At 40.1% G+C, this 72,089-nt stretch overlaps 1 protein-coding gene across 4 annotated transcripts; it reads right to left on the bottom strand.

The window, feature by feature from the left end:
• Positions 1-12,576: 12,576 nt before the first annotated feature.
• On the bottom strand, positions 12,577-70,548 carry samd4a (sterile alpha motif domain containing 4A). Of its 4 annotated transcripts, none has more exons than XM_029428690.1 (13): positions 70,378-70,546; positions 68,569-69,286; positions 39,077-39,673; positions 35,018-35,305; positions 32,677-32,786; positions 31,701-31,787; positions 30,658-30,904; positions 30,486-30,571; positions 29,832-29,950; positions 29,148-29,349; positions 26,788-26,914; positions 23,902-23,985; positions 12,577-19,128 (listed from the first exon to the last, which is right to left on the bottom strand). In XM_029428690.1, the coding sequence occupies exons 2-13, from the start codon at positions 68,762-68,764 to the stop codon at positions 19,100-19,102; spliced, it is 2,172 nt and encodes a 723-aa protein (XP_029284550.1). In that variant the 5' UTR covers positions 68,765-69,286; positions 70,378-70,546; the 3' UTR covers positions 12,577-19,099. The 4 variants fall into 4 exon arrangements, with proteins under 4 accessions (XP_029284550.1, XP_029284551.1, XP_029284552.1 ...); XM_029428691.1 differs by having other exon boundaries at positions 32,683-32,786; positions 70,378-70,544; XM_029428692.1 differs by lacking the exon at positions 35,018-35,305 and having other exon boundaries at positions 70,378-70,548.
• Between the last annotated feature and the right edge of the window lie 1,541 nt (positions 70,549-72,089).

Raw genomic sequence — 72,089 nt, 5'->3', positions numbered from 1 at the left:
ATGTTTCATCAGGAACTCTAGTCGTGTCTCTATTTCACCTGCCACAATTTCCAGACATCCTCCCTTCACGTCCAACATGGGTGCCTGTATTGGAGTGGGATTAAAAGGATTGTGACTGGGTGAGTATGCTGGAGGGGCGGAGGCTTGTGTCAAATCTGGGTAGAGTTGAGGTGTAGGCTGGATAGATGTAGTTTCTTCGTGTTTGGTGTCTTTTTCTTCTTTTTTTGCTTCCCTGACTACACAGATTGTGTCAGGCGCAGTCTGAGGTATGTTCTTGAAGAGTAGAAGGAGATGCATAGCTCTGGATTTTCTGTTTCCAGCTTTCAATGCTGCTTTCTTTGCGGTTCCAAATCTTTGTTTCTCTCCTGTTTTCTCCCATATCATCTTTTGTTGATATTCTCCATTTTCAAATTCATACACTGCCCTTCTTTGGTCCTCAGTTGGACCTGGCTGATCATCAGTTGGAAACAGTCCTCTTTCTTGCCACGTGAGGAGTAGCTTTTCAGTCTTTGCTCGAACTTTCTTTCTTTCACATGGTTTGGCATCCATTCGTTCTTTGTACCGTGCTGTGGATACAAGCTTGACTTGCTTTGAGTTTTCCGAAGGATCCATCATGTTGAAATTTTAAATCCCTTAATTGTTGTTCAGTCAGTGGAGATATTCGAAATTCAAATACATTTTTGAGTGAGAAAATATAAATCAAATCAAAATATTTAAAGTTTAAATCTAAAATAGAAATAAAAAATTGGAAATGAAAATCTCTTGAGTTTAAATCTGAAATCAAAAATAAAAACAAAACCTTGAAATCAAAACCATAAAATTTAAATCTGAAATATAAATATAAATCAAAAGTAAGATTTTTCAAACTTTGTCCTCTAGGGGACAATTTATAACAATTTATAACAATTATGATTATTATAGTACAGGTGCTACACTGCTATCATTGTACTCCAAGTGGAGATATTTGAATTTTGGGTGTAACTTCAATTTTGTCCACTAGATGGAGACATATATCCACAACAAGAGATTCAAAGTTCAACTTAAGTTTAAACAGTCAAAGTTCAATAGTTCGGGAAACCAAAAACGTTTTACCTCCTTACTTAGTGAAACTTAGTGAATTACAAAAACAGGAAGTGGACTACAAATCAAAACAAGAAACTACAAATGTTTGGGGCATTGTCTCTCTTTAACTCCTAGTGGAGAACTTACTGAATTACAAAAACAAGAAATGGACTACAAATCAAATCAAGAACTACACATTCCTGAGTCGGGCGTATTTTCTCTTTGTTCAACAACTCCTAGCTTTGTATTCACTACTTTTCGGTCCTTATCAATACACAACTTCTTTGTTTTAATTCCCACCCCAAATGCTTCAGCGTAAGACTCAAGGTTCTGTTTGTTCCAAGATACTTTTCGCAGTCTAACAACCTCTAGGCGTTTTTACACGTCGGAGTTGCTGGCTTCGTCAAGTTCTCGCATCAACCAGTTCCTTCTGGTGAGACTTTTCAAATTCTAAATAACACCAAAACCTCCCTGTGATTCCCCTTTATCTAACGATAGTCAAACAGTCAGTTTGTACGGTTAAATCTTCCACTACAAACGTAAATGTATCACCCAACGAGCTCTAGCTCCTCTTTAGCTTCAGTCAGGCTCCCTGAGCTGTATAGCCATTAGCTCTAAGTTAGCTTGGTTTAAACGCCTCAATTCATTCACTTTGAGACAATATTGCTTTTCAACAACACACACACACACGTCCTTCAACAAATAGTTTCCTACCCACACTGCATTGATACTCGTTTTATACAGTCTATGTTGGATTAAATAGGGTTTATAGCCCCCGCTAAGAGAAGCTCACCCTTCTCTCACACAGCCGAATTTCGCGATCTTTTTAATTACTCTTATTCTATGTCTATGGTCGTCTACGGAAGATGAATAAATCTATAGTAAGACAATGAGGAATTCGTCAACCTCCACCACGCAGTTACATCCAGATATTCACTGTATCTCTTTTTAGCCAGAACAGGCCGCTTTGGCCTTTTCCTCCTTAGACTCCCACCAGTCGAGTAGACTGCGCTTTCTCACAAAGCCTTGATATTTTAATTTACACTATTCAATCGAGCGCTACTCGAAAACCTTATTTCTTACACCGGATTCACTTTTAATACCTTCTGTGCACAGTTTCATGTAGTATTTTAAAAACTCAGCCATCATCACATCAATTTCAGCATATGCAAATTTAGCTTTTTTTTTTTTTACGTCGTCGGGGTGTGTCCTTTGACAATTACAAGTACTATTATTCTACTATAAACTAATGCAATTTCGTATTAAACAGGTTTGCTTACCTTGTTGTCGGGCCTGCTTATAATTATCAAAGGAAAACACACTCCTCCAGCTTCTCTTGCAGTCGTCCTTTTGTTCAGAATATCACATCGGGGTCACCAGGTTTTGTTGGGTTTCGGAGTTCTGAGGATGCTATGACTGCCTTTCAAATCAATCCAGCAAACTTCTAAATGTTCAAGATAGTATTTATTTAAAGTGATGACAGCATTTCAATAATACTCTCAGCCGAGGTCACTTTCAGCACACCAAGTCCACAGTCCAAATCAATAAAGATCCAGTTAGCTGTCTGTTGGTGGAACAGAAAGTGGTACAAAAACATCGTAAACATTTTGCTAAGTTCTCCTCAGAAGGGCGTCGTCTTCTCTCATTGGTCCACGTTGGCGCGGTCACGCCCCTTGGCGAGCAGCGTTATGACGAGATGGTGGTAGACCTGTTCTATCTTAAAGGAGAAGTGTACCTAATGTGTTTCACATTCAATATTGTGTTCATTATACATTCAGTGCAGAAAATACATATTGTGCAGAAACACATGTTGTGCAGAAATGCATGTAGTGCAAAAATACATATTGATTGAGGTGGACAAATACATGTGATAATCATCAAGTGTGAATTGATACAATCAGGAGTTATTTACTTCACAATAGCATCAATCTTGCTAGCTACATGATCTAGGCTAGCATCTAGCTCCTCACGTAGCAAGGTCCTCACCACTTCAGCGATGGATTTAATATCTTTGTCTTTCAGCATTTTATTAGATTTTCCTCTTGCCTCCAGCATTCTTATAACTTTTGAAGAGATGATTCGGCGTGAAATGATTTAAATGTGTAATAATAGTGGGATGTTGTTGGGGAGCTCAAGACTCACGCAGCCATTTCGTTCACGCGGTCAACCGGAAGTCGAACATTTGATCTTTTATAAAAAGAATATTTTGTACATTCAACCTTTTGAAATCCTCACCTTTCAATTTGATCTTAAAAAAAGACAAACTAGAGTTCTCATTACAAAAGATACTCATGACATAAAACCTAATATTTTTCTTAAATAAAAGTTACATAGTTAATAGATACTAACTGGTGGAAAGTACTGTACTTAATTACCACTTTGAGGTACTTGCGTATTTCCATTTTATGCTACTTTTACTTTTACTCCTACATTTTAGAAACCAATATTGTACTTTTTACTTCATTAGATTTATTTGACATTAATTACTGTTTACAGATTTTGATTACTATAAATTATAAATCAACTAATAATTAAGTATTATTATTAGAGGTTGTCAAGCGATTAAAAATAATAATAATCTAATTAATTACAAGCTAATGTGAAGTAAATTACTCCTGATTGTATTAATCCACACTTGAAAGACTATCATATGTATTTGTCTACCTCAATCAATATGTATTTCTGCACTATTAATGTATTTTCTGCACTATGAATGTATTACAAGCACAATATTGAATGTAAACACAGTAGGAACACTTCCCCTTTAAGAGAACAGGTCAACAACCATCACTTCCTGACTCTGCTGACGGAGGAGCAGGATGGCGCCAATGGGAGCAAATGAGGAGAAGGACAACGCCTTCTCCATGTATTAGATGAGATGTTTACAACTTTTTGTGCACACTCTCGCGGACCTGTCAGACAGCAACCTGAGTGTATTTAGAGACTCAGTCTGTGGAAATGGGGATGTGATTAGTATTCTCAGCTGAGAAGTATTTTCTATGTTTGACTTATCACGTTAATAAATATATATTTTAACTAGAATATTGCTGTTTTGATTCGACAGTCAAGCTCCGAGTTCATCTTTTTCCCCAACACTAAATTAATCACATATATCAATATATGCTGCGAGAAGCATTTAAAAATATTCAAATTGATTTTGGAAGATGAGTGAATCAATGAGTAGGCATTATAAACTTGTCAACATGTCTTTTATTTCAATACCAATATCCAATATCTTGTTTGCCACAATTACCTTAGGCAACACAGATCATCAGTTTGACAAAGTGCAATTTCAAATTGAGCCTAAAGTCCCTGTCACACATATCCGTATGACATAAACTTATGCGGGCAAATACGAACATTTGTCAGAGTCCAAATACGTCCAACTTTTCATCGGATCAGATTGGAAAAGTGAACATATACAGATACGCATGTCTAACCTATTGATATCGTATCACTTACTTATAGAAAAGGTATCAGACGAATACCCAACAAATGCATAACGTATACAAAAATATGGCGTATACAAAATATCGGCAACATGCTGGTTTACGTTGATATAAAGAAAGGCATAAGTAGTATTCGTTAAGAGCTCACTGTGTTACGCTGGGGTAGCTCTGTTGGCAAGACGCTCTTATACGTTTTAAATAGGTAAGTGATAAGCTATCAATGTTTGACATACGTATAATAATTTGTTACGTATACGACAGCTACAAATCCGCTGTGGAAAAGTTGGACGTATTTGGACAAATTTTGAGCTAATTTTCATATACGCCGGCATATGTTTCTGCCACACAGAACTGTGTGACATGGCCGTATGTCTGCCGTGTTCGGCATATCGTCTGCGTCATTCAAACGATCACAACTTACCCTTAATTTATATCAACCTATTGCCGATATTTCGTATGCGCCGGCATACGTTTCTGTCATACGGATATGTGTGACAGGTTCTTAACATCTTTCATTGTACAATAAACAATCTCTAGTACAACAAAATTAACAAAACCAAGCAAAAGTCTCCTATGGCAACATAGGCCATAACAGTTTCATTTATCAACATGTAGTGAAACTTAACGGACCCATCGGCCTCACAATACATCTCACTTCTCCCTCAGCCAGTCGCTGACACAAACTAGCTTGTTTACATTGCATCAAAAGGATGATGAAAAACTAATCAATGCTTTTATCTCAAGCCGACTCAATTACTGTAATGTAATGCACTCTTTACCGGCCTCCCAAAAAAAACAACGGAGAGACTTCAGCTCATCCAAAACGCTACAGCGAGGCTGCTGACTAGAACCAAGAGGAAGGACCACATCAGTCCAGTGTTAGCTGCTCTACTCTGGCTTCCAGGAACTTTTAGAATTGAGTTTAAGGTCCTCCTCCTTGTATACGAAGCCCTAAACGGAACCGCACCAAGTTACACTGCCAACTCTCTAATAAAATATGTGCCCCCATGAACATTACGATCATCCACTACTGGTTTATTAAATGCTCCCAGAAACATCCAAAAGAAAATTGGGGATGCAGCCTTTTGCAATTATGCACCAAAGCTATGGAACACTTTACCTGCAGACATTAGGGAGGCAAGCTCGCTCAATATCTTCAAATGTAAGCTAAAACCATATCTTTTTACTTTAGCCTTTTAATAGTGATATTTTATATCTCTTTACTTTAGCCTTTTAATAGTGAATTTTTTAATGCTGCTACTCTATGCCACTTTAAACTAATTGAAATGATTTCATTCTGTACTGTTCATTTTTGCTATAACTGGTTTAACATTGAATGTGTAAAGGTAACTTCGATGTGTGTAGAGTGTGTATTTTTGAAAAACCTGAGATCAAATAGACTGTTTTACCATGGCAAAAAGAGGAAGTTTCTTTGATAAATGTGTTTGGGAAAAAATATTATTGGAGAAAAACTGGCTTTAACCGATAGATTTAAGACTACCAAGAATGTGTAGCAAAGGGAGTAAACCAGTTGAAGGGCCACAGGGGCCCATTGTTGATCTCATGCTTTCAAAATATGGCTCTGATAGTTTAAAACATTTACAAGAATGGTGTGATGAATGTGGTTTCCCGGCAGGAGGGTCGTTAAGTACGGCACAGATATGGAAACTAGGCTTTTAATTCTGCTATTTTCATACTATTTTTAATGCTACTTCACACTGTGATTATTGTACTGTAAATGCTCTGTCTAATCTTGTACTATGTTTTTGCTGTGAAGCACTTTGGGCTGCAATTCTTGTATGAAAGGTGCTATACAAATAAAGCTTATTATTATTATTATTATTACATTCTCAGATGTCATGGCTGCTCTCTTCTTTTGCACTATGTTGCCTGCAAGTGAGAAAAGTCTCTCACAAGGGACAGAAGTGGCGGAGGTGGCTAGATACTTGCAAGCTAGTGCAGACGGGTCCCTGCATGAGTTGACCACCACTGCAGTGGATACTCTTCCATGCTGATACTGGGCTCTGCTTTATAGAGGCTCAGAGCTCTGTTAGGCCCTATTTTGCCATCTGAGTCTGAGTCTGAAGCCAACAGCAGGAGGCTCCTTTTCTTCTTAGCTGGCTCCTCTGAGGGCCCTGGAGTAGCTCTGCTGGGTTCTTTTTGCAGCAGTGCCTCAAGGCTGGTCCACACCTCTTGTCTCCCTCCTCTTGGTAGATACTTTAAGTCCTTAAAACGTGGGTCAAGTGCTGAAGCCATTTTGAGCCATTATTGATGTTAGCTTGCTGTTCGGATAAGTCCGTCTTAAAGGCAGTCTTGAACCTCTCCACGTAGGCTGGGTCCTCATCCGAGACCTCTATGGATTAATTACAGGTGGCAGAGAGCAGGCAACACCACAGAGCATGAGACATAAGTCTCACCCCCAAGGAGCTCAGTCACATATTTGCAGTGGATGATAAGAGAGGCATACAGTAAGTTTTATATTATTAGAGTGATATCAATACATCAGTACATTTAATTCAGGAAAATGAATTTAATTTAGGCTATATTGCACCAATCAAAAATCTATGCAAAACAAAAGACAGACAAGTAAATCCAATTTTAATAAAATTGTTAAATGTGGGTGTGTGGCTGTTTTTACCAACATGACTTGTTGTGCTTCTGTCGGCCCAGCGTTGCCTTTAAAGCCTCCTGGTTCTTCAGGAGACGAGAGATCATGGCGAGCGACGAGTTCCATCTTGTTGAAACATCCTGTATTAATTGCTCCCTCTCTTGCCCAAGTTCAGTCTGCTGCTGGTATTGTTCCTCCGTATTGGCAGGGCTGTGTTTAAAATGCCCCACTATCTTGCGACACTTTGCCAAAGCGTGAGCAAACCCGTTGTTACCAAGGCTAACAGTGACGCTTCTCTGTAACATGTGAGCAATACAAGGCATGTGCTCAAATGGAAGCTGTCTCACTGCAGCTACCATGTTTCGAGCGCTGTCTGTTCCGACTGTGGTGACCTTATGTTGAACTCCCCAGGCCTCTGCCACAGACAGAAACTGTTCGGCGCAAGCATCAGTAAAGTGCCTGGTGACCGTCTTCAACATGGTTAATGCAAATGACTGAAGTTTCCACTCCCTGTCAATGTTGTGTGCAGTCACACCAAGGTAATTGTGATTGCTTACTGAGGTCCAATGATCCCCAGTCAGGGCAATATATTCCGCTTCCACCAATATATCATCTTTTGCTCTCTTTTCAGTGTTGTAAACATGTTAAATTTTGGACACAATTGTACTCCTCGACGGCGGCTTAAAAGTTGTGTCATTTGACGCTATCCGTAAAACCTCCGTTAACCCCCTGTCCTCTACCACCGAAATTGGCCTGCAGTCCATTGCAATCCATCTCGCGATTGAGTTGGTTAATCTGTCATAGGTAGATTTACTAATTCTGCTTCTGAATGCCTGATCGAGAGTGCTTTGACGAGGCTGGTCGCTCACCTTGGTGCGAGCTAGCTCCGAGGTAGTTGCTAAATGCTTTGCTCTGAGATGATATGTCAGGCTAGAAGTACTGCGATGATACGAAAATGATTTTCTGCAGGAATTACACAGAACGGTGCACTGGGCCAAGTATCGTTTTCTCATCCGCTTCCAATATGATGACGAGGCTGCTGTGGCCGCGTCGCGTCAGTGGACGTACAGGGTCAAGGGGCATCTAAGAGCGCGATTAATCTGCGTACATTTTTTTGTCGGGCTATTTTTTCTGTGATTAATTAATCTAAATTAACTCGCTAATTCGACAGCCCTAATTATTATAGGTGAAGCTACCCAGCTGTATATAAAGTAAATAAAAGTGGCTCCACCTTTACCACCTGCGACAATAATGATGCATTAATGCATCAATAATGATAACACAGTGATATATAGCCTACATGTGTGTATATATATGTATATATATATGTATATATATATGTATATGTATATGTATATATGTGTATATATATGTATATGTATATATATATATATATATGTATATGTATATATATATGTATATATGTGTGTATATATATATATGTGTATATATATATGTGTATATATATATATATGTGTATATATATATGTGTGTATATATATATATATATATATATATATATGTGTATATATATATATATATGTATATATATGTGTATGTATATATATATGTGTATATATATATGTGTATATATATGTGTATATATATATATGTATATATGTATGTGTGTATATGTGTGTATATATGTGTGTATATGTATGTGTGTGTGTGTGTGTGTATGTGTGTGTATGTATGTGTATGTATGTGTATATATGTGTATGTGTGTATATATATGTGTGTATATATATATATGTGTGTATATATGTATGTGTGTATATATGTATGTGTGTATATATGTACAGTATATCTCAAAAGTGAGTACACCCTTTAGATTTTTGCAAATATTCTGTTATATCCTTTCAGGGGATAACATTATCCTACTGAAACTTTGATATAACTTAAAGTAGTCAGTGTGCTGCTTGAATAACAGTATAGATTTATTGTCCTTTGAAAATTACTCAGTACACAGCTGTTAATGTCTAAACAGCTGGCAACAAAAGTGAGTACACCCCATAGTGAACATGTCTAAATTGTGCCCAAAGTGTCAATATTTCGTGTGACCACCATTGTTATCTAGCACTGCTTTAACCCTCCTGGGCATGGAATTCACCAGAGCTGCACAGGTTGCTTCTGGAATCTTCTTCCACTCCTCCACGACGACATCACGGAGCGCACGGATGTTGGACACCTTGCACTCCTCCACCTTCCTCTTGAGGATGCCCCACATGTGCTCAATTGGGTTTAGGTCTGGAGACATACTTGGCCAGTCCATCACCTTAACCTTCAGCTTCTTCAGCAAGGCCGTTGTCATCTTGGAGGTGTGTTTAGGGTCATTATCATGTTGGAAAACTGCCCTACGGCCCAGTTTCCGAAGAGAGGGGATCATGCTCTGCTGCAGGATGTCACAGTATATATTGGAATTCATGTGTCCCTCAATGAAATGCAGCTCCCCAGTGCCGGCAGCACTCATGCAGCCCCAGACCATGATGCTGCCACCACCATGCTTGACTGTAGGCAAAACACATTTGTCTTGGTACTCCTCACCAGGGTGCCGCCACACACGCCGGACACCATCTGACCCAAACAGGTTTATTTTGGTCTCATCAGACCACAGGACATGGTTCCAGTAACTCATGTTCTTGGATTCATTGTCTTCAGCAAACTGTTTGCGGGCTTTCTTATGCATCGGTTTCAGAAGGGGCTTCTGTCTGGGGCGACGGCCATACAAACCGATTTGATGCAGTGTGCGGCGTATGGTCTGGGCACTGACAGGCTGACATCCCACTTCTGCAACCTCTGCAGCAATGCTGGAAGCACTCGCACGTCTATTTTTGGAAACCAACCTCTGGATATGACGCTGAGCACGTGGACTCAACTTCTTTGGTCGACCCTGGCGAGGCCTGTTCCGAGTGGAACCTGTCCTGGAAAACCGCTGTATGATCTTAGCCACTGTGCTGCAACTCATTTTCATGGTGTTGGCAATCTTCTTATAGCCAAGGCCATCTTTGTGAAGCGCAATAATCCTTTTTTTCAGCCGCTCAGAGAGTTCCTTGCCATGAGGTGCCATGTTGTCCAGCATTCAGAGAGAATTGTGCCCAAAACACCAAATTTAACAGCCCTGCTTATCATTTACACCTGAATCCTTGTAACACTAACGAGTCACATGACACCAGGGCGGGAAAACAACATCATTGGGCACAATTAGGACATGTTCACTATGGGGTGTACTCACTTTTGTTGCCAGCTGTTTAGACATTAACAGCTGTGTACTGAGTAATTTTCAAAGGACAATAAATCTATACTGTTATTCAAGCAGCACACTGACTACTTTAAGTTATATCAAAGTTTCAGTAGGATAATGTTATCCCCTGAAAGGATATAACAGAATATTTGCAAAAATCTAAAGGGTGTACTCACTTTTGAGATATACTGTGTATATATATATATACATATAAATATATGTATATATATTTTTTGATTGTTTTTAGGGGTCATTTTGCCCCCCTTCCCTATCATTTTTCTCCTCCCCATGACCACCCATGTGTATGGCCGCCTTGGCTTATTTGACCCCACTCGCACCGGCTTATTTGGCACCCTGGGGTTTTATTGGTCGCTCATCAAGACTCATTTGGCCACCCTGTTGCTTGGTGCTAGCCTGTTAGCCACTAACTGCTGCCTTCTTGTCTCATCTCCTCCTGCTGAATGACCAACGGTGTGAAACCGGCGGCTTATATAGCCTCATCTCGTCGCTCATTGGTCAGTTACAGCTGAACACGGTTGCCCAATCAAAGAAGCACGTCACCATGACAACCCATGAGACTTAACAGCTTTGTGTTTCCTCTTCGCCAATAAATGTATGAAATACTCATCTACAGGAAGTGATAAAGTGTCAAATATATTCCAACTGATAGCAAAGGAGTTTCCCTTCAAATAGATGTTAAATAAACCGTATTACTTTCCTATATTTTGATTGGGAAGCCTTTAAACCTCTCCAACTATTGCCGTGTGAGGCACTGATCTGTAACTTCCCTGTAATATCGCTGCTAAATGCGTTAAAATACTTTATAATGCCACTAAAGCTAGTTTTTAAATGTATTCTCTAAAGTTGACTAAAGTTTGCTGGTAATTAAGCCCTATAAAACATTTCATATATATTTCAGACACTTATGAATCATTGTCTGAAGCACAGCTTTACTATAAGAGAGTCATTTCCGGTTTCTCCTACGTTTCTGTGTTGCTAGTAGCGTACTTCAGCTGCTCTAGCTTAACTCAATTAATTTAGTTATATTCTTGATCACATCGGCTAAGTACCTGTCATTTATCTAAACCTACATGTGTACTCCTTAAGCACTTACAGCTCTCTCCTTATCCTTCTTCTCTTAGCGACTCTCGCTTAATCCTCAATTGTTTACACTCCTTTTGGCTCTGTTAACGTTAGCTACTGTAGCTTGGCATTTCGCAATGGCATCTCTCTCCTTCTTTTCTGCTCTGTTGGGGCAGAGAATTGGATGACTTTCTGGGTAACTCCTTGTCTGATTAGGAGTGACGGCATCCATCCTACTTTGGATGGAGCGCATCTCATATCTACTAATATTACATAGTTTATTAGTGTACCTAAACCATGACAACCCGGAGTTGAGACCAGGAGGCAGAGTTGCAATTTTACACTCTTCTCTGTGCTTCCTTCCCGGCAGTCACCCACTCAAATCCCCACAGTGACTGTCTGCCCCACGACCACTGAAATTAATCAAATCAATGTTAAACAGAAGGGGAGTTATAAAAAAAAAACTAATACAAATTAACACCACCGCTGCTAAAGTGCAACTAAGTTGAAACATTTAATGTGGGATCTTAAACATCAGATCTTTGTCATCTAAAGCTGGACTAGTACATATTTTAATATCAGATAAGATTTATTTATTTTGTCTCACTGAAACCTGGCTGAAAAATATGTCAGTCTAAATGAATCCACTCCGCCTCGTCATAATAATACTCACGTTCCTCGAGGCACAGGCCGAGGAGGTGGAGTTGCAGCCATATTCGACTCAAGCTTATTAATCAATCCTAAACTAAACTATAGCTGCCCAAAAGGTTGATCGCGATCGACCGGGTAGTGCGGGTAGGTAACGTCCACCGTTAAAAAAAGAAAGGAAAAAAAGAAATATATATATATATATATTCCCCAAACGGAACCCCGCGCCCTGTGAAATTCAAGTGTTTTGTTTTTTTCTTGCGTTGCGCAGTCACATTCCCTTCCTCTAACCCCCCCCCCCCCCCCCCACACACACACACACACACACACACACACCTGGACATTTTAAAAGTAGCTCACAAGACAAAAAAGTGTGGGCACCCCTGGTGTAGCGCATTCTGAATTTCTATCTGGATTCTCAGAATTGTTATCAAGTTTAGCATGCAGCATTCAGGTACGTCGCCACAAAATTACAGCAAGACACATTGAATAACAGTTGAATGTATTAACACACACACACACACACTCACTGTTACACACTCATTCACACATTTTTTTGTACAGACCAGAATAATTATTCTGAATAACCTCCTATCAGCATTAAGAAGTACCTACAGAGTACAGAAAACAACAGATCGAGTTCACCGCTGCGAGCCTTGTTCACACTGCACACCTCAATTCAGATTCAACTTTGTATTTGAATGTTCACATTTAGCTTTTGAGAGCAGCAATAATCAGACATGAAGCTGCATTAATTACTGACTGCGAAGGTTTAAGGGATGAAAAACATTCAAGTTTATTTTGAAATGGACTTTAAATTAGCTGTGAAGTTGTAAACGTCATGCGATGTGCTGTCGACCATGTGCAGTAAACTGGAGATCATCAATTTAAAGTTAGCTTTCACGTCGATTTACTTGATGGATTTTGATGAGATTTGGGATGATTTTCACTCCCAATTAAGATCCTAAACTCGGGATATCCTCCAATACAGAAGATTGATCGGGACTGTTCTGAGGAACCCGAGAATTTAAAAACAATGTTAAAAGTGGAAACTATGAGTTAGTATTAATGGCATTAACAAAACAGAAAAGAATCGGGCAGTTTGAGTGACACATATTGATAAATAAGGCAACTTTATGCAGAAGGGTTTCCTGCTGAAGGTGGTATCACTGAACTTTAAAACAGTGAATAAAGAACAGTTTCAAATGTCTGGTCGACACCCGACCCACTTTATAATGTCAGTATTGCTGCCATTATCGATCTACTGAGGCACATCGGTTTGAAATGCATTACATTGATCAGGCATAACGTGTGCACTCATCCATGGCTTACATAAATCGAGGACGTAGTTTGTGAATTTTCTTTTCATTTGAATGATAAAATGTGAGGATTTGCTGCTTTTTCTTGTCATTGTTACAAACAGAATATCTTTGGGTTTTGGAGAGTTGGTTAGACAAAAAAAAGCCAATTTAAAGACGTTACCCGACGGTCATTTTCACTGCTTTCTGACCTTTTATAGGATAAATGATTATTCAATTCATCAAGAAAATACTCAGCATATTATTAGTTGCAGCTCCAGTACAAGACAAACAACTTAGTTATCACCGTGAGGATGATGTTGGGGCTGCAGACAAGTTTAAGGAGTCTACTCAAATACAAACAAAATTCATGATCTTAATTTTTTTTGCTTAGTCTTATATAAACATCAAATCTATCAAACGTGGGTGAATTTTTGGACATAGAGATCAGGTCGACGGGTAGTAAAATAAAACATCTATAGCAATATGGACATGTGGATCAGATTTGGGCCTTGGAAAGTTAGGAAAACAGAGTAATTATTGTTTTTTCTACATTGAAAAGGGTGGATCATACAGGAATGGGGGGCGCAATCTGAATTAGGACATTTGTAGCTTCAGTGTGAACGTGACCCGACACAGCTGTTTCATCCTGTAACATTACAGTTTTTAAAGTCTATATAAAAACATTTACATTTGGGGTGAATATCTCAAGTACAAAAAAGGCACTGCCATTTGTTATTCTAAATATGACTTTCCCAGCCTTGTGCATGCAGTTTTAAAATATAAATTACATCTTTTTTTCCTTTAAATTTTCTCCATTTCTTTTTTCTGCAATTTTTTTTCTTTTTTGTGTTTTTTTATTATTAAACATACAATATTCTTTTGTCAAATATATACGTAAGCCTGCAGTCAATACAGGACATCGGCTCTTTGATAAAATAAAACTAAATGAAATAAAAGGAGCACAGTCAAGCGGTAACACTTTGTTACAGAATGGATGCTGCTGAATTTACAAAAAAAAAGTCTTGGCATCCCATAAAATTACTAAACTGCAGAATCTATGACAACAAATAAAAGATACAAAACAGCATATATGTCTTGACTTAAAGTACATTAAATGTTTTTTGGAATATCAAGGCGTTATCTAACTGTTAATACTGCAGTGTGCACAGCGTTAGAAGCACTCCTGGACACCCACAGAGCTGATATGCATTTAGACAAAATAAAAATAAAGCATTTGGTTTGAAGAGATGTGTAATGATCCAGACCTCAGGGCTGTAACCCTCCACTGTCCCGTTACAGGTACGTTCTGTGTTCTCACGGACGTCTCTTTGACCCAGAGATGCTGCAGGAAACTGGAGGCCTGTGGTGTTGTTTTGAACTCTAAATACAAAACATGTAACTTTACCGTTATGTCACATAAACTCAGGTTATAAACGCTGTCAGTCAGACAAAAACTAGTGTTTTTATGAAAAACTTAAATAAGATCTCCTGAACTTTGTATCAACACCTTTATAACTCAGACATGGCAGAGTGATCTGAAAGTAAATAAAAGTACTACGGTTTCAAAAATCCCTTTGATTACATTACTGACTGCAGGTTTGATTATTTTAACAAATGATGCAAAACATGTTTAAAGGACAAGTCTGGTGATCATTCCAACTCTTCTTAATACAAACACCATGAAAAGACCAAAACAAACAGTGAATGTATCTTCTAACAAGTATTGTGTGTGTGTCAAAGCCTGATAAATCTTCTTCCTCTGTGCCATGGAGCTCCATTGTTGTTAAAAACTATTAAAACTCATCAATGAGCATTGCTGCTCTGTTGCATTGTGTGACATGTTCCTTCATTAACATGAACACACACACACTGTAGTTTATTTTGACTCCCACCGTCAAAATGCAGGATACACTGTCCTGCTGCCACAAAAACTCACTAGCGCACCAAATGTGGATTCATCCGCCGCTGAAAATAGTCCCCAAAAAATGCACTTCTTTCTGTTTGATAAAAACTACAGTGCCCAGCTGTTTTCTAAAGTTACTGAGCGGTTTTAAAAATGAAACTATGCACTTTGAAGATCTTGGTGTCGAGTGCCAAAGACAGGGAAGAGAAGTCAGAAAGTAGTGACAGACGGACTAACACACTGTTGAATTTGGTCTTTTCGTGGGATTTGTTGTCAATAAGACAAATATAGATTAATACCAACCATGTCCTTTAAAGTAACATACATTGAAACCTACAGTTTTCATCTCTCCCACTCCATACAGTTAGGTGGTAACACGCCCACAGCACCAAGTTCAGACTCCAGATCAGAATGAGCCAGTCTACTTCCTGGCCTGCCAAAGACTACAACAACACACTGCTGTTTTTTTTGCTGACAGCTCGTCTGACGTGAATTTTGTAACCGAACATGCATCGATGTATCTGTGACGGACCGGCAGCTGCTCTCGGTTGTGCTCAGACAGCGAAGCTTCACATGAAAACAATCTCAACATGACACTGATAGATACAAACAAGATTATAGTTCAACAACAGCAACAACAAATAATTGAAGAAAATAGTCAAAGTCAACAATAACTATGTTAATATTTGAGATGTACGTATGGTCACCAGCCATAACATGTTAATACATATGGTACTTTAAATAATAATACACCTAAATGAGTAAAAGTATCACCTCTGCAAAAATTATGAAAAAAAGAATAAATAATTGCATCTACTTTAAGTACTGATTCATATGGCAGTGACACTGAAAGTCTACGATGAGACACAATGACGCTTCTCAGTGAGGAGCCTCAGAAAAATAAAAAGGTGTAACATCAGTTCATGTCACATTCATTTTTGGTGGAATCTTCATCTTCGCTCACAAACGACGTCGATTGGCTCTTACAGACTCAAAGTATGAGAGCAGAAAACACACAACGATTGCGACACTGAGGCAAAAAATTTGAAGTGTGCTGTGTTGTCACGAACACACAAACACTATTTTTGTGCTGTGTGAGCACTGATCCAGACGGCTGTTTCAAGCCACCATCACCGGATCTGAAGCCGCATTGAACCAATCAAGGCGGCAGTTTGGGCTCCAGACGTCACAATGAGGCACCATCACAGATTTTCTGCATGTTTTAGCTCTTTACCAAGTCCCACACTGAATTGATTTATTTATAAAAGCGTACTGTAAGGTTTTAGTTTCCTATATTGTTTCTCCAAACTTGTAGGTAGCCAGTAGTTTATATTATTTTTCGAAACTGCTTGCCTAGAGTCGAAGCCTACATGAGAAGTTGCCTGTTTTTATTTTTGTCCACATTTTTGTTATTAACTTTCTCAGGTAAGTGTAAAAACTTCAATTTAATACCATAATAAAAATGAATTGAAAGCTGCGTTTGTGTCTGTGAACCTGGAAGGTTGGAAAAACATAAAAAGATAAAACGAGAATTACAATAGTTATGTAATATGCATTAAAATAGTACTAAATGAGCCAAAACATGCACAAACACTGGTGGGGTCCTTTAAATTGTGCGTGACATGAAAAAGTATATTCATCTCCAACATCCACCGTCAGACAAACAGAAATCAAGACGTCAGACGCTCTTTCCTCTCTGCTTTCCTTCCACCTGAGGTGGTTCTACTGCTCGACTTTTGTCCTTTCACTGACACTGAAGCTCTGAAGTCGAGCGTCAATCTCGTCTCCTCATTCTGCTCCATTTGATCCGACTCCAAAAGACAAAACTGTTGCTTGAGCCTTGAACGTTTGGATTTTAGTGTATCACATTATCATATCAAGTGCAGGATACAAAGGAAGTACTATAGAATAGAACAAACTAAAAAAGGAAACTAAACAATAATAATCAATAATCCTTGATGATGGCCGTTCAGGGGTCAGGACTCTCGGCGCACATGCTCGGTTGAAAGCGGCACAGAGGAGAGTTTTCTAACCAGCTTATTTCAATATAAACCTGTTCTTATAAAGTCTGTATTTCAGACACAATAAACTGAGGATAGATATTAAGACACAAAATAGCCATTATTCAGAATTAAAAAAAAGAGAAAGAAAATAAATTCCATAAAAGGCCTGTAATGACAGAGCAGACAGAAGACCATGTTACACAGATTATTCTTACAGCACTGATATCTCCCCAAATAATGCTCATAAATGTTTTATCAATGATCTGCCAGCATGTCCATGGACTTCAGCATCTGCCCTGCCGTGACTGTGTTTGGCCAGCAGGTGGAGGTAAGCGCTAATGAGACAATCTCTGGGAAAACTACCCTTCATGGATCTACAAGAGTGTGATTTCTCGAATGTTGTCTGAGTGGAAACCAAATAGACCTCCTGTTTTTTTTTCTTTTTTCTGCCAACTTCTCCAAAAATGTTCCTTTCCTCCAAGAAAAATAGTTAGTTGTAACATGCAGCTTAAGCATATCACCCTGCTTTAAAAAACAAACTAAACCCAGTATCTGAACATGCAGACGAATCCCACTGATATTAATCTCCCATTTCCGTGTATAAAAACCCATACATTTTCAATGTATCGTGCCTACAAAGGCTCTGAATTCAAAAGAGTTCATACAGTACATGCTGTGGATAAACAATATGTAACTGACCGGTGCCAAACTCACTTCCTCCTACACTCACTCACTCACATGAACAGACATGACGTCATCTTCCTCTGTCAACTTCAGCCCATCAAAGGTCCTGCCTCTGGTGTCTTTCTCCTTTAAACATCCGCTTCCCTTTCCAGTATCACCTCAGCTTGACTCTTTCATCTACTACTTTCTGTGTCCTTCTTGTTCCTCTTCACACATCTGCTCTCTCTCCTTCCCTCTGTCCTTCTCTCTCTTGGTAAATGTTCAAGCCAACACGTCTTTGCTGTTGGCTGCTAAAATAAAGAATAAGCACGTTGGTTGTAAACTAGCGTGATGGCTACTTGTGGGACGTAAAGCTGGTAGACAGCCAAGGCTTTACAGAATATTTAACGATTCATACCTGAAATTCATACATGTTTCTGTACCCTTTGAAAGTAGCATCATTATGTAAACAATAAATACATACAATACAAATAAAAGATTTTTTTTGTTTTTGCCACCCAATACTGAGCATGAGGACTTTCCCAGCTCTACATGCCTCCTCTCTGGACGCTCAGTCCTCACTGAAAACAGTCAAAGAAATCCCAAACTTCCTTCTAGCTCTGCTCGTCTCGTTTTGTTTTTGGGTCTGAGGTACTGTTATGGATTTGAAGAATGCCACAAGCTGTGGTCAATGTGCAGGGGGTCAGAGGGAGTACGGAAAGGGAAAGGGCCTCAGTCTCACTGGGCCCTGATCCACAGGCCAGCGCCTCCCTTCTGCTGGACTGCAGTACGGCCTCTGGCCTCCCCGAGGGGGGAGGGGCACTGTTCGCACACTGTCCAGGCCGTGTTCAATGCTTTTTCTCTTTTTCCTCACCCAGATGCAGCTGACTGTGAGCATGCTGGCGGAGCAGGAAGTGTGTTTTTTTCCGACCCGATGGACGGTGCCAATGTGATAGCTTGTGTTAGCCGTTCAATGATCGGCTCTCTTGTGTTTCTTGGATCCCTCCCGATCCTTTGGTTGAGCTCTACCATTGGCTACAGGGAGAGGGGACAGGAGGGCTGGTGACCTCGAGGTGACTTATCGTGAGAGAGCCCCGTGAACCTGCGCCGTCCTACTGCTCTCACTCAGGTCTTCGTTTCATATTGTTGATGTGCGGTCAGCCCCGTCTGAAGAGGAACGGCAGAGAGAAGAAAAGGCGTTAGAGTTAAACTTCATCAGCACCCTCAGATAGGCTCAGTGTTATCACAGTGAGGATGTAGATTTAAGGGTCCTTATGAAAACAGAACTGTACCAGTCAATGGTAAGAAGGCAAAAATGTGTCCTCAAATTTGCTATGAAAGGTTTAAGAAAAATGGAAGAAACTCATTTCTACCACAGTTTGCATATAATTGAATTCTAACACATATAAAATGTATTTCTCCTGTCGACTATACTTCACGGTGCTGCTCGTCTTGTTCCTGGCTTTCTTCATGACTCAATATTGTTCCTGACCACTTTTGTTAATGTCCTGGGACTATAGATTATTTATTATATGCACTATATGAATAAAACTTCATCTGATTTGAAGAGCAGTAGTGATCAAGTGTTTGTAAAGAAGGCCTAAAGCATTTCTTGACTTGGTGAACAGTGAGGGGCCAGAGCCCACACTGTCATGGTGGGAGAACAACACATCTGTAAAAATACTGATAGAGCCTTTCAGAGGAAAACAACAGTCTGACAGCTGTTGCCTCTGGTGTGGCTGAAGAGGAAAATGTTATCAAGCTACGCACTGGGGGAATTTTATTCCATCATGATAGTGAAAGGGCAGGTTAATGTCACTGCAAGCTCTTGTTGAATAGCGCGGCAAAGAATACAGAATCTACTGCATAAAAAATGTTAACACCCTTTTCCTTGTACCCATGAAACATTGTGTTTTGGTTCAACTCCTGTAGCTGGTCTGGATTTAGCTACTAAGTTATGTTTTGTGAAGCTCACCACAGCTGGCTGGGTGTTTGGGTGTGAGAGACGAGAAAAAGGCGAAACTCTGATTAAAAAGGAGTTTTTCTTCAGTTTAACGCACTCTTTCGTTCTGCTCTCCACCAAACACACAACCTACTCCAACACACACAAACACACAAAGCAGCACTTGTCCACCGTTCTGCGCCGATCACTGAGGCCCACTGTCTCCATCTCAGTCGAGTTTTGAGATGGGGGGGGTTGGCAGTGACTTTAACCTGACTGAAATTCACTGTATGTGAATATTCTGCACAAGCCAGGTCACACACTGAATGACTCGACTCAGGCCATGTCCACTACATTATCATTTTGATAGAATTAAAAGTGCTTTTTATGTTTTAGGTCATTTTCATAAGTTTGCCATCCATACCAAATGCTAAAACGGAAAAATGGTTGTATTTACTCTCTGGTATTATAACTGAGAAAGAGATCAAATAAAACCATCAGATGTCTGACATCAACAAGTGTAAATAATTTCCCAAAAGCTAGACCACACTAAATGTGAGATCAGCATTTTAAAATTCAAATAGTTTTCAAAAGTGCAGTTTTTTGTGATTATATTTGCAAGTGAGAGATAGTGGCATAAAACAGACTGTATAGAGTATGGACGCAGTCTCTGTGACGTCACCCATAGGTTTTTGAAGAGCCGCTCCAGACGTTGCCATCTTCGCAGTGACAATACTGCCTAACTCCCAGCTAATCCAAAAATGGGCAGAGAGGTCAGTGGAGCTGAGGCGGGCCCGGGGGACGCAGCAGAGCAGAAAGCTAGTGGCTAGTGACCGGTGGTGGCACCCACCTGTCACTCAAAACGGCCACGCCCTTAATAATGTTCTGGGATGTATTTTAACATGGGAATCTATGGGAATTGACTCACTTTTGGAGCCAGGCACTTCTGCATTGGCTTCTTTTTTTAGCCCTGGAGGTTGCCGCTTAGCTACAACCAGCTGTTGTCCTCTGGCTCTTCACATTGTATTTCATTATTGAGCTGAACTCACCTTGCTGTAAGATTTCAAACTTATCGACTTTTGGACATGCTTGGCCACACTGGACCAACAAGTATAACACATCTTAAAAACCTTTAGGCTTCAACTAGTGTGGAGTTATTGATGGGCAAAACATTTGTAGAGTTTAAATTGTTCACAAAACAGGAGAACTGACTGAGTGTTAGAATGGGCAGTCAGCCTGAAAGATCAGTGTTATGATCAACTAACGTAACATATGTAACACATGACTCACTAACTGACTGACTGAAATTACTTTGTTTGTTTTTGGCTTTAAACGTTACACAAAGGTTCTGGACGAGTCAGATCCAAATACTGGCCTTAACAGAAGCTTTTATGACCAAAGCTAAAGAAATGGAAGAAAGAGCATAAGTGTCTTGCTTACATGTTTATGTTCGGGTATGTCAACATTATACACAGATAAGCCTGTAAGACCAGAGTATGCAAGCTTGGTTATTTAAAAAAAAAAACACAACACAATACTGTGGCATATAAACACTACAAGTTTCTGGTGGCTGTCTGCTACCTGTGCAGTACTGTCTGGACAACAATATAACTGTGGCGCCTTGAGGACAAGCTCAGGGTGCTAAAAGATTTATTTAAACCCCCAATGAAAATCAAGTTTTTAACCATGTTAACATGTCCATGTGGTGTTTTTTTATATGCTGTACGACATATTATGATCAAAATAAGCAGTAAGCCAATTATTTCACATATGTCACATGTTTTACATCAAGCTAGATCAGTGGTTCTCAATCTTTTTTGGGCCAGCGCCCCCCTATCCATTATCCAGGTCCCTTACCGCCCCCATCAAATAAAATGTAGGCTTCCCATTTGTCTCCCCTGAATTCTAATGTTGATTATTATGCTGTTTATTTTATTCTAATTATTATTCTTAGTATTTATAATTTATTTTACATATTGATAATATTAATTTAGTATTTCAATTCTTATAATATCTTTCTTATTATTAGGCGGCTATATTATGTTATTATAAAAACTCAAATTCTCTGAGATTGAAGTTACATAATAAAATTTCAAAATAATAATAAATATTATATTATTAAAGTTGTTTTTACCTTCAATTGCCCTGATACACCATGTACCCAGGGAGCAAACACAGACATTTTATTAAGGAGTGTTAAACAAATGCAACGGTAAGAAGATTCAAACTTTAATCTGTGCCATAGACTGCAGCCAATCAGAGACCGGTCAGACATTCAAACTGTAACCGGTGTTAAACACAGCAGCCTCAGAAATGTGAAACAATTTGCACTCGTTAAGTGATCCAACAATAAACGAGCATAAAGCAACAAGTCTGATATATTTATTATATATTATATATATTTATATTATATTTAATATAAATATATAGCGCCAAATGTGCTCTTTTATTAAATAAACCAAACGCTTATGTTATTTATCTAATTTATGTGCACGTTTCCGTGTTTACGGCGTTGCTTTGCACATTGACATTCTCTCTGCTTCGCAAACAAACGAGAAAGAAAAGGAGAGGAGAGAACTACAAAGTGCAAAAAAGTCAAAAATCCAACACATTAATTATAAATGGAGCGACGTTGACCCCAACGTTCAGAAAATATCCGCGTTTTTTAAACACACAGCCTGAATTAGCAGCAGCTGGTGTTAGCTCTGCTGATGTTAGCCCTGCTGGTGTTAGCTCTGCTGATGTTAGCTCTGCTGGTGTTAGCTCTGCTGATGTTAGCTCTGATGATGTTAGCTCTGCTGGTGTTAGCTCTGCTGGTGTTAGCTCTGCTGGTGTTAGCTCTGCTGGTGTTAGCTCTGCTACTACGAGCAGCCAGAGTGCAGCTCGTCTGCTGCTGGTCCAAGTCCCGACCAGAGTGTTAACATTAATTCAGATTAGTTTTATTCATGGTGTATCTTTGGAATAACATTAATGCTTTCGAGCAGTGGTGGCTGAGGGGGACGGCGCTTGTTTTTGTTTTTCAAGCAGCACTTTATCGCTCAGCAAAATAAAAATAAAAGTCTAAAAACACACAATGTTAACTTTATTGAAACACACTCAACTCGTCCTTTCAGCTCGTGCAGTTTGGCATGTTTCGTGCTGTAATGCAGCTCGAGAGCCTTTCTCATGACCGCAAGCACGTCCACACAACACTGGCCTTTTACTTCCACAAAGAAATAATCGTTTGTCCATTTCTCCTGGAACATTCTACATCAACCTTTCTCTTTGTTACACTCGCAATGCTGCGTTCGCTGTTGTCAATGACCGTCTCGTTTAATATTGCAGTTTTTGACATGATGTGACCACGTGATGACATGTTCCGCTCGTGTTGTGTTCAAGGACCCTGACCGTGCGTGGCCAGGTAAAACGGTCAGTCGCCGGTTATATTCTATATCTGACTAGATTTGGATTAATTTTTTTGGAGTACATTTTTTGCGTGTGTTTATGAATTACCTCGCGGGCCGTACACACAAACGCCCCCCAAAGACACGTGAACGCTTCCAGCGCCCCCCGACGTCCTCTGAACGCCCCCGTTGAGAACCCCTGAGCTAGGTGGAAGAAAAAAATCCCTATAGTAGTTTGGAAGTGTGTTTATCCTTCTTGTCTGGTTAAATTAATTTCTCAAATCAAACTGTGCCACTGCAGCCAGGAACCAAAGTGGATTCATTCTCAACAGCTGAGATAATCCAGTTGGTACAGAAAGGACAGACCGTGCACTCTGCAGTGGACATCACTGCCAGACAGTCACCAGACACCTGGACGATATGATAATCATGTACAGAGGGATGTGAAGAACGACAATACTCTGTGATCCACTTAAACATCACAGTGTTCATGTAATGTAAAAGACAGACTGACAGGAGGGAAGCCTTACGTGTTCTCAACCACTTTAATCTCTGGAACAACTGTATTTTATGTATTAGGGTTTAATAATTAGGATCAAATAAAAACTGTGTTACCTCCCAAGGCGTGCTCTGTCATACTCAGACACAGAGACTCAAGGCGATTGTTGATGTCTGGCTCTGTCACCGGTAGTTGAAGATCTGTACAGTAACAAACACAAATATGAAGCAACATCAGTATTAATAATTAAATGATATTCATATTAAACAGATGATGTGAACAAAATGTCCTGATTATGATGGCCACTGAACCTGTTTCAGCAGGTGAAGGAAATTTGATTTAATCAAATGATTCATTATTTTCTACAGTCCATCCTCTCCACAGCAGAATTGATGTTATCAGTGTTCACTAGTTTCTCATGTGTTGAAAAGCTGCAAAAAATTAGTTTAATGACTTTACACACTCTTAATCCAGGGCCTCTGATCATAATCTAACTGAATAATAATAATGCTTAACCTCCCCCCGGCACCAGGCAACGAGTTGGCAAACAACAAAAGAAATGAATTCAGATCAGTCCACTGGGACAATGTCGTCCACTCATCCAGAGTGCAGCCTCAATAATCAGATTATACCACACTGTTAACTCCCGCACTGAGACTCATGATACATCAAAACAATGACTGCAGGGGCATGGCGTCTTCTGTCACTTTCTCTGTGTGTGTAGCGGTCGAGACAGGATTGGGTACAACATTTACATATTCAAAATAACGTAATGGGATTGAGGTTCTTTGCTGCATGGTAATATATAATATCATTTTAATTAGTGAAAAGGAGTAATACAATTGCCGTTTTGTTTCGGACTACGGAGCGTCCATTTGTCGTTGGTGTCAACCTGATTGGTTGATGCCTTTATTTGTGGTGCCAAAGCTAAAAAAAACCAACAATAATGTATAATGTGTAGCGGCACTGCTTAACACTGTAGGGAAATTACTTTTATGTAATGTCAAGCAAAGCCTACTTTGCCAAAGAGGATGCATATAGAAGTACACGTATGAAATTGGTTAGAGCAAAAAGGATTAGTTGATTAATTGATGATTTGACGGAAAATGTATTGGCCACTATTTTAATAACCGATTAATCATTTCAGTCATTTTTCAAACATTTACAGATAACAAATTCTCACATGAGAATACCTTTTAGTTTTTAACTGATGTTTAGACAAAAACAAGCAGTTTCAAGATGCCAGCTTGCGCATTAACATTTCATAGACCAAACAATTCATTGGGAAATAAAAATGGCAGATTAATCAATACTGAAAATATTCCTTCACCTCCGAGTGTCCAACTAGTAACATTATTAAAATTAAAATAAAGTCAAAATATTTAAATATTATTCATGGTTGCTCATCGCATAAATCACACTTTACACATGGCTTAAAGCCTCCACTTTTTAATTTATTTTTACTCTCAGGTGCTAGTTGCTGTCGGCTGTCTTGGCCTCAACTGTGAGCAGGGTGGAGAACTGTTTTGTTGAGGGTTGGGTTGAAGTTGGAGGGGGCAGTATGTGTGTGTTGGGGGGGTTGAATTTGGGCCACAGTACAGCCTAGCAACCCTTCCAGCCATTTATTCCTTAGCCGAGTCTTCAACACACGCCGAGCAGTGAAAATCTCTTGTGGCCAGAGAGAAAAGCTGAGTTAGGCCCAGTAGTCCACACTGGACTATTTATAGGCTCCAAATCCCTCCAACACCCCTCCACCCCCAATACACAGACTTACAGCAACACAAACCAAAATATATTACACACACACACACACACACACACTTCTTCATCCCCTCATTTTATCTGTTGTGTCTCACTTAATAAGTCTCTTTATCCATCTGTTGGCAGAGAGAAAGACAGATCGCACATATATGCACAGAGTCAGGAGGGTGGGAGGTGAGGGGGGGTCTAGCCTTTCAAATCACTAACTCTGGCCGAGACCCAGCTGTAGCCACCCTTGAGGGTGACTGCTATGAGTGCATGACTCTGCAGAGTTGTCAAAGGAGAAGAGATGGGAGAGAAAGAGGGAGGGGAAGTTAAGAAAGAGAGTGACTCAGGGAGAGAAAGAAAAGGGAAGGAAAGTGGGCCAGGGAGCCATGTCCTCGCTACACAAAGAGCCGCATTGTGAGACTCCTCTGACTCTTTCCTCCCATCCTGCCTCTATCTCTTCCTCTCTCACATACAGTCTCCTCTCTCCCTCTAACTTCCCTCTTCCCTCCTGCTTTTTTAAAATATGTTTTTCCTCTTCATTCTAAAAAGAGAACATTTCTGGTGTATGTGTATGTGTGTGACAAGAGATGAGGAAATCCCAGCTTGTCCTATTACAGTCCATTGTTCCTGTGGGACAAAGTCCAGTCAGCAGAGGCTACTACAGGTCACTCCGACTGGCGCCGATGGTTACCATGACCCAAGCCTGTGTGGACACTGCGAGTGGGGGGCTTTCAGGGTGAGACCATACTGGGTGGGGTTTCAGGAGTGACGACACGGCAGCTCAAATTAGAATGAATCTTTCACAATTATCTTTTTTTACATTTTCAGACGACGTGGAAAAGCCATTGTGAGCTATTTTGTTGAGTTGTCTATGAGCTCTGAGTTAATTAAAGTTCCTTCTGGTAAGCAGTTATGTCGTGTCTCTGGCTTTTATTGTGACAGGCCAGAACGGAAGATGTGAGGCTGTAATGCACTTCTGCTGCCATTGATAATGTGGGAGCAATAAAGAGTTTGAGCGATTTGAGAACTAACTGCCGATGAGAAAAAGGAGGAACAAAATGTAGTCAAAACGTCATCAGCTTTGAAGTTTTCCTGTTCTCGGGGTAGCATCAAGACTCATTGGTGTTTACACAACAAATGATATGTAGTCAAATGTATCCCAGACCACCACAGCAAGTGGTTTTACCGGATCTTAGTGGTCGTGAAAACTGAAAACGATAAATAATATTAAAAAATGTTCCTTTGTTTCTTACCGGATTGTTGGAACATGACCATAGTTTGTGGTGTGGTGTGAACCGGCAGGGAGCGGGTCCTCTGCACGGAGCTGTGGGTCCGGCTGGGCATACTGTTGCTTCCTCCAGGGTTGGCAAACCAGAGACCCTGAGGAGAATATTTTAACAACAACATTAAATGAACTTCTTGTACATGCGAACACCTCTGTATGACTAGTGTCATAGTTGAACACTTATGATCTAATGCTTCTGCTCTCAAAATGCAAATTTAACATAGAAATTGTGCTTAGATAACGCATGTCAGGATACATATTATCAGGTTATCTGAAGTTGTCACTAAATTATATTATTTTGAATTTAAAACATGTACTTTTCAAACCTTTTTTTTCTCAAACAAAAGTTTTGTCTGAATCCAAGACCAACTTTGTTTTTGAAAATATAAATCATCTATAAAATATTTACTAGATCAAGCAAAAATTAAATGCAATATTTGTCTGGGCAGCATAGTGTATGTTGAATGTTCCTTGTGAGTTAAGAAAGTTAAAACACAATAAAGTAATAAGCCGCATTTAGACTTTATCTATTGTCAAACTTTTTATTTATTTATTGGAAACTAACACTTGTCCACCAGGATGCCCTAACTTCAGACTTTTTAATGATCTGTGATACCCTGGTTAATTGAATACTGACATTTAAAAAGGCAATATAATAATTTCATATGAGGAGGATGTTTGGATTCCCTACATCACTGATTTCACACATTGCTGAATCTTTCACTGATCAAACAGGTTTATGAGATATGCAAGATTAACAGAAGTCTGGTGAGATGAAGGCCACAGCTTCTTTAACATTTTCACCCCCACACTCCTGTCTGGATGTCTGGCCCACACCTAATGACAGTCTCAGATGCTCACCACATGAATTCCTCATTGTAACCTGCCTATTATACCCCAAACACCACTACCACATGCCCCTCCCCTCAAGTCTCTCTCTCTTACCCCCCCCCTCGCGGCCCTGCTGTGCCACGGGCCAGGGAAAAACAGGAAATTCCTGTGCACTGTTCTCACCGCCTCTGACTAACACACTCTCTCTCTCATTGCTCCTCCTCCAACACCACAGCTACCCCTCCCAAACTATGACTCATATATTTCCCTCCCACTATTTTTCTCTCTCTCTCTCTCTCTCTCTCTCTCTCTCTCTCTCTCTCTCTCTCTCTCTCTCTCTCTCTCTCTCTCTCTCTCTCTCTCTCTCTCTCTCTCTCTCTCTCTCTCTCTCTCTCTCTACACATCCATACTACACTCCCACACAAGAAGGTCTAGCGTGAGGAGGAGGAACTGAGGTATTTCCTCCCATTGTACGGGATGAGAGAGCGAGGAGGAGAGAGGTTCCCAATGAACTGGGTCAACCCAGAATAAAGTGTGCCAGGATGGGCCTGAAACGGCTCCACAGCTCCTCCTGTTTCAGTGTTCGGCACTGACGCAGGGCCTCTGGTATGTGGGGTGACCTGACTACGAGTTCCATCCACCTCACTTCATTCGCCAAACACCACGGCTGCTCCTCTTCCTCACCCCTCATTTTTTCATCTTGGAATAAAAAGTCTATTTCAGGCAGAATATGTGCTGAAGAAGGAATTTTGCTGCCCAGGTTATTGTAAACATACTGGAATGTATTATTACACATTTCAAAATGTTCCTCTGCGCAGTCCATTCAGCATTCACTACATACACACGTGACAATACCATTAGTTTAGCGAAGGCTTTCTATGCAAGAATTTTTTTAAATTAAACCCAATGATCTAAACTACCCACCCTCATCTAATCACCTGAATTGATGCTGGAATAAGTAATGACACACACAATAAACAAATCTATTCAGCATGTAAACCATTTCTGTGTGGAAGTGAACCAAACCATACATTTTTAAACAGTTTCGCCTGAAACAATTAATCGTTTATTTGTTTAAAAACAAATGCAAAACATTTTCTGGTTGCAAGATTTCTGTTTTTTCTTTGGACCGTTAGCCTGACAGAAAAAACAATTTGAAAAAGTCACCTAAAGCTCTGGGAAATAGTGATGGGCAGTTTATTTTTTAATAATAATGTAATCTACAGATACAATCGATGATGAAAATTATCATTTGTTGTAGCCCTAAAACATTTACAGAAAGAAACGCCATGCCATATGCTAGTATAACAATAATGACTTGACTCTTACCATTTTAGCGTCACAAATACTAAAATATGTATAGTAAAGATATACTAATAAATAGTAACACTCGCTAGGAATAATGAGGAAACTTTGGCGGGCAACCCTGCTAGTTTAACTCTCTAATTGGATCTCTGTTGCTTTCTAATACCAGTACTCCCTGCTGGATTCACTCACCTGTCTTCCCTGCTTGGGACCAGTGGGTGTGCTGCTGGAGCTGCGAGGTGTGGGTCCCAGCAGCCCCCCGCTGCCCAGCAGGCCCAGCCTGGCACCAGGCAAACTCCTGGAGGGCATCTGGAACTGGCGAAGGCTCCTCCTGGCCGACACGCTGCCCCCAACACAGCCAGCGGTGGGGAGAGAGTTCGACTGGCCAAAACGGCTGCAGCAGGAAAAAAAAGAAATACAAGTAAGCACCGGTTGAGTTCCTGATCATAGGAGCATGTGTAAACAAAGGAGAAGTTATGCATTTACTAAGGTTCACAAATAATGAGCTAAACAGTCAGACCAAAAGGATCAGGATAAGTTAAGTAGATACTCTAATCTGAATGTAGTAATAGTAATAGTAATAGTAATAATTTAATAAATCCTTCTCTAACTCACTTATCTTGTTAGTCTACATTTATGCTTTTTTTCTATACAAGTCAACAAAGGAAATAAAACGATGAATCAGTGAACTTCATGAAAAGTGTTTGTCATACTTACTACATTTAGCACTAGCATTAATGTTTTGTTTCTAGGTGTATGTAAACCTGGATTTTTCGGACTGTTTTATAAAAGTTAAAGTGACTTTCGATTTAAAGTGTTTTCATCAGAGCCAGTAAAACCTAGAAAATTAAAGCTACTGTATGTCTGTGTGTTTACCTCCTCTGCGGTCGGTACCCTGCTATGTCGAGGAGGGTTTTCCTTGGAATGGACCGGAAGAGCCTCTGGACCTGTTGTTTCCATGACAACAGCCTCTTTTTCTGCGTCTCAGTGAAGGACTGACAGGGAGGGGGAGGGGAGGGGAGAACAGGGAGTACGATTCAGGATTTAAATGAGGCATGACTAGTGAAGAGCATGGCTGAGGATTTTCAGGTACATTGTGTTGCAACAAATGATCCAAAACTCTCCTTCACATAAGAGTAGATCTAAAGCATAATAATGCAAAATGCACATGTATATTATAACATAATGAAACCGATAATTAACTCAAACTTAAATTATTAAATTGATGAATTCTCTCAACTTAACAATTTTGTAAAATTTTCTGCGGGGGCCTAAACTGTTAATAATTAGACTAAGATTGTATTTGTATACAGTTAACAGGGAATCAGTTCTGTATGCATGTACATAGTAAAAGTAGTAAGGGTAGACCTATTATGTGTTCATTAAATATTATGTTCTGATAATAAATCTCAGATGCATTAACGATAACCATCAGTTAAAAATAATGATGAAATCAGACGTCAATGTGTGGGACATTATAAATAATTCACTGAATCCTGTATTTATTATGTGCCGTTTCTTTCTAGGTACCTCATGTATAAGGCACTTGTCGATGAGTTGTAGGTAGGAGCTGATGTTGTCCTCGTCTGACCTCGACACCAGTAGCTGGGTACAAACTGAGGAGGATGGACATTGAAATGAAACAAAATCTCTCTCATTCAATGAAAGCAATCTCAACTGAGTGCTGGTACATGCAGCTCACCTTTGCCCATGACACGAGTGAACTGACCAGGTAGATCCCCCTCGGCGATGATGGTTGCACCCGACTCAGCCTCCCCTCCGCCAACCCCCGTCAGGTGGGAGCCAGGTGCTGCGCTCTTGCCCTCAGGGCTCAGCAGGGAGCGCTGCAAGGAGGCCTCCTCGCCACCAATGAAAGCCTTGATAGGCGTCATGATCATCTGGTGGAGCTCCTGCAGCGGGGAGCGCAGATTACTGCCCTCCAACACATCCTAGTGGCGGCAAATGATAAGACAGAGGAAGAGGGAGGGAAGGCATGGAGAGTTATGGAGGAGCAGATCAGAAAAACCGTATTACACAAAAATGTAACACAATCATACAAGACTAATCCGTTACTTTTGACCAACATGTTGAATATTAACAGACTAACAGAGAGGGATCCCTTACCACACTACCATGTGATAGAGCAGAGAATAAAGTAATACCAAAAATAAATACATGCGGTTTTCCTTTGCTACTTGTGTCCACGTGCATCATATATGCCTCCCTCCCAGCCTTCACGCAGCAGCACTCTACATGAGTCTGTGTAAACCCAAAATACCAAGCAACAGGTGTCTAGTTTCCCTAGCCCTACCAATGCAGCGGTAACACATTTTAAATGAAGCGTTGGTGAAAAGGTTAAGCCTGAATTTAGCTGGCCCAAGAAGTCCCTCCTGTGATGTGCCCTTGAGCTCCATTGTCTTGCTTTGAAAGCTGAATGGAGGGCTGAGGGGTGGGGGAGGCGGATGGGTTTAAATTCGGAGCCCAAAACTCTCCTTCCTGGATTAGGTGTTCCCTTAGCTGCTATCTCAGATACATAACACCGACTCAGAACGGCCACCCTTCTGACTCTGGCTCACAAACCCACAGGAAAAGAGAGGTGGTGTCCACTAAGGTTGTAAGATCAATCACAAATAAAAAAAATTCAACAGGACTCCCAAATTCAAGTAATTTCAGGTCGGACCAGAATCTTTCTGAGATCTTATTGAAGAGGAGAAGAAGAAGAGCATGTGGTGTTCAGTCACTGACCTTTTCCAAGCTGCGAAGTAGGTTCTGCCTGTCTTTGAGCTTCAGAATGCTGATAACGATCTTGTGTCTTGCTCCTTTAGTGACCTTCTGTTGGAAGAAATAGTTTTGTGTCAAACATCTCTTTGCTCATTATCAAAATACTGATCTAAAAGACAAGACAGCTTTTCTGTGAGATAAAGAGATGGGAACTGTGCAAACACAGGGTGTGAAGGTTCTTTGAACATTGCCCGCTAGTTATCTTTCAACAACAGGGAGGAAAATGTAACAGCAGGAGACACAGCCAGTGAAGGTTTGAGAGAAATAACTAATCTGCTCATCTTTGGTTGAGGGGGCAGAAATGGCGATCACTGATTCCTCACATGTCCCATGAAGAACTGATTAAGTCAATAGCAGTATATTGAATCTATTGTTCGTTACATTATGTTAGGATCAGATAGAGAAAGAGTAAGCTGCACCTGGAGGAAGTATACAGCTTCCCGGTGAGCTGTGTTAATTTTAGCTGCATCCTCTGTTTCAGAATAAAGTCAACGTCTTAAAGTACAAGCACATCAATCGCTACATTAGTACCAACAGTATCAACTTGACCAAAAGCTAGTTACATCATTACATCCCTTTTCCAAACAAAGATGGCTTAAAACTGGTGAACATCATTTAAAGATATTTCCTTTTTATTCAATACTAGTACTCGTTTCTGCCCTTATCGTCTGCCCCACATGTACCAGAACTACACTCTGAAATGTTTCAAAAAGTATTACACTGCATAGAAATGTCAATTTCCAAATTGGCGTATTAGCATAATCTTTATTTTTGTTTGCTAATGTTGACTGAATCAGTTTAGCCACTTTTCACAACTTACATCCGTGAATAGAATAGAAAGTACACTGCAACTACTTATCCCATGTAAAGTTGTTATTCTTTTTACATTTTAAATTGAAACTCACTGTTTATGTGTGCATGTGTGTAAATATATAAAAACCTGTGCCTCAAGTTGTTCTTCAGTCAGTGACATCATCTCATCGTAGGTCATTGTGGAGAAGAGAGCGGCATACTTATGGAGACGGAGACTCTTCAGCCAAGCAGGAACATCTGTGGGGCAAAAAACAACTTATAATTATAATAATAATTTCCATGGGCAGCTGATTTCTTACATTATCACTGCAGCAGACAACATACAACCTACATGGTTTTTCTTTGTTGTCAATACAAATACACCATAGATAAGAAATTAAAATAAATATATAAATACATTTTAAAACTTTACAAATAATCTGCAAAAGAGAAAAGTAATAATATACATCTTTGGATATCAACCTTAACATAATTTAAGATTAGTATTACATCCAGATGGTATATAGGTTGGTAAAACAAATATGCACATCCATTCGTTTAATGTTTCTCATAGTAATATATCTTGAGCACAAAAGATAACATTTTCAGGCAAATGTGTATGTATTGAATATATAAATGTGAGATTAAATCAACCTAAAATGTAAGCATTTAGAAAGACATGCTATTGGCAGAAATATCAACAAATCTAATTATTACTGATCTGTTGTTTATTGAGACAATCACTAATGCTGAGCTTGTCAAAACTCCACATTCAAACTGCTGAGAGTGTTAGGTAGCTGCTAGTTGTTGAGACATCTTTGTTTTCATTTGCAGTTTAGAGTGAAACCTGGTGCTGGTGGTGTAAGTTTATAACTGCAGTACAAACAAAGAGTCCCTTTTCTGCAACTCAGAAGAGAACACATAGACACTGTAAATGTATGTTTCTCCTTTGTTTTCTGTATTTACACATGTCATGGTATGTTTCCTTTGTTAATCTGCTGCCCTGTATTTATCTGAGGACTCACTTTGACCTGCAAAAGCTCTGAGAGCAAACAGGAACTTTTATGACGGGAACTATATGGACACTGGTCTTCCCATCCCACACGGTTTGGTGTCATTGAAAGCAGGGGAACTCGACCTTCCAGTAAACTAATGCAGACTTCGTCTGAGTGTTTGATGACAATTAGACAGTTGTTTGATTGAGCCGAATAATGGATAATAAAAATCAAGAGTGTGATGAACAAAACAAAATAATTGGCAAAGGAAGCAGGGCTGAACGATTTGGGAAAATTGTGATTATTTTTTGTTGATATTGCAATTGCGATATGATTGACAATATTGGAGCAAATTATAATTTTTGCGTCATTTTATTGAAAAATATAACAACGTGATTTTTTTTGCAAGAATATGTACCAAACAAAGATTTTTTCTTAAGTCTGTAGAATAAGATTTGCAGGCCGGGAAAACCCTGCAGCACCACAATACTTCATTCAGATGGGTTTGTGACACATATTTTCAAAATTCATTCGAAGTCAATGCTCTGTAAACCTTATTCTACCTCCTGATACTTGACACCCTGCGCAGTCTTCTCTGACAGACAACTAAAAAATGGTGTCAACATTTTCCTCTGAAGGATCATTGACAAATGGTAACTTGTTCTCTTGTGGTTGTCAATGACAAATGTAAGCATTGCTTTCCTGTTTAGCTGCATGACAACATGAAACATTTATGTAAAAGAAAAACAAAGACAGAGGCTACTTGAAAGATTTAACTCCAGCGCAGACAGCTATAGCCTCAGAGTAAGTTTTCTGGGGTCGGCAGCTTTGGCCTCTGCTTTCCCTGACAAACTGCTCTGACTGGATCAACAACTTGTCAGATCTGCTAGCTGAACGCCTGTAAGGCACACACAGTCATATGCGTTTCTCCATCGAACAGGTCATGTCTGTCTCCCTGTTAGACACTTGTGTCTAAAAGAGAAGCCTACATCCATATATTAGGTTTTTCATTCCTCCTGAATTATCTCAGAATGTCATCAAGCATTAAACCATTCAGTTTTACTTCCCAGTCCATTCTCTAAACACAGCATTTAGGGATTTTAATTGTAATATCTTGGTAGAATTATCTTAAAATAAGACAAAGAAGACGACTAGTGGCCTCTACTCGCCGATTGTAGTTTTGTTGTAAAAGGCAGCGCTTTTCCACGCAGTGATTCTTTCCAAGGGAAAGTGGCCATAGTATATCTGAACAACACTGTTTAAAAAGTCGGGGGGAAAATAATAATATATATATATATATATATATATCTTGTGCATTTCAACAGAGTGTGTGACTCAGCCATTGGCATTCACTTTAATGGGCTGCACCACTCTCTCAAGAGTGAACCACAATATCTGAATGTAATTATCTCTTCACAGTATGATCTTAGGAAGACGTGATAATCAGTAATACTAAACTTTACTACCAACTGTTCACTGGTCATTCATACACACCCCTCATGCCGCTGCCCTCATCGTGGAAGGAACTGCGATGCAGACCTGAACCTCCTCCTAAAACAGCATCCTCTAGATGCTCACTGCCTCCGCTGCCCGAGGACGCAATGCTGCTCTGGGGTGAGAGAGGTGCGTGGTCTGGGGCTGGGCCTCTAGCGGTCCGTAGGTCCTCTTGGGACAGCCAGACGTGGCCCAGAGGCTGGTTGCTGGGGCCACTCATGGGAGGCGTGAGGGACACGGAGCGCTTCAGGGGACTGTGCTGCTGGCTGCCACCTCCACTCGTCAGGACTACAAGACAACAATAAGACTAGTCAGGTAGGTGTAGGCTGTTAGACAGAGCTTGGCCAAGAAGAAATCGTACTGGAAAAAAACACTGTTCACTCAATACTGTATTTAAAAACACTTAACACATGACGTGATTTTGCTGTTTCTCAACACAATATTCATGTGATTACAGCAACACTAATGTAAAGATTGAGCTTTAAACAATATACCAAATGGGACCCGATGAGCCCCGATCACATTTTTGCCACCGATACCGATTGCCATTCATCAATGAGCCATATCGGCTGTTACTAATCTTTTTGTTTGTTCTTTTGTTATTGCAGCTGGTATACACCTCTCCAGACTAACCTTTTTCACCACCGTCCCAAAAAGCAATTTCAACCAACCCGAAAAATTCTAAATCCATCCTTTTACTTTGTTATTGTGCATTTATAGTGGTTATTTGCATACAAACACACAATTCAAATAATTGGGATATAAATGATTGTATTTTCACTTAAATATCAGGGCATCCCTACATCTTTCTTACACACAATAGTGTATATCTGTGTTAATTAAAATTTCATATTGAATCAATAATTGTTGTTTGCCTGAATCTTACATCACATAAAGTACGTTTGGTGACAACAACCAAACGAGTAAAATATTACCAAATGATACGATATATCACATTTGGTATATAATGTAATTTAGGTATATCAATTAAATTAATTAAATGTTCATGTTGTTATCTTTCTATTATACCGTATATATCCAAGTATCTCTGTGCATTCACAGACTAATCAGATAAAGATGTCCAGTGACAGGACGTTTTTGATGGATCTGTAATTTTAGATTAATATGATAAAAAAAAAGAAGAGGAAATGTGTTTGTTTTAACAACAACATTTACACTCTTCGGTCGACGTTCAAATACTTAGAATTGTTCCTCCACATTTTCAGACTTGCATATAGTAACTGCACAATTTCTTATCTTATAATATATTAGATCCCCACAGCTTTACTTTTAAAACTAGCTCATATGTGAAATTAAAAAACATTATTTGTTTGTGAGTTAAATAGAGACAGCTGGAGGGAGGAGGCTGCATCTGCCAGACAGTGGACACACAAAACTCTCCTGATATCTTGTTTGTCTGCAACTGCTGACATTGTGACATTAGTAAACTACATCTCTCAAACAGACTTTTGATATTCTTAAATCTATCACTATGGTAAACCTTTCTTCTTTTTTTCTCCATCTTCTTCTCTCACTTTATTTCTCTATTAATAATTGAAATCTGTGCACCTCAGGATTCATGATGGAACATCACTGATTCTTCCTTGCGAAGGAGGTAAACAGAATGAAAAGGTGGAGAGCCAGAGAGCTTTTTGGTGTCGCTTCTCTGACGGGGTAAACTGCCACCAGGCTCTCTCCTCCTCCTCCTCCTCCTCCTATATGCGGTCCTCTTACTGTTGGCGCTATGTATAGGACTTCATGGGCCCCGTTTAAAATAGGTGCCCAGCTAACATTACAAGTTCCAGTCCCTAAATATTAGCCATTTTCCCTAAATACAGTCTCCCACAAAGGCTGCCTTACAAGGGAAAGGATGGGTGGTATGTGCTGCTGTGGCTAGGACTACGGCTGAGAGTATGGGGGGGGGGGGGGGGGGGGTCAACAGGATGTGGTGTCAGTGGCACACAGGTTGATGTGGCTGGACAATTATACTCCTGTAATCACCATCATGACCAGATGAACACAAAGAGTCGGGGGAGGGTGGGCTGATTGCATGGTGGCTGACTTATAGTAACAGGAATTTGTTGCAATGTTGGATATCTATTAATCAAAATGATAACTTCATTCATTGCTTTGTGATACACATTTTGATACTTGACTTCATCTGACTAAATATCCACACATCAATTCTTTAACACTCACTTTCATTAGTTGAGAAAAGCATCTGCTCACTGTGTCCACCAATCCTGTGCGGGTGGCTCTGGTAACTCTAGTTTATCAGTTGTGAAATCCTGAGGTCTTTTGTGTGGGACCAGAGGTGCTAGCAGTCAAAAATACAAGAGGATCTTTCTTGGAGCAGTGAGCAGGGCTTTAAATGTGTCTTTATTTATAAACCCTCAGCTGTTTCTTTCATCTCCCAGAAGAAAAAAAACACAGAGCCCTTGCATTCTTGTCTGGAAATATCTTGCTCTGACCATAGTTATGTTCAATTTCAACAGCCCTGCCCTCTCTGTGTGTCGTCTTCCAACTCACACAGCCTCCGTAGTTGCTGTTTGGTTGGGTTGTTCAGAGTTTAGGATATTTACAGTGCAGAGTCTATTTAGTGTGTTCAGAATGTATTTAGTGTGTTTGGTAAGTTTTGTTTGCACTTTGTGTGTTAAGAGCGTCTTTAATGGAATTTTAATGAAATCAGCATTTGAACTGAATTTAAATGTGCTTTGTACTTGTTGTTCTGCCAAATGCTATGCAGATGTTGTTTGTGCTTATTGTCAATTATTATTATTATTTATATTATTATCAAATCAAGCATATCAAAATAATTTTAACTAACTAAGCTTCGAGACCCTAGTGTCAAATGTTGTATTGGTGCGGGCAATCAGGTGGTCACCCCAGACAGAGAAGCTATCATCAGGCCAGCCCAGAGTAGGTGGCTGTAATCACTGATGTGTTCTCGTACAGAGTAGGGGTTTTAATCACCTTGAATTTAGAAGTACACAAGTCAGTCTGGGGTTGAAAAGTAGCCTATTTCACATCGGAAAAAATAAAGTAAGTAAAGTAAAATAATTGTGAAAGGGTTTGTGCTTTTGAATCCAGAATCTTAAAAAGATAGTGTCAGGTGTGTAGCCAAAATAAAATTATGTGACATTTTGGCAATTTTTGCAACTTGTTGACGTAATGAAGTCATATTGTTACGCACAGCAATAGATAAGTGTGGAACAGGACCCTTTTACTGACTTGAGTAAACTCAGTCAGCGATCCTCTGGTACTATACATTACTATACGTGCATTGGCATCGCCAGGTCATTTTATCGTAATGTAAGCCTATGTGTAGCTCGTCAAAACACGTAATATGTGTAAATGTGTGTGTGTGTGTGTGTGTGTGTGTGTGTGTGTGTGTGTGTTGTGCTGATGGTCAGCGTTGAGGGACACAAGTTTCAGCAGAAAGAGTAGAGGATAAATGGCAGAGCATACAAAATAATAATACACATTATTATATTATGGAGGTTAAAAGAAGGGTAACTTTGGTAACCGTTTACATGTGCACTTCTTTGTTTTTCCTGAATATTTTAAAGGCAAACTGTTACGTTTATACTGATATATAACACTATAACACTTATTTTGCTTTTTATTATATGTTCTTGAAATGAATAATAAAATATTTTTCATTAGGCCTATTTTGACATATCGTCAATAATTTTGTTATCACACAAAATACCCTGTAATATCCAGATATTATTTTAGGTCTGTATTGCACAACCCTCTATGTCATCTACTATCATACCTAATGTCTGTCAACCCCTTTAGATACCCATGACACCTGATGAAAACATGACAAGTGTTTGGATAAGGGCGACAAATGCATTGCTTAAAAGAAGGAAAAAAAGGTGGGAAGAAGCAATGAGAATGCCATAATGGAGTTAGAGATGCTGGTGCTCATTTCATATGTTCATATTACTACATTATATGAGTCTATTCTTATAATTTTATCACATTTTGAAAAGTTGTGGCAGAAATTGGCTGAATACAGTGCAAGGCACAAAGGCCAGAGGAAACTTCACTTACTAGTGGTACCGCCTCCACCAGTTCCAACCGTGTTGATGGTTGTCGGCACAGAGGATGATGGGTAAAGAAGGAGGTGCCCGTTCTCACAGCCCTGCTGCTGCTGATGCCAGCCTCCGCTCAGCCCTGAATCCCTAGAGCTCTGCCACCCATTTAGGCGGTCGTCTGAGCCGTAGCGCTGTTGGTGATGTAAGGAGTAGAGGTTGCCTGATGAAGAGGTGTTCGTGGAGGAGGAGGATCCTGATGAAGAGAGGGTGGATGGAGGCGTGGACTGGTGGTGGTGGTGGTGCGGCCCTGAAGGAGGAGGCCTTTCCAGTGAGTCTCCCCGGGCAGCAGCCCTCTCCTCCAGGTGGTTGAGCCAGAGTGCCAGGGCGGAGCGGTCTTCCAGGGAGGTGGCAGGGTGGATGAGGGCGTAAGAAAGGAGCTGGCGAGACTCCTCAAGGTGGCGGCCATGCTCGATGGTGTGGGCCAGGATGCGTGGTAGCAGGCGCATGTACTCGCCCTTGGCTTCAACATTACCAGGTTTGAGCAGCGGGAGGTGGGTGAGGACGAGCGAGATGACACGCTCCTTAGACTCACTTTGCCACTGGCTGATCACCCCTGTAGGAGGAGATAAAACACAATCAACATTACAGACCAATAAATACCACTTATTTCAACAGTGCTCAAAAGAAAATCAAACTTGTGCAGTGTATGATTGTATGAATTCAAATGTCAGCATCTCAACCGTGGATGAACCTGACTGAGCTGACCCCAGTGATGAACAAGAACATCGCTGGATACACAATTTAAGATTTCGGCTTTATGATATTCAAGGTGGTAGCAAAGGAGAATGTAATTGATGGATGGACAGGTGGATTAGTGAACAAATGTACGGTAAAAAATAGGAGACACAAAGATGATGTCAGGCCCACTGGACCGTCATCCCTCTACTTTGCTCTGTCTTAAAAAAGCCAGCTCTGAAGGTGGCTGTACAGCTCTAAACATAACTTGGAGGTCATGGAGCTCTATTGTTGTCCGAGTCAGTGGGCCGTTAGGAGCCCATTCCTATCATCTTGGACCAGGGCTATAGATACCAACTGGTCAGGGCGACAGCTTTGGACAGCCACACAAATAGAGGCAGGACGCAGGTCGGCTTCACTTCCTGCTTGAGAGATGTTTCTGAGTGAATTTGACCACCATGGTCACTCTTAACCCACAAGGATCTTGTCTCTAAATCCGACATATGAGGTGAAACTAGAATATACATCTGCTAGCCCTTCTGTCCAAAGATATCCCAATGTCACAGTCTACTTTGTGATGATATACAGCTCACTCTGCCCTGTGGAGTGGACAGCTGCAGCTCTGAGCAGGCAGATGGACGACCACAGACCCTGAAGCCTTTCAAACAAGTTTCACATTCATATCATCCCATGAAAGATGACCAGGATTGAGGGATTAAATAATTCAGGTTTCACCCTACTCACAGTATGGAACTGACAGTTCTACACACACGTTTACGCATACAATCGTATGACTTTCTACTCACAGGAAGATCAGTAGCATGTGTGTGTTCTGGTAAAGACACATCCTTAGTTTAGCTTAGTTTATTTGATCTATCTATTTATATATTGTGTTATAAATTGTATAATGGCATTGGCTATTTATACCATTTAAGACTGTATTTATAATAATATACAATGAAAACCTACACTTTGAGGCTTCATGCTTGGAAAACAACTAATTGATTCTCTCTCAGAACACAGTGGTAAGGAGAACCACCGGATTGCTGGATCTCACAAATCAAGAAAATGTGAACCTGACTACTCATAAACCTTCAACGTAATGAAAATCAAACAAGGATACTCCTAATCAATTTGTCCACTCATTTTAACTTTTGCACAGGCTTCACTCCAACAAAACAGGCACTTTACTGAAGAAAAGCCCTACAGATCCATGTCAGCTAAAGTGAATGGTTAACATTATGGGGCAAGCCAGAGGCCAGGATATCCCACAGCTCAACAGACAGCCTCCAGTAAGAGTGACATAAAGCACAAGGAGGGAGGTGTGGGAAGACTGAGGTAGAAACTAGTTTGAGAGGGAGGATGAAAAAAGAAACAGAGAGGGAGCGAGGTGTGTGAGGGAAGCCAGGGAGTTACTCCCCTCTGCTCCAGGGATGATGTAATCATCATTCCTCTGAATGAGGCAAGCCTCGGTCCATCCGAGAACAGGAATTGTTCCATGATTAAAACTTCCAAATGACTGGAAAACATTAAGATGCAACACAAAAACCCTGATAAATACTACAAGAAAGCTAACAGAAACAGTGGTGCATTGCCAACTTTTAAACAACACCATTTCAACTTTTTCTCATTTGTTTGACAGACTAAGAAAACGTTTGTCTACTACCACAAGTTACACAGACAGCGACTATAAGAGGTCTTGAGCAAAAAATGGCAAAATGTGAGTTATGTTAGATATTCAAAGCAGCTGTGTAGTATATTCAAAGCATTAATACACTATGCCTTTTAAAAATGTTAATTTAGGTTTATAATCAGTATTTTTAATTTCTTGACTACATACACTTTCGGCCCTTAAATATTGTAGTTACTGTTCCAAGCTGATGCAAGCTTGTTAATCACAAGTTACTTGGTGATTGTGGCACATTCATTCAATTTGATCACAGCCATCATTTGCTTTAAAAACCAGTGTTGTGACCAAATACTTTTTGATATCTGAAAATAGGACCACGATTTTCCTTAAATATAAACTGGTGATGTATACTGAACATAACATTCAGCCTGTTTGGGACCGTCACATCATGGCAAAGACTATCTACATTGTAATAAGTAGTAACACAGACAGGGGGTCATAGCTGTTCTCTGTATGAAAGATGCTTTTAGATGTCTCACTTTCAGCAGGGCTTGGAGGTGAGTGGCAGATAGAATATAAAAGTCCAGTATTCTCTGAAATGAATCACTTCCTCCTCCTCCATACAGTTGCACAGAAGGTCAAAGCCACCTAGCACTCTCCCATGAACTCCTATTTAAGGTTGGGAATGCCAGCCTGAGATGGTAATATATATATATACATATATATATATATATATATATATATATATATATATATATATATGCTATACTATATAATATATATATATATATATATAATATACACATATATATATATATATTATATATATATATATATATATATATATATATATATATATATATATATAATAACACATATATTATATAATATATATATATATACACACATATATATATATATATATATATATCATATATCTATTATATATATATATATATATATATATATATATATACTATAATATATATATATATATATTATATATCTATATATATATATATATATATATATATATATATTCATTATACTAATGAACAATTCACATAAGATGAAGAGATCATAAAGTAAAATCTCAAAGTTTTTTCAGAGTTCAATTCAAAGTGAAATAAGTAAAAGAAATATGCTTAAAGATTCATTTAACTGTTGTGGTTTTTTCAATCATTGATTAATCTCACATCAAACAACTATGCCACCATAGCGAACAAGGATGCTTTATGTTGCTGTATTTATGAATTATTTTGTAATGTTGCAAATAGTGGACATACTGTATCCTCACAACTGATTACAACTACGATGAGCATTAGGACTACACAACCCTTTATTGAGTTTAACCCTTTATCAATGGATTTCATCTGCATGTTTCTTGCTGTAAGAACTGATTTTTACAAAATAACTTGCAAATAACGGCCAACTTTACTGAAACTCTGACAGCCAGGTGAGCAGGTGAGCCATGATCAGGTGTTTGACATGACAGAGGCTCTCATTAGATTTGTCCTGTGCTTCAAACTGGGAGCGAGACCCCTGTAATATGGATTCAGCATTAAGGAAATATAGTTTCCCTTGAAAGTTACAAAAAAATACTTTTGATCAATAGTATTCTGGTTAAAATTGTGTGTAAACTAGAAACTAGGTATTTCTTCCCTTAAAAAAGTTAGAAGAGAATGGCTGGAAATAGGTGTGAAACCTCAACACAGAGAAGTCAGGAAGCTACTTGAGGCTTATTGACCGCTTACTCCAAGGTCAGAAGGTCAAGGACTCAGCCGGGGAGCAGTTCTTCTCACAGCGAACAAACATGTAGCATCTCTCACCGCTCAAAGAGGGGTCACAGTAGTTGAACCTAGCACAGGTCAAAGGTCAACTGTTGGAGAAACAATGGGCTACCTATTACACCAATGGACAAGGCCAGAGAGAGTGAGTAACTGTGCGAAACCAACCCATCCTGGGTAAATAAATGTTACGAGATTTACAATAACAGAAAATGCATAATCACGACTATATGTTTAATTAACATGCTTATTCACACAACAAGCCACATTTAATTAAAAGTGGACATGATGATAAAGTTTTCCAATACATGTCAAGACACTTTCTTAGCATGGTTGCGCCCACCCTGAGCCTTCATGAGAAAGTGCTAACCTCATGCATGTAAAAAACATGAGTAAAAAACGAGGAGAGTGTTACGAACCACGCAATGAAAAAACATAGGATCCAAAATACACGACTCCACAAAGTGTCTGACGTACAAACAAAAGATATTTTAATACAAAGTTTACCCATTAACAATAACCATACACTTGACTAGTTTAACCAGACGAACTGGCACAAGACAAGGGGAGACAGGACTATTTATACGTGAGGTAAGGGGACACAGGTGACAACAATCAGCGGCGGGGCAGACGATCACAGAAGCGGGAATACACACAAGGCAGGAAGTTAAGTGACCTGGAACGAGAGGGAAAGGTGAGTTTCAAAACCAAACAGGAAGTGCAAGACGACACTAGACAAGAGTGACTGTAACTTAACATAACGTGACCTGAGAGATATTAAACACTGAACATGAACTAAACTATAACATAAATACATGACATAACATTAAATAATCTGACAGGACATGACAGGGAGGAGGAATGACAGAAACCCTGAGCTGCCACTCCTCCTTACTCAGCGATACAAACACCTGCTTTTCCCCCTTGGTTCTTTGTAGTGTTAAAGGGAACTTCCCTGGAACTAGAAGTATCTGTTGAAATCGCCCACCTCTGCAACCACCTTGCATGAGAGTGCCCCATACAATGTAACATGATCGATGAAAACAGACTAAACAATACAACCACAGTGAGAGAAAGCCAATGTAATGTATTCAATGAGACAAAAGATGATAAGTTTGTCCTTTCATGACAGACAGAGAGACAAGCGCATGTGGGGAACCAATGACTCACATCAGCATCATTCAGAAGAAACACTGAATAAGAGAGTAGAACATACAAACACTAAAACCTCAGACAGAGAAAGTCATTTTGTTCAGGGGCTGACACAGCATTTCCCTGCTGGTGAACTCTGTGCCACCCTGCCCAGGCACTGCCCTCTGACACCCTCTCTGGCACCACGACAAGGGTGCTGCTTTCAACACAGCCCTGCCTCTCTGAGTATAATCCTTCCTCTGTCAGCCTCTCGTCAAACCACCCACCTTTTCACTCTGAACCTGGACACTTTGTCTGTGTTGACTAAAGTACAACATAAACAGAAAGCAGACAGATAGATGGGTTACTGTGTTTACACTACTGAACTAAAAGGTGTCCATGTTATTCCTATAGTCACTCAAACAAAAACGCACAGTGAAGCTTTGATTGGTTATTAATAAAGACGATGTACATTTTGGACGGGAAAGAACTTCACATGAAATGGAATCTCTGAAGGATGCTCTGACATTTTAAACTGCTGTTGGTTGCAGATGACTAAGAAACTTTTCTCAACTGGAAAGCTTGACGTCTACTCAGCAGCTGAGTTTCCCTTGTCACTACACTTTGTAAGAAGTAATTGGACATTTAGTCACTTGTTGAACACTATTACCATAGTGTCTACATCCAGTCTGTAACACGGACAGCTTAAAACTCCAGCATGGTACCAATTAAATTCAGTTTTCATCAAATATTGGCATTTCATGGTTATTCTATGGTCTTTGCCAGTTCTAATGTTTAATTTCATCCATGAGGCAAACCTCCAGTTAGCAAATAGGCAGGCTAATCTCACAAAGTCCTCAAATCCGTATTTTCCGCTTTTTAAAGACTTTTATAAAAGGGGTGCAACGGTAGCGGCTATACCAGGGGTCCCCAAACTTTTTCCTGTGAGGGCCACATAACTTTCCCTTCTCTGATGGGGGCCGGGGTCAGTTTGTAACAGAAAAAGTGTGACGATCGCAGGGGTGCCTAAACGTAAACATTTATTGTTTTCCAGAAAGCCACACATAACCAAGCTGAGCTAACGGTCCACTTTTTAGCTTTGAGAGTTTGTCTGCTCGCATTTGGCCTTGCAAGTTATCATACTTGTCTTTGTGACGGGATTCATAGTGTCGGCGCAAATTGTATTCTTTGAATTCCGCCACCGCCTCTTGACAGGTGAGACAAACAGCCTTTTCTTTGCATTGAACAAAAAAATAAATCGGTTAAATACCCTGCATTCTGAATCAATTTTTCTCTTAACTAACCTTTTCGCCATTATTCCGTTCTATTTGACAGGGGCTAGTCTAGGATTCGCGTGGCCAGACTGAAAAAAAAATCATAATGCGTCTCTGGTATTGTTCAGGGGGCCGGGCCAAATGTGGAGGCGGGCCGTATCCGTATCCGTATCCGGCCTTAGTTTGGGGACCACTGGGCTATACTATCCAATAAAAAAAGCCCAAAAAAGTATAGATAATTATTATAAAATAAATATATATTTTGTAATGTTTTTTTATGCTAACAAACAAACAAACAAACATGCCAAGAGTTATTATTTCTGAAAGTGGACATACAATTGTCTGTATAGGTGCATTTTTGTGGCAATTACTGTGTCGCCATTATTCTGGCTCAGACACAGATGACATCCCCGTCTGGCCTACAAAGCCATGATTGGCTCAGGTGTTTATCCAGCTGGTGAAACAGATGAAAAAAAAGCACAAAATCTGACCTATTTGTATTTGAACTGATGTGGGAAAAAGGTTAGCAATTCAGAGGTCTGGAACCAGCATACAAGACAAGACACTGTTAAAGTTTTGAGTAAGGGGTGTGACTCATTTTTTCCTATAACCTAAAACATCCTGCTCAGCAATATCCAGGCTATCAATACAACACTGTCCAACAGCTACGTGTACAACACACAGCTGAATGCAACAAGTTCACTCTCGTTCTCGGGAGGGTGGTTCAACCAAATTCTGGGAAGCACTGAAGTTAAACTTAAGTCGAAGTATACGAGTCAGTTTGAGGGAATGTGGGTACTTAAGAGAAGAAAATTAAAGCCTTTCTTCACAAAATAAGATATTACACTGAACATGGTCACATCCCTGGAAAACCCCAGAGTAATGTAACTGGGTCAACAAGATCAGCCGTGGCAAAGCAGAGTTGTCCTTTGCTGACATTTTAAAATCAGAGGGACTGAAGAATGAAATATATGAACATTCAATAAAATGAATGAATAAACTGAAATATATATCAAATAAAGATGTCAAACTAAATTAAATGAATAAGACCATGTAAATAAAAATGAGTAATCATTGTAGCAAGTGAGACATAATCATTTCAAATTTCACGAGATAATAGCTCCAGTGTTTTGCCTGTTTCATGGGGGGGGGGCAATTATCTTAGATTGCACAGACCATCAGTTTGACATAAAGTGCAATTTCAAATCGGGCATAACATCTTTCATTGCACAATAAACAATAGCCTATGTTGTGGCGGCTTAAAAGTTGTGTCATTTGACGCCATCTGAAAAGCCTCCGTTAACCCCCTGTCCTCTACCACCTGCAGTCCATTGCAATACATTCCGTGATGGAGTTGTTAATGTGTCTCAGGTAGACCGACTCATTCTGCGTCTGATCGAGAGATGACGAGACGGGTCGCTCACTTTAGCATCAGTGGCGGCGCTAGCTAGCTCGGAGCTAGCTGCTAAGTGCTTTGCATTGAGGTGATATTTCAGGCTTGAAGTTCTCCGATGGTTAGAAAATTATTTTCTGCAGGAATCGCACAGAACGGCGCATCAACAGTTACATCCGGGCGTATTTTGTTAAATGTAAACTTTCGATTCACTGGGCTAAGTAACGTTTTCTCATCCGCTTCATCATGTTGAGGAGGCTGCTGTGGCCGAGTCGCGTCGGTGACGTAAAGAGTCAAGGGGCATCTAATCTGCGTTAGTTTTTTTGTCCCGTTAGTTTTTTCTGTGATTAATTCATCGAAATTAACGCGCTAATTCGACAGCCCTAGTGCAAACATAACCCAATGAAGAGATACACACAAACACAACACACAGTTGGTTAGACACATGATTCCTCTCGTACTAAAAATAGATGGGTCAATGGATACAAATCCACAACAAGGCAGCTAGCACAACATAAAACACCATATTAGTGGTTAGTAAAGGGACTAATTACTCCCAAAAAACTCTGAAACACCAGTTCAGTGTGTGTGTGTGCGTGTGTGTGTGTATGTAAGAGAGAAAGACAACAATGTATGTGAGCGAGACAGTGTGTGTGGAAAGGTGTGAACGTACACTTGACCTCAACAGTGATTGTGTGTGTGGTTTAGGGTTAAAGAATGAATGGAAAATCCTTACAAGTGTCTGTATGTGTGTGTCATCTAAATCCCTGTCCTGTGCTTCTGCTGTTAGCAAAACAAACATTAGACTGGCTCACTTAGTCCCACTGCTAGCAACTTGCTATAGCTAGTGTTGATTCAACACCACATCAGGCACAGCGTGTTCCCTTGACCAACCGGAAGACAGTAATCCGAGAGAAAGCGAGCGAGAGCTGACCAACAATAAACAGAGAAGGGGGCTTAATTTAGGCAAACGAACTACCAAGGAGGCTAATACGAGCTAGCTGGGAAACACCAAGAGAGATAGTGAGACATACAGACAGGGAAAAAAGACCGGAGGAGATGAAAGGTGAATTAAATGTCTGTGTGAAATGTCTTGGTACAACACAGTTACACAGACTCACATACAGTCTATAAAACAAAATGTCATGGTTTAAGAAAAAGGCCCAGATTGTATGGGGAAAGAATTTGGAAGCATTGTTTATACAACTGAGAGGGAAGGAGAAAAAAGGGGATAGGGTCCGGGGTGGGGGTTACTTGAGGAGAACAAAGTTAAGACAGACGGAGTAGTGGATGGGTGGAGAGAGGGGTGGGAGCGGGTGTGCTTTCCGAGTGGATTCTCCAGCTCAGTAGTGGGGAATGTGCTGGCATACCACAGAGATCTACTGCTAAAGAATGCAGTGATTCCTAACGGATCCACAGCCAAGCTCAAACTCTCTCTCTCTCACACACACACACACACACACACACACACACACAACACACACACAGCCCCAGTCCTATTCCTCGTCTGTACTAAAGCTCTTTAATGAGTCATAATATCACAAAGTCCGGTCGTTTACACAAAACACTGGCATGGGATGTTCGTCAGACAATATGTCACATGAGAGTTGATGGTTGATGTATAAATTACACTTGTGACCTTTAAACCTTTTTCCCCCCAAAAGCATATTTTGAGTCTTTCTCAACAAAAGAAAAAGAGAGGCTGAAACAGCAGATTACATACATTACATTTCAATTAAACCCCATATTAAATCACTATGACAAAAAGACAGATAAACAAAAATAAGTCTGGTTCATTGCCAGATGTTGCAATCTAAAAAAAATGGGGAGTAATCATGGTAGCTCTAACTAACTTTAAGTTTCATGCAGGGATGCTATAACACAAATGTCATGTGCAATTCACAGCCCTAATCATTTGTACAGGACTGAGTTACAAATATATAATGCGAAATGTTGCGAAATAAGCAGATACTTGTGTAATATATATACTTAAAGCACAAGTAAGTTGTTGGCGTCATAAAACAAAAAGACTCACTATATATTACCAGATGTTTGTCTTTTCTACTGCACAATAATTCTTTGAAGTGAGATTACGCTGAGGTGACAAATATGGCAGCATGCGGTGCTTGAAACCAAGTATCTGCCAAGAATATTTTTTACCTGCTATAAAATATTATGTATGACTTGTTGTCTTGGTGATCTTAACAGAACAAACAGTGTCTGAACACATTGGAATAATGGCATAATGTCACTAAACTAAACTATAACAATTTTTAAAGCAACTGGTTCTTGGTGAATCTTTGTTTACAGGCGGCAATCTAAAAAAAAAAAAAAAGACACAAAAGCAAGGTGAACCCTTAATATCAAGTGCTGGGATAACACCAGCCCTGTAGACCTCAGTTTCAGCAGGGAGTACGAGAGACCAAATATAATAGAGCAGATGAGAATAAGTAAGAGAAATAATAAACTGAAAGTTAGAGTAAGAAATCCTAAAGCAAAAGGTAGACCACAATGGCAAAAAGACAAAAACCTATATTAAATAAAGTGAATGAAATCAGGATAACTAAATAGGAAGACCAATAGGCTACAAGACCAGTCCAAAGAAAGCAAAACAGTAGAGTATATCAGAATGAAGCAAGAAACAGAAGACCAGCAAGACAGAGCAAAAAGAGTGCAAGTAAGAAAAGACAAAGTGGGGAGCTGGTATGAATTTATATACAGTGAAAGAGGTGTGGTACACAAAATATATGATTGAATGATCTAATGCTACATTGCCCCACCCAGAGAGAGAGACAGAGAGTCCATGTCCTGAAAAGGAGTGCAGGCAGGCTCCCACAGGCCCCAACACAAGCTTTGGGGCCCGGTACGTACAAACACACAGACACAAATGGGGATAAGGGAGGTAAGAAGGAAGGGGGTGGATAAGAGAGACGGACTGGAAAGTTCACTGGTATCAACCAGTTTTTATCAACAGGGGGAGAAAAAGAAAAGAGAGAGAGTTGGGGGATCAGTCTGACCTAGGCCTTAGCCTGACCTACAGACACATAACTGAATGGAGATGGAGGAGGATTAGGAGTAGAGGGGGTACGGTAGGAGGGGGGTTGTTTACTCCCGTTCAGTTTTAAAATAATCTTTAAAAAGGTTCAATGCGTAAAGAATATGCCCGAATTTAAACTTAAAACATTAAAACAATGAACTAACATTATCAACAGTGTGAAGAGGTAACAGTGTTGACGTTTTGTCAAAGACATTCAAGTATTTTGTTGCAGAGATATCTACTGAATTTAGCATGCTAACTAACTAGCTGCGCTCCTTCTAGTATTTAATACTACTTATTCCTCTAGAGGCGACAGTGAGTCACCGTAACGCCAGTCTGCGGTCTGTACAGAGGGAGAAGAAGTACAGCTGCCTGACTCGCTTGTAAATCTGACGGAGGCGGCTGCTGAGTGCCGGCTCTGTCGACCTCTCTCCTCCACGGCGGGCTGCTCTCCTGGCTGCGCTGCCACCGGGAAGATGAGACAAATATGCGGTCGTTTTCTAGTTTCTGCCACTCTGGATTTAGACCAATAAACAAACTACAGCTCCGGTTAACATTCGTGCCCAGTAAACACAGATAATCAGCTCCACGTGAAGATTGTAAAACAGCAGTGTTTTCTGACCAGCTCTCAGAGTTTCAGCAGTTTGGTCGAATTTTGGTATTCTTGCCCTCTGACTGGCTGACTGACTGAGTGGCTGGCATTACACAGGAGTAAATGCAATACACAATATAAAGATTAAATAGAATACAATAAATATGCCAAACTAGTACAACTAAAATATTAACATTAGACATTAGTATGGACCCAGTTTAGAGGTGAAATACTGCCCCTATTTCTGTGGAGCAGGTGGCTCGAAATTACCATAACCTTTAAGTAAAGTTCAGTAATTTCCCAGAAAACCAGCAAGTATTTTTTATGGCTAAGATACAACTGAAAGCTGCATAATATTGCATTCTGTCTGTCAGTCTTTGACTCGTGCTGTAATAGAAAATGGTAAATGGACTGCATTTATATAGCGCTTTTCCAATTTTTGCGATCACTCAAAGCACTTTACAACACATGTCAGCATTCACCCATTCACACACATTCATACAGTCAGTGGCTACCATACAAGGTGTACATCAGCTCATCAGTAACCATTCACACACACTCACACACCGTTGGCCATCGGGAGCAACTTGCGGTTCAGTATCTTGCCCAAGGACACTTCGATAGCTGACTGCAGGGGCTGAGGATCGAACCACCGACCACTAGACAATCACTCTACCTCCTGAGCCACAGTCAAACTGAAGTAGAGGAGAGCAGAGAGAAAATATCTCCCTGTCCATCTAAATAATCTGCATGTCAGTCATCATGTCATACTGGTAAAGCTGAGAGAGGAAATAGGCAGTCAAGCTGTCAGGAAACCAGTCAGCAGGTGATTTACTCACCGCTGACTGACTCTGTTGAATACATGCTGCTCTGATCTGGATATTTGTAGGCCGTTTTAAACAAACATCACTGACGTACATCCATTTACAGTTTTCTGCAGCAAGCGCTTGTTTTTTTTTAAAGCTCAGGTAAATGAAAAACCTGTGTCAAATCAAAAGAAACAAATGTATATTGACTCTTAACATTGCCACCAATGGTGAGAACCCTGCTAAATTCTAAGTGTCTGTCATTTTTGGATCAAGCTCTATATAAGGCTGATATGCTTACTTTGTGTTCACATCCCATGATGATAAAAGGTACTGAAATGTGAGTTTTAACTAACTTCATATTAGTACACAGTCAAAATAAATTTAAAGTGTGCATCCTGATCATAGTTCAGACAGTAAAACAAGCTTAACGGACAAGGAAACAACTGTCCTGCAAGGCTGCTGACAGCACTGATCACACTGGACGGCAGTGGAGGCCGCAATGACAGGATCTGGTAACGTTGCCAACTGTGGTAGGTTTCAACAGTGGAGCAGCAAGCAGAGAGGAGGGACAAACAGGGGACTCATGGAGCTGCTCTGCCCTCAGCGCTGGTCTGTATCACTCTGCCCCACGTATCGGTCAACCTTCTGTTTTTCCATTACAATTAAGTTTACAGTTTAGTGACTGTGAGCCATGACTATGTTTGTAAAGGTATATAGCCTGTCATTATTTCTGTGTTGCTCTTTGTATAATAGCAACATGAGTCGATCATTTGAATCGACTGATGATTAAAATCATCAACATTTAGGGGGCAGCCCTACTGTTTTTACTCATCCAAATGGTCTTACCAAGCTTTCCTGCCACATCAATCATAATGGAACCCAAGAGACACTATAGAAATTATTATAGACTACAAAGCACTCCTTCATGGAAAGCAGAGAATTCTGCAAGAAATCAAAAACTTATTTGTAAGGTATTTTAAGACAGATACTGTTTTTAACCCTCTATGGCACCTGTTGCCCATGTTTGGCCTTTTACAATCCCACAATACATCCCCAGGTATAATGCTATACTTTTAATAAGAGGCAGGACCATAAGGAACCAATTGCAGTGTTTAAATGTCACATGAGTCTCTGGGGGCCATGCTGAATACTTTCTTTGCAGTCTGTTGCACAAGGATCAGCTCAGCCATTTTTCTGCTCAAAAATGGTAAATTGGATAAATGATGGCTCCTGTACCGCAGGGACTGCAAGAATTTGGCATCCCAAAGAAAAGTGTACAGTTTGCTGAAGTTCAAAGCTGAAGTTGCAAGTTGCCTTTGCAACGAGAGGAAAGTCTTGACGAAGAGGGTTGACCATCACAGAATGTTGAGACCTGGATGAGAAGAAGGGCAGAGCCCCTGCCTTTGTGTCAGGTCAACCCTGACCTTTGGCCTCTGTGGGTGGGGAAAAAGGGCCGGTGCAAATATCCTGTTTGTAAGGGTATAGGGAAAGTGCAGTGTTCAAAGTGTGTCACTTAAGTGAAGTATACTTCACTGCTGAGAAGAACTGCTTCATGAATTTCCATAAGCAGTGAGATAGTTAGATATAATATGCTTAAACTCTCGACCCATTCATTCCAATGGGTGGTTCCACAATGTACAATGCTGCCTGCAGGCAACGTTCAGACCTGTAATCTTGTTCAAATATTAAAAATAACTATTTTCATATTTTAAGTGGCATGCACCTGTTGAGGCTATTTAGTATTTTCCATGTGTTTTTAAATAAATGTTGTTCAAATTTGAAACAATATCTCTTTTTTCATGTTGGCAACGTACCCCCAAAAAAGACCCCCCCAAAATGATTTATTGGAAATTTCTTTAGATTATGTCTATTTGGTCTATTCTATGACAAAAAAACACTCTAAACATTTTTTTTCCAAACTGGCATCACCATGCATACCATAGAGGGTTAATTGCTCTAATTAAAAGACAAGGAAAACTGTAAACAGGTTAAATGTGGAAACTAGACCACTATCTTACTTCCACAGGAAATACTGTAGTAAAGAGGGGCATGGGCCCTTTTGTGTTCAGATCACAGGAGTGACTTTTTCTGAATGAAATCAGTAAAAGATCAATCAGTGTCTCCAGGGTATTTCAACAAACAGATTCCTGTGACCCACAATAGAACAGAGGAACACCTTTTCATAGCAGACTTGCATAATCACAGATAGGACACCTGGTTAAGTTATAGAATATTATATAAAGCACGGCTCTCATCTGGTTTTCACATTTTGTGTGTGTGTGTGTGTGTGGCCGTATTGGTGAAAAGTAGGTGTAAAGTATGTATTTTCCTCGTTGGTGCTTATTTATTTATACTGTGTAATGTTTTAAACAGTGGCCAAGAAGTGTGTATGTATGTGTGTGTGTGTGTGGCCGTAATGGTGAAAAGTAGGTGTAAAGTATGTATTTTCCTCTTTGGGGCTTATTTATTTATACTGTGTAATGTTTTAAACAGTGGCAAAGAAGAAAGAGAGAGAGAGTGTGTGTGTGTGTGTGTGTGTGTGTGTGTGTGTGTGTGTGTGTGTGTGTGTGTGTGTGTGTGTGTGTGTGTGTGTGTGTGTGTGTGGGATGCACCTGCCTGATGATGAGTTGAACATGTTTGCCAGTGTGCGTGTGCATATATCTCCATTCCACAGGAAAAGGAAAACATCATCACGGCTACTGTACACAGCAGCATCCAGCTTTATTGGCTTCATCTGAGTAAAGCGATCTTCACAATTTCTGACATCATGCCACATCCACTCTGGACCTCACTCAAACCACGGCTGCCAAGTCAAGAAATCCAGGTGGCATCATTAGTTTAGAATTTGCTGCTACATCAACACAAACCTCCAATACAGGATTTGTCCTCTGCGTACAAAGAGTTCATCCTTTAGTGGAGAGAAGTAAAAGCATATTGGTGAAAATTGGGCACAATATTTTATGAATTGAGTCATGTTTGAAATCGTCCACTGGTTTAAACAAATGTTTAAGTCTTTATTATTTTCTCAAGTCCATGACTTTTGTTCGAAGAAATGTTCAAAGCCCATGCAAACCCTGCTCACCTCAGCACTTAAGCTGGACATCACCCAACAACACACTGCTGTCATGCAGCAGGTTGAAGTAAATGATAAAGAATAGAACTGCAAATAACAATTATTTTCATTATTCATTAATCGTTTGGTCTATAAAATGTCAGAGAATAATGAAATAATGTCCATCCCAGTTTCTCAAAGTCCAATGGGAAGTCTTTAAGTGTCTTGTTTTGTCAGACCAAAAGATATTTAAAGATATTCAGTTAAATATGATATATTTTCTGCTGTTTGACTAGTCTAGAAAACTCCTTGTCTAGTCAAAAATATATCAAACATTATTTCCTGAATTTCTTTTTTAAAGATGAATACCTGGGACTACATTTTCTACAATGTTAAAGGTCAAATATCATAACTCGAGTTTGGATTTAATTTCAACATAAATAAAACTATAGAAGCTCCTGTGGTGTCCATCTTTCAGTCCTGCAGGGCTACTTTTTGCAGGCTACTAGACATATCTTTAATTTGTGCATTTTGGGTGAGTTGAAGAAGCCAGAAGATGGTTTCTTATTGTCTCATATTTTTTCCCAGCAGTGGGGGAGGTTTCCTAGTAGGACACGGCTGCTGTGTGAATTGAGAACAATTCTTTGTAATCCTTTACTGCAACCCCCCCTCCCTTCCCACTTCCTCTCAAGTCTTTCATCAACATCCCCTCTTCTCTACTGCTGCAGTAGTAACTGGTGGTTCGGAGGAAGCAGGGTGGGGGCTGAGAGCAGGGCAAATGATTTGCAGTCTACCTGTGGAAGTGTACGTAGCGCTCTACTGTTGGGGAGGCTCTGAATGTGGCAGTCGCAGCTATGCTGGGAATGTGAGCCTCCGCTCTGCCAGGGCTGGACCGGAGAAGCCCACAACTCTATTTAAGGAAATGGCAGTCAGGGGCCCAATAGCCGCTCTCTCTGCCTCTCTATTTCTCTGTCCGTCTCTCGCTCAGCTCAAAGCCCCCCTTCCTTCCTTTTACAAGAATGATAATTATTTTTCTTTGTGGAAGAAAGGTTTACTACCGTACCTGCTGCGAAGAAGGAGAACACACACACAAAGAGAAAAGTACACACGCACGCACAGTATTGGTGGTGATGTTTGAGTAATTGTTTCTGGTACATTTGTAAACTTAATGAGGATGTGTCTTTGTAAACTAATTAATGGTTGCGGCCTGCCAAACAACAACAAGATGGTGAAAGTTTCAGTCTACTTGAAGAAGGGACAGTCGATATAAAGGTTTCCTTTACTGTCACACAGTTCTGTATGGCAGAAACATATGCCGGCGTATACGAAATATTGGCAATACGCTGGTGTAGGTTGATATAAATTAAGGGTAAGTTGTGATCGTTCGAAGGACGCAGACGATACGCCGAACACGCCAGACGATACACCGAACACGCCAGACATAAGGCCCTGTCACACAGTTCCGTATGGCAGAAACGTATGCCGGCGTATATGAAAATTAGCTCAAAATTGGTCAGAGTCCAAATATGTCCAACTTTTTCACAGCGGTGTTGTAGCTGACGTATACATAACTAATACATAACAAATTGTTATACGCATGTCAAACCTGTTGATAGCGTATCACTTAAACAAAACGTATCAGAGCGTCTGGCCAACGGAGCTGGAAAAGTGCCATTTGGTTCACGTCATGCTGATGCTGGAGAACGGCTAGAATGTACTCTTGTCGCAGCCTCTCAGCATCCTCCATGCTCTCTGATGATGGGTTGATGTATTCATCAAGACGTGCTGTGAAGAAGTGAGGATGAGCTACTCACAGGGACCCTATATACTATATTCAAACCCCAATAAGCTCCCAAAACGCTAGCTGAACGCTAGCTGTACTGTAGAAACATGTTTAATAAGTTACTCCGTCGTCAGGTATAAGTTTAACATAGGTTACAAATAGGTTATCCACTCGTCATCAATAAATTGGCTGTAGGGTTCACCGTCAGCCGACGTAAACCTAACATACGTATTCACGTGTATTCACGTACATCTAACGTACCTGAACTTATGTGTAACGTCTGCATAACTTATGAAGCACAAATGGGGTATGTCTGAAAATTTTGAAAATGCTCAAAACATTTAGATTTAAGATTTGGAGGGATGAAACCCTCTTTTTAATGGTCACACATGCAGAGCACACAGCACACACAGTGACATTTATTCTCTGCTTTTAACCCATCGTAGTACCAGGAGTCTACTACTAGGAGCAGTGGGCAGCTCATAGGACAGCGCCCGGAGAGCAATGGGAGGAAGGGGGATGTCCGGTGCCTTGCTCAAGGGCACCATGTCAGGGCAGGAGGTGAACTGGGACCTCTCCAAGTAGCAGCCACACTCCATTTTTTAGGTCGGGTCGGTGACGTTAACCAGCAACCCTAGGGCTCACAGTCCAAGCCCCTACTGACTGAGCCACTGCCGGACTATGTTATTTTCACGGCCGCAGCGTTCAACAACGTACCCCAGCATAACACAGCGTGCTCTTAACGAATACTACTTATGCCTTACCTTATATCGACGTACACCAGCATATTGACGATATTTTGTATACGCCATATTTTTGTATATGCTATGCATTCGTTGGGCATTCGTCTGATACGTTTTGTATAAGTGATACGCTATCAATAGGTTAGACATGTGTATCTGTATACGTTCACTTTTCCAATCTGATGAAAAGTTGGACGTATTTGGACTATGACAAATTTTTTGCTCATTTTCATATACGCCAGCATACGTTTCTGCCATACGGAACTGTGTGAAAGGGCCTTAAGTCCTTGAGTTCAATGGTTAAACTTGCATGCAGCATTGCCCTCAGAGTTTCACTTAATATCTGCCATCTGATATTAATAAGCTTTATAATAATAATAATAATAATAATAATAATAATAATAATAATAAGCTTTATTTGTATAGCACCTTTCATATAAGAATTGCAGCCCAAAGTGCTTCACAGCAAAAACATAACAATTAGAACAAGATTAGACAGAATAAGAGCATTTACAGTACAATAATCAGTGTTAGATGTAAATGAGTTTGAAGTACCATTATAAAAATAGCTGAATTAAAATAGTATCAAATAGCAGATAAAATAACAGAATTAAAATAATATAATATAGCAGAATTAAAATTGTATAAAAATAGCAGCCTTTACACATTCTTTGACATTTTCATAATCCCTTTGTCTGTACTTTCATCTATATTTGTCTTTGCAAATAATCCACATACTTTCTTCCTATCCCTGTTCTCTGCTTCCTTCTCCCATAACATAAACTGTCTTTATGTTCTTCCATTGTTTTCAGCGCTTCAGATTTAATCTTTCTCTTTGACATTACTTTTTCCTCTTGCTCTCTCAACCTTACTTTTAACTTTCTTACTTCCTCAACACTAAATGATCCTCCTTCAGGAAAACAAGCTTAAAAATGTATGAAATCATTTAAATTAGTTTAAAGTGGCACTATTAAAAGGCTAAGATAAAAATATATAAAATATCACCATTAAAAGGCTAAAGTAAAAAGATATGTTTTTAGCTTACTTTTGAAGATATTGAGAGAGCTTGCCTCCCTAATGTCTGCAGGTAAAGTGTTCCATAGCTTTGGTGCATAATTGATAAAGGCTGCATCCCCAATTTTCTTTTGGATGTTTCTGGGAACATATTAACATTTTCCACTTCTGATAAAAATGAATGTTCACAACAAAAATGTCATGCATTCATACCATTGAATACATGTTGTCGTGTGGGTCACCCTGCATTGAAAGAGCTTACAGATATATCTAATTTAAAAAAATGTTTTGGTTTTCTGTCAAATGATGGTCAGGGGTGCCCAAAATCGTCAATCGCGAGTGTAGTGTGGGTAGATCGTGCAAAAGTAGCTCACAAGCCAAAAAAGTGTGGGCACCCCTGGTCTAAATGCTATTGCAATTGGTGTTTCCAATGAGACCAAACATCTGGGACCTATAGACATTTTAGTCTTCATATGCTAAATAATAGTGTCAAATGTATCTGCCATATCAGACTAACTGATATACTGGCCTTCAAACTCTACTGTGTATAAACCATAACACGTATTTAAAATCATGGACAGATGGTAACAATACATGTAGCACTTAACTAACTTGTTTGATTACACCAGTATGTCTACTGCCTACAGCCCAGTCGGAGTCTTTCAAGCTACACTGGTCACTCCTGCTGTGCTGAACGAGTGTGTGTTTGCAATAAAGCGTGTGTGTTTCGCTGCAGCTTGTGATGTACATTCAAGTGTCAAGTGGAATGTGTGAGTGTGAGACAGACGTGTTTACCCTGTATCCTCGGCTGTCCACAGCCTGAGGGACATAGCTTCAGCATCCGGCTGGAACACCATGTGAATAGACACAGCACAAACCCATTCAGAAAAACACGACAACAGCCTGAGGCGACGAGAGCTCTACTCTTCGTTCACCATAGTCAATCAGTGGTCAAACATGGCAGCCGGATGGTTGTACACCAGATTAAATGATTTTCTGAAATATCAACATCCAACTAGCACTTGAAAATTCAAGGTGGGTTTTACTCTGTGGGAAAAGCAAAGACAACTGTGAGCAAGCATCACACAACCTAATAAATATTTAGCAGCAAGAAATTTCAAGTGGGTCCTCATGTAACAGACTGTGGTCACATATTCTGCAATAACCACATACAAGCCCATAAAGCAGTTTTGAGTATCATGTTTTACATCTATGTCTGATATGATCTTGTCAGCAATTTTTGGTAAAAAGTAACAACGTCTGCAAGGAACAGGCTTTGCTTGGATTCACTTTAATAGGATTATTACAGGATTAATTGATACTTTAAGATACACAGACATAAAATATCACTATATATAAGGATGCAAATTGTTGTGTTTGTCATGTTGTTTGTTTTTCCTCTGCATTCAGTTTACAGTATTTTGTAGTCATCAAAAACAGGGTAATTATGATCCTCTGATATCTGTTACTCTGATATACTGTTATTAATTAATTTACAGATTACAGTCAACTACTTGTTGAGACCATTTTGAACTGATTCGTAATAGCATTTATAGACAAAGAACTGTCAGTTCTTTATTCATAAATGTTTAGAACAATTACATATTTAAGATTAAATATCAGGACACAATATGGGCTATTGGAGTCTTAAGATTATAAGCACTTACTTTCAGTCAAAGTATGGTGTAGACAAAGCCATGTGATCTGATGTAAATTAAAACCAAAGATGTAAAAAGTACTTATCCTTAGTAAGTCTTAAAGCGTGAGGTTGGTTTCTTAGTTGAGGCTTTTTTATGAAAAGTGATTGATAAGTTCTACACAGACACCTGGACTGAGCACCTTGGCCAGTTGGTGAACACAGCTTCCTGGAGGAGTCTGGTTTGAATAAGGTCATTTCCAACCATCAGGGATTCAAAGACTGCTGTTGTATGGACGCCATGGCAACCATTGCCATGGGGCTCTTTCACTGGTGGGTATTGCTGATGTCACGCTGTCTGTTGTAGCCAACAGCATGTCAACCAATCAGAGGGAAACAAGCGTGCGGCGCCTTGCTGTGTCCTGTGTCAGCGTCCATTCATGTGAGGACAGAAAGGACAGCAAGAGACACAGCTAAGACTGAAGCAGAACCCCACATTAAACATCTTGGCTCAGCTGGGCCAGCAAACTAAGGACATCCCTGAATATTCTTAAAAGAAAAAGAAAATTATAAAAGGAAATATCAAGATGACCTAGCCCTTTTCAACATTATTCTATGAATAGGAGTAACCGGTGTTTGTAAACAAATGCGCATGTGCAAAAGAATCATCACACAAAATATAGCGGTAGAAAAGCAGCGGGTGGTCATGGCGAGCTTTTGTGCTCCACAGAACAGTAAAAATTAACTGATCAACCAAATGGTGATCTACCCACACTGCAAGGGAATTGAATTTAGCGACTATGCCTTAAAAACGTAAAAGTCATGCAATACTTTCTTCATGGCTCTAAATTGCAAAGCTCAAAATCTAATGCAGTCCAATTCAAAAAGCTCAGCCTTAAATTTGCCCTTTAGTTATGGTTGACATGGTTAGAGAGCTATATGTTTATTATTGAGGTTAGAGATCATCAGTCTTTTTTCTAATTGTCATCTGCAGGTGTACACTTTAGAACCATTGAACGCCAATGTTTAGATAAGTTACTGGGTGACAATGTGAAGTTTATGGACCAGCATGTTCCCTGTTCCAAGTCAAACGCATGTTAATTTGTGTGCTGGCTTGTACAGATCTGTGCTGTTGACCGGATAGTTCCCGAGTTTAAACAGCCTCATTACACAAGCAGTGTACTGTATAGCACAGCCAGCTGCCTGAGAGCAGGGTGGGGATCGGGCTGGTCTGGGGGGCTATATAGGGAAACATTATACGCCTGTATGTCTGGTCTGGTCAGGCCGAGACTGGTCATCTATGAGACAGACTGGTATCCCTCACCTGTTCTCACCCTCTCTCTTATACGCTCTCTTTCTTTCTTTCTCTCTCTCACTCTCTCTCACTCTCTCTGACACATACACACACACACACACACACACACACACACACACACACACACACACACACACACACACACACACACACAATTACAGTGTATGTAATAAGTTAAATTGTGTGTGTTCCTCCTGGAAAGCTTTGAAGGTGTGTTGTCTGTTGGCTAAACCCTGCTGGACAGTGTTCAATGAAGAGTAATGGAGCAGATTGAAGCTTTGTGTCAACAAGGTTCCCTGATCAAGTCCGCAACATTATGTCTACAGAAATAGCAACAACAAACATGCAATTCATTTGCGATGCAGGCTAACACAGACAGAGGGACCAGTCCTGTCCTTCCCCCCATAATGTTCAACCAGCCTCTCATTGACGATTCAGACTGGGCCAAACCAACAACTAACATTGTAGGAGTGTTTGTTGCTGCCTTCATACTCGGATCAGAGTGGTTGAGACCCGCTACAGTGTTCCTTCATGGGTACATAGTTTTCAAAATAATTCAGAGCAACATTAACCTACTACTTGTGTTTTTTCTATTGAAATACTTTGTGACCATTTGTAAATGTTTGAGTATTTTGGCAAGAATTGTGGCCCATGAGCAACTGTTTAGTGTTTGTCAGCTTTCAAAATAAATAAGAAATTGTTGTCTTTTTCCCCCTGCTGTACCAAAAATATACAAAACCCCCGTCAGACCGAAAAGCCAGTTTGCAACTACCTGTTCTTTTTGTGTACCATTAAAACCATACCAGCCAAAAATGTAATCAATGTGTATCCTGTCTGTTTGAAACACTTCCTTAACGCTATTAGACTGGCTACTCAATCATAACTGAGGATAGTGCGTCTTTTAGTTTGAGGCCGGTTGTAAACATGCACAGATATACACATGGCGCAATAATCCAATTTGCTAGGGAAAGCAAAGCTGGGATCAGAGTTATTAAGAAGCATAGAAGGGTTCTGTGAGAAACTAAATCTTGAGGATTTAGGAAGCAACTTGATTGCATAATCCCTGCTATCAATGACACCTCGTCCGCCTCTCTCTCAGAGATAAAATCAAGAGCCTGACATGTCTGAAGCTTCGAGTAGCTTCCATCAACATGGTGGAGTCCTTTTGGCAGCTAGTCCTAAATCCCAGTTTCTGTCCATTCTCTTTTTTTCCACACACACCCAGAAAAAATACCCACACACAGAAAAAAAACACACACCTGAAACTGAAAACTGAAAAGAAGAAACCTTTGCTGTAGAGACAGAAGGGAAAAGACAAGCTTTATTTCGTTTTCCCCTCTGGTCGTTTTGGCAGGTTGTCTGTCCCCATTCCTGAGGTTCAGTACGAGTTCACAGAACACGCCGTCAACTTCCAGAAATAAACTGTTTGCTCATGCGTGGGTGCGATGAAATAGTTTGGCGCCCAAACCAGAGACAAGTTTTCTCTCTCACTCTCTCTTTGACGGATTGGCCAAATGAGATGTTTAGAAAGGGACAAAGGATGTTGACAAATGGAAAAAGTGTGTGAAATATCAGATATCCATTCCACTTCAAACTTTTTTTTATCTCTCTGGGGTCCAGTATTTATAGCTACTCCCTTGGCAAAGCAGGTCAACTACATCAGAGTCAAGTTAAAGGGTGATACTGGTAGGGCTTTTTTTTTTTTTTTTAGGAAGCCTTCATTTGGTTTGTCAAAGACTCTGTTTTATTAGTTCATGGTGCTGTTAAGTGTTGTATCAGTACTGATGATGTTATACTTCTGCCAACCACCTAGAAATGGAATTCTCCTCCAGGAAAAAACTAAATCAAAAACATTTCATAAATTTAACTTGGGGAAAGTTAGACCAAGCTGAGAAAGGAGTGCATGATCATCAGCTGTAAATGGCACCAGTATTCTCTAAGTTTTCACCTCCCCCCCCACTTCAATACCACAGTGTACTCAGGAGACCTTAGCTCCACTGAAGGTGGAATCAGCTTTCCTTTTCCACTGTGTCTTTCCCCCCCATCCAACTCTTGCTGAGCGCCTGACTCAAGTGTGCTTCGACGTGCCCACATTCCTAGACAGTATCCCCAACACCGGAACCATTTTCCGCCTAAGCCAGGAATGTAGATTTCCAGCCCAGGTTTTCATCAGACCTAGTTTAGGCAGAGAGTGCAACAGGAATATATATTTCTCTCTCTCTCTCTCTCTCTCTCTCTCTCTCTCTCTCTCTCTCTCTCTCTCTCTCTCTCTCTCTCTCTCTCTCTCTCTCTCCTCTCTCTCTCTCTCTCTCTCTCTCTCTCTCTCTCTCTCTCTCTCTCTCTCTCTCTCTCTCTCTCTCTCTCTCTCTCACTATAAAAACAACAAAGATGGAGACCCAATTGAAGGAACTCTCTCTCACTCTCACTCTCTCACTCTCTCTCTCTCACTCTCTCACTCTCTCACTCTCTCTCTCTCACTATAAAAACAACAAAGATGGACACCCAATTGAAGGATTTCTGGGCTTACCAAACTGAAAGGGATGAATTCTCAATTACATTACAGTTCATTTAGCTGACGCTTTTGTCCAAAGCGACGTACAAAAAGTGCAAACAATCATGGAGATACAACTCCGAACAGCAAGAAAATTAAACGCAGTGACTGCTGCAACTTATCCCAAACACAGACCTCCGTCTCTTTCACCTTCAAGTTCTTCAACACAGCTGCTTGTACATATCGAATCACTGCCTGCCTCCTTCCAGCTCAAACAGCCGTGCTGGCCAGGTCCACACCACACCACACAAAAATAAAGTTAGTCATTCAGAACACCAGGCCCACTGTCCTGTCCTAACCCCACCCCTTGCACCACCCCTACACCCTGTGTGTGTGTGTGTGTGTGTGTGTGTGTGTGTGTGTGTTTCGTCCTTCAGACAGCACTCTGCTTCATGTCCTCTCAACTTGATCTGATATTGTCCCTCTTGGGATTGTCTCAAAAGAAGTTTTGTTCTCCTTAAGGGGGGGACAGGAAGTTACATTCCCAAATAACTAAGACTGAAATGCTGGAGGCTACAGATTACTCCTGTCAGAAATCCCAGAAGAAAACCAGGAAATAAATGTTCATGCTGTGGTTCGACTTTCAACAAAAGTATATTCTGTGAGGTGATTTGGTAAGGATGATTATAAATCTCCCTGGTTGACTTTGGGTAAAGTCTGAATTACACATCTGAACTGAAATGCTTAAAAGCAAGCAAATTACTCACGGGAGTGACAAACTGACAACCTAAATATAGCATGAAAAACTACAATAAAAATAATTCCTGCATGATGTTACTCTGCCTTTCAGTGAGATAATGACACCATTTACTGTAATTGCATCTCAAGTCGCAAAAAAAAAAAAAAAATTTGCATCACTCGTTGGGTCCCAAAACAAGGCCGGCTCTCAGCCGCTGAGAAAAGTAGGTCACTGAGGATTCCATTCATTTGTACAGCGCTTTCCAAATAGTTGCGCTTTTCCACTCAGCTCAAGACTTCCAGCTGCATGTTAACCCTTGAACAGCCTGCAGGTTCCATTTCTGCACTCCTTACCTATCAGTTAGTAGACGAACAATTGTGCATGAAGGGCTCATGGTCGGAGAAAAGCAGATTTGTGGTTCTGCTCCTAAACAGACTGAGTTTATGGGGATTAGCAATTTGAAGCACCAAAAAAGTATCTTACATGTATTTTTAAATAGCTATTTTTAGACTTGCATTGCCAATAAATAATAATTTTTTTTTTTAAATGGATCAAAATACAGGTTTTCAGTGTTTTTCTTATTCTTGAAAGTTTTTTGTTTTTATTATCAAGACTAACAACGCAGTAATACACACATAACTAATATGCTTTTAGGCATCCTTGTATCGCTGTGGTAAAAAATAAACTTCAAACTATAAAATACTCCATAATCAATACAAGATCAGTATCGGCCCAGTAAAACAGCAGACCAGTGTATCTGCCTTACTTGAGCACAAAAGCACTTAAACAACCTACCACAACATACCAGAGGGATCACGTAACCAGACAACGTTCTCAATCTCCCTCTTTTCAGCAGCACGTGTCCTGACGTTAAGTCTACAGCGCTGAAACAGGCCCACTGATTCCATCTCAGTTAGCTGAATCAGCGGACGAGAAGCGACCACAAGCTGATACAGGTGGGAGAAAACTCTAGGGCGTGGCCCAAAATGTAATCTGGGAGGTACAAAGGATAGAAGTCCATTAAAATTTCCTTAAGCATGATTCCACTGGGACAGAGCTTGTTGCACAGAATGTTTGTACTGAAATTACACAGCCATGCTTGTTGAAAATAGGGAAACGAGTGCTCTGGATGATACAAAAGTATCTTTGCTGGGGGAAACTTTTTTTTACAATTGCCATGTAATTTAATCATTACAGTATGGTCCGCTTGGTTGACTTGTGTATTAACAATATTTTAAAGTTTTGCAAGACTTTAAGCAACACAGCTCATTATCAGACAGATGTGATCATTTCCAAGGGATGAGCAAAACAGATGCTGCTCTGTATGGAATGACTACATTTACATGAACACCATTATCTCAATTACTGGAAGTAATGAGCTTCAGACAAAACTGAATATAACTTTATTACATGTTGTATGCTTTGTAACTGCATCTTAGGTACAGACTGGACAAAAAAGTTCAACGTGTTCCAACAAATGGAAATATTGAAAGGAAATCCAGGTGTGTTGACGTGTATGTGCTTACTGTGATTATGACCTTATCTGAATTGATCAGATTCAGGCATTAGGAAGAGAATCTTCTTGAGCTAGAACTTGAAATACTAATATTCATGTAATTGTAGTCAGTGATTGCAAACCATAAGGTTACCTCACATTGTATCCCTGACCTGATCACACAGAGAGAGCAGGCCGTCATCAATGGTCTGTTCAGAGGCACAAAGCTTGGACAGTGAATTTCTCAGTGATCTAATCTGGTCATTATGTTTGGTGAAATCCTTCCTACTGCGTCAGCTCATTCTTGACTGTACATTAACAAACAAAACCTGCCCTGATGCTAAACTACACTCATTTTAAGTCACTGAATCTTCTGAAAAATTATTCTGTTTGAGTTGTTTGTTTGGGAATAATCTGTCTTCAGCAAACATGATTTGTAGTAAAGCAAGATATGTGTAAACATTTACAAACTTGAAATTAGGGAATTTGGTTGGTCACAGAATGTGCACAAGAAAGTACAACAAAAATAAAGAAGCACTAGCATTACTTAGGCCTAATAACATAATAACATCACTTTCTGTATAAATGCTAATGTGTATCTACAATACATTTAACTTTAAGAAAACCACGATGTTAGTGTTAAATTAAGTATTATTAGGGTCAATTAAAACTAAATTATTAACATAATCAAGGTAATTATGACGATATACTGTAATGTTGGTTTCCGATGTTGCTGTCACGCCCCTCACTCACTCACCTCCATATCCACAGATATCCAACCTGTTCAGTGTACACGCACATTGTGCAAATCACCAAATACCAATCATAAGCTACAAGTGAAATTATTCTTTAACCTTTTTAATATGTTATTTTACGTAAACAACCAAAACTAGCCTCTTTCCACCCACAAGCGCATTTCCTTCACGTTGCATTACCTAGACCAGGGGGTCTGCAACCCGCGGCTCAGGAGCCACATGCGGCTCTTTAACCTCTCTGTGGTGGCTCCCTGTAGCTTTGACAAAAACATGGAACTAAATGTTTATTTTTATGTATTTTTTAATGCACAGTGGACAATCTTTCAAAAGGAACACCTCTTATCTTGGAGTTTGAGATGATATTGTGACACTGACACAGGGGTGAAAACGGACATAATTAAATACAAACTGGCATATTTTTTCATGTTTACTCTTTTTAAGCTATTAGGCGTTTGTTTGTTTTTCAAAGTGGGTTACTTTTGTATTAATTTTATTTTTACATTGTATTTTCTTTGTTTTGTGTATTTTTATATTATATTAATTAAATATTTATTTGATTCAACAAATATGGGGAGGACTCAAATAGGCCTGCATAGTTCTGTGTATTTTTTTTTTTTTTTTCAAAGTAGGCCTAAACATGCCAGTGTATCTTTTACTTCTTCAAAAGAGTTTGGTGTTTTCCTTTTGTTAAAACAGGTAAAAATAGCAATACTATCTAAACCGTTTCCTTTATTGTCATTCTGTCATTTCATAAGTGCAACAAATATAGTATAACTATATATAACATTTATAAGCAGTGTTATCAAATATGTTTTGCGGCTCCAGACCAATCTTATTTGGTGGAAGATGGGGCAAAATGGCTCTTTTGATAGTAAAGGTTGCCGACCCCTGACCAAGACCATAAGTCAGAGTCTTGCTAGCTGGGAATGAAGATTCACACAGAATACAAGAGTGAATTATGACTGTGACTCAAGTACCAACACAAAGATCACAAGCAAATGTCTCTTTGACTCATATATGATGCACTGTATTCTGAACATAATAAGAAAAGAGATAAAAACCTGTTGTCTGGATGTAAGGAGACATCACCCCCCCTCCACCACCTCCTCCACATGTCTTCAATCTGCTTTGATCTCTCTGACAGTATGAACCAGCCTGACTTGGGAGGGGTCGATTAGGGAAACTTCACGTAGTGTGCTATGATGTCTCCGGCTTCATATATTAAACAATAACAAAGACCAGCCTGCATTAACTGCAGCCACTGCCCATTGTAAACCCTGATGGAAACTCTGTGTAATGTGTGAGTGTCACTGCAGGGCAGGGCCATTATGTCACCCCAGTGTAAGCCAGCAGATGTGTTACTGCATGCAGATGTTGCCATAGGTACACACAGACGCCTGCTCTTCATCGCGGCAGCAGCAGCACTTCTTTCTATTTTTCATGAGCCCAGTTGGTTGCTAGGGTTTTTGTTTCCATGGCCACGCTGCAGTCTGATGCAACAAATCCCAGCCAGAACCCCCCTTGGGTGCCTTGGCGTGATACCAACCCTGAGAGAGCTCCAGCGCTATAGGCAGGCACACTGACTGACTGACTGACTGACTGACAGCCAGCCACAGTACCAGCTGAGCTAACACTATACAAGACCCCAACCTCCTTCCACAATCATTTACTGACTGGCTACGGTTCAGCGCAACACTTTGCTCAGTTTCATACCGTCAGTGATTCAGCTAGTTATTACTCTTGATGGATCTGCAGGAGTATTTTGGACAGTCCTTTGGGAAAAGATGCCCTTGAAAGCCCTCTGAATTTTTGAATGAGTGGGCAAAAGAAAAAACAAAACAAAACAAAAGAGTTGTACAATTTGCCTACTGTGTCTTTCTTTTTGATCAGAAAACAAATGATTAATAATCAATCTTAGACGAGTTTGTTTTACAAACTTGACCTCGACCTTGACCTCATAATAAGACCAACATGAGATAAATGCAGTCTGAGAAACAAATTAATAACTCTGGGCTGTCAATGCCTCTAAATAAATCTTAATCATGTCTTAGTGGATGATGTATCCGTTGACCGTGTCTGACCAGCTGGCTGTCCTACCTGGGTTGTTGGCCTCTCCCTCCAGGACCTGCAGTTCGGTGCACTCGGCGAGGGAGTGCTCCAGACAGAGCTGCAGGAAGCGGGCCTGGGTCCGGCTCACCCTCTTCAGGAGGGACAGCAGAGCCACCGTCTGCTCGCACTCATTCCACCCCTTGAACCAGCTGGCAAGCACGCCCACCTGATCGCGAAACATCATGGTCTGCGAGGCGGGGTGAAGGCGGGTTGACTGTGGTGGTGCCTGGCTGGGCTGAGAGGAGCAACCTACTTCCAAACTTTACACTGATGGTTTGAGGTAAAACTGATAGAGAACAATGGTGGTTTTATCAGCTGATTGTTGATGTTTCTATAAACTTGGGTCAGTCAGTTGGGAAGGTTCAGCTGAAGCACTGCGATGCCATTCTTAGCTCTGTTGGCGGCTGGGACAGCAGTCACTGTTAGGCGTTCTGGTGCCAAAATTTGTTTCGTCTGCAGCCAGTGCTGGATATATTCCTGCTGGAGGGGGTTTCTGCAACGTCTTCTCCTGTCTGATAATCTCCGTTGGTGGTTGGGGGGTGTGAGGATCTCTTCTAGCTAGGCATTAGGTGATATGAGCTGCTCTCTGCTGCTTAGTAGCTCCCAGAGGGATTGATATTTGATGACTCAGCTTTCTTCCAGCACACGCTGTGTCACATCAGCTTCAGCCTCACTGGCATTTTTCTTTAGGGAATCCCTGTCAAGCCTGCAGGAGGATGTTAGAAGTTAAGGGAGGAATGAAATAACATATTTATAACAGACAATGCTCTCTTGTGTCTCCTTGTACACGCCTCTCCCTCCCTTTCATACATATGCAATGACTTTTACAGTGCACGAGAGAAGACAGCCTCACTAGAAATGCGACAGTGTCCCTGTTGCTTCAGCCCTGCAGACTTTGTGCTGCTGCAATAGCAAGAAAAAAAAAAACAGCCTTCAAAAACTCATACATGCATTTATAGGTCGCCTCCTCGCCATCGCCTTGCGCATAGGCTTGTGGCATTCACCGCCGAGACAAAAATAAATATTTTTCGTTTTTGGTATCCACCCATTCCTAAAAATACAGCTGTCGGTACTACTGGCGCTGCATCCCGGAATTTTCCAAAGGAAGGACGCCGGGTTACCGACGGCGGCCGTTGGCAGGGCTGTATGCTGCTGTAGAGACGTTAGCAGCAACTTCCGTCCGTTCTTTTAATGACAGGTTAGTCTTATAAAGCTGTATTTAACCGAGGACTGCCTGTAGTGGTGAGTTTCAGCCAGAAGAGAAGAAACATCGAAGAGTAAGCTTGGAGCAGACTGAGCGTTAGCCGCTGTCTAAAACTGTCACTTTGCTTCATCAGCAAACAAGAATGACCGTTGGCGGATATGTGTGTGTGAGCAGTTTGTAAAAAGAATAAATAAAACCGTGCCTGTATACGCTTTTCTATCTAGAATTTTACCATGGCAGAACCGTGTAACTTTAACGTAAGTTAACGTTAGCAAAGTTTCAATTCCGAACACCGTTAGCAAAACGACTAAGATAAAGGACTATGAATTCCCACTAACCGTTGCCACTAATTCAAATGAGAAAGAGTTATCTAGTTAACGTTAACTAGTAAAATTGTGACATTTTAACATGAAGTTAAGTTCTGCTAGATAGCAAAGGTTACGTACGTTAGTAGTTTCTTTCTTGAATGAATACTGCAGCCGAAAAGGAGAGTGAACAATACAACGAAATCCTTTTTTTAAATTTTTTTTTTTTTTACTTCAACATTTTTTTAATTGTCGTAGAAACAGTTAACCGAGCTTGATGGTTCTTACCTCCTGGAGCAGTTTGCATTGTTGGGGGCGACAGGCTCAGCTTTTTTCGGGGAGCGGTGCCCCTTCACTCCGGGTCTGAGGGATTTGCCATCTTGACTAACTTTTCCTCTGTCTCTCCCCAGCAGACAGGCTGCTCTGCTCGGCTGCTCTGGTCTAAAGCACCACGGTCAAGATGGACGGAAGCTGTTCGTGACTTCCGGTTGAAGCTTTCAAAATAAAGTACTGCAGTGCGGCGAAGCCAAACAATTGTCCACAGACAATTTTCAATTGACTTACTTACTTAAATATAAAATAACAATAAGGTACAAATCTAAAATATCAGGAAGTCTCATTAACATCAAGATCTATTTTACAAGCGCATAACGAACAAAGTACATCTATACAGTATATAACTTCATAACAACACAATTCAGTCAAACAAGCAGTCATTACGTACACAGAAATACTAATTAAAATAAAAAAGTATTCACAATTTCAGTACAAGATACTTTAGAGACCCTTGGAGGAATGGAGAAAACAAATAACTTTATGAATAAATCAGTAATGTGTTCTTACCATGAGAATTAAAATAAAGACAAGACTTGATAAAAACAAACTGCAAACAACAGGATATTCAGATTTAATTTTTACTACATTTATTAATACTAAATATTATTAACAAAAAAGCTACACAGCAGTATATAAAGTAATTGAAATTAAAATTACTCCCATTTACCAGTTGCAACATTAAAGTGACAATAATCTATCAATGATACTAATCCAATAGATAATGAATCAAATGAATGATCCACATTATTCTGAAATAGGCCATTCTGCATAATGAGTATTTTCAAAGATCTGAGTACTTCTTCCACCATCGTATTCTCACTATTTTGGTGTTGTATTGCGACCTCAAACAACTGTTTGACAAATACCACTGGCTATTATTTTGAAGGCAGGACCAGTCAACTTCCGGCTGCGTTTTGGCGGCCTTGACGCAGGAACTCTCGCGCGGCTCGTTTCCACATGCTAATCATTAACAGCGGAGCATTACGTCAGGGGCTTGGCAGCGCGAGGAAGCACCAAAATAGAGAGAGAGAGGAGAGGGAGAGAGAGAGAGAGAGAAGAGAGAAGAGAGAGAGAGAGAGGGAGAGAGAGGAGAGGAGAGAGAGGGGGGGGTGGGGGGGGGGGGGGGGGGTGGGGGGTTCCAAACTACAAGAACGTTTAAGAAAAAGTAATAATTGAGTCCAACAGAGATGAATGAAGATAATGTTTAAACAACACTACTGAAATTAGCAGAGGCGGAAAGAACACTTTTAAGGTGATATAGACTACTTACTTTATAGGTATACTTCATTTCAGAGAGGACACAGTTTATTGCGTTTATTACACAGCTATAGTTACTGGGTTCTTTTGCGAATCATCATTTTAAATAAGAAAAAAACATATGATGAGTTTATAAATGTTATGAAGTGTAGAAGATTAAAATAGAAGATAGATAGATAGATAGATAGATAGATAGATAGATAGATAGATAGATAGATAGATAGATAGATAGATAGATAGATAGATAGATAGATAGATAGATAGATAGATAGATAGATAGATAGATACTTTATTTATCCCAAGGGAAATTCAGGTACAGTGGAACACGATGTTTGAGGTAGCTAGCCTACATGTACTTTATGTGGATATTTTTCATTTTATGCTGAGGCAAATATTGTATTTCTTAT

Source organism: Cottoperca gobio, chromosome 3, assembly GCF_900634415.1.
Source record: "Cottoperca gobio chromosome 3, fCotGob3.1, whole genome shotgun sequence".
Lineage (NCBI taxonomy): Eukaryota > Metazoa > Chordata > Actinopteri > Perciformes > Bovichtidae > Cottoperca > Cottoperca gobio.
Note: the sequence above shows the minus strand (reverse complement) of the source record. Positions and strands in the feature narration are given on the sequence as shown.

Coding starts and splice junctions, on each gene's coding strand:
- samd4a (XM_029428690.1), bottom strand. CDS start 68,764: ATGATGTTTCGCGATCAGGTGGGCGTGCTTGCCAGCTGGTTCAAGGGG. Junction 30,905..31,700: donor TACTTCGCAGCTTGGAAAAG/GTCAGTGACTGA, acceptor TGCCGCCACTAG/GATGTGTTGGAGGGCAGTAA. Junction 30,572..30,657: donor CACTCGTGTCATGGGCAAAG/GTGAGCTGCATG, acceptor CATCCTCCTCAG/TTTGTACCCAGCTACTGGTG.